The following is a 72089-nucleotide window of genomic DNA, read 5'->3' as shown; positions in this document are numbered from 1 at the left end:
AAAAGTTCAAATACTACCATTGGATCAAAAATGACTTACAAATAAAGAGGAACATTAGAGAAGCTTGTTATACATAATAACAAACCCATTTGACACTTGTAAGAATAAAAATAGCCTACAAATGAAGAAGAACATTAGACATGCTTGTTATACGTAATAAACCTATATAACAAGCCCATTTGAGTGTAATGACAAAAAATGACCGACAAGTGAAGGGGAACATTGGACAAGCTTGTTATACATAATAAATCTATACAACATATCCACATCCTAATAGCTTAAGTTTTTAGAATCAGTAATAATTTAAATCAAGTGACATGGAAGACAAAATAACCATCAATACTTTATTTTTATTCAGTAAACCGGGTAGTGACTTCAGTTTCTTTAAAAAATATGATTCATATATTTCCAAATTATGTGGAAGTTGTGGACCATGGAATGGCAACTACAATATCCGTCGACATATTAAGTACGTATAACTAAACAGCAACTTATTACCTTTTCCTTGCTCCCAACACTCCCATCAACATAACAACCCAATGACTCTGCAAACTGGCCAACAAGTTGGCCAATTGCTCCAGATTCTACTGAAATGAATATAAGCTCTCCTTTCTGAGGAAAGTAAATCTCATGAAAACTAACATATGCAGTCATACCAGGCATACATACACAAGAGTATGAACACAATCAATTTTGAGCATCAAGCAAGGCATATCATTAAGAAATTATTATCAAAATGTGAATCTCAATACTAAAATTATAGCCTGCATAACTGCTAGCGCACTAAGAAAATGTTTAACAAAGAAGAGGAAGCATCAACAGCAGCAAACAAGATTGTATTTATCTCTATTACAAGAGTATGAAAAAAATCAATAAAAATAATTCACTTAACCAAGATTTTGGTAGCTACCACGAGCAGGATATCAAGAAATCAAATTGCAAGGACTCGTTTCATACAGTAGATCATTCAAAAACAATATCTTGGTTTATCAACTCATGTGAAAAGATTGGACATGAAAGAAGCAATTAATGTCATTACTCAACTACAACAAAACGTTCCTATTCACATAAAAAATAATTTGGCATTTCCTACATTAACTACGACTATAGAATTTCCAGTCACAGAAATTCCTTGTCAAACTATACTACTCTTCAATTCTTTGGTCTCGTAGAGGTTAGAGAACTAATAAATTTGAACAGAAACTAGGTAAAATTACTTTTTGAATAATCGATAATACATATTAGATTTGGTCTGATAGCATTGGTTATAATATCTCTTGGACCTCAAATTTATAGAAATGAAATAGATTTCCAATACTTGTAACAGTGTTTAGCACCACGGATGATTAGAAAGAAAAATATTTATTTTAGTGGATAGGATAGGAGGTTATCCAGGAGTCCAATATAATAAGACAGAGGAACATCAGTATGTTGAACTTTTAACAGGGCCTATGTTGCATTGATGATACTATATTCTTCATGCCCTGTTATTCCCCAAACCAAGGTCCCATCCTTGAAGTGTGGATCCCCCGAATCCAAAACTTTAGCCACTCCATAATCGAATATAGGCTGCACCATTTCAAATTGAAGTTAAACATACAAGCCGATCAATATTTTATCAATAGCCATTGTAAGCTTAAGATGGGGAATTTAAGCACGTCAAACTGTTATTATGAGGCGCATTTATTTGTCAAGTTTTTTCAACATCACAGAAAAATCTCAACTTTCACCAACTTTGCTTGCTCCTTTCCACAAAATCTTATATTTGTTATTTTATTTATTTATTTATTTTCATAGTTAACCCATAAATATCCTGAACATTGGTGATTTCATTTTAACATATTAGTTATCTTCCAACAAAAGGAAAAAAAAAAAATTTAGGTAAGTCATCCAAATTGCCTTGACAGAGATGTTGGTATTCTTTGCCTTGATAAAGCGTGTTACCTTGGATGATGAGCGAGGAGGAGGACCCCACAAGTGGAGTTGGACATTAGCACATACTAGAAAGGGGAAACTGAATTCAGGACCAATTAGGATCACTAGCATTAATAATTCACAATTAAAAAAAAATGATTATGAAGGAGAGGAGGAGGGTGGTGGGGGCTATGAATATGAGGGACTCACAAAGCTGGGACCTGAGAAGTTAACTTAAGAAGAATCGTGTGGCTTCCTCATTGCAGTTGATAGCTCACGTGCACAAGAGGTCTCTTATGATAGGACTTTGGATAGGTGTTTTACTAACAATGGATAACTATTGTTCTAGGTAGTGTTTAGCCACAACAGATGTTGACTTTATTGTTTATCTGATAATGCTGCACATACTGGCAGTAAGGCCATGACTTTGTATTTATTCATCCTCTTGTTTCTGGAGGAATATTCAACATAGCTTATTCTATTCATTATTGTGTCAAGTACTTTCATGGTATCAGAGCCCTAACGTACTTAAGTGAGTTTTTTTTCCTCTCGATCCAAATGGCCAATATGTCTTCTACTTCTTCTGCTGTGGTTCCTACTTCGACCCTTCCTTCCTTATCTGAGGTCACATTACCTAACTATAATTTTCCCTTTCAACTAAATCAAAACAACTATATAACATGGAGGTCTCAAATTCTACCTGCGATTATTGGCTGCAATATGGAAGGATTTATTTATGGCATTTTACAGGCACCACCACTTACCTCTGTTGTAAATACAACCAGTAATGGCCAACCTGTGAGTCTGACTGCTCCAAATCCAGCTTTTCATCAATGGAGACGTCTCGATCAGGCACTTGTTGGCTGGATTCTTTCTTCTATCTCACCAGAAATACATACACAAATCATTAAACCTTCAAACCCGGTCACTGCTCATCAACTTTGGAGTGGTCTTGAACAATTATTTGGCAGCCAATCTAAGGCTAAAATAATGTAGCTAAAGATACAGTTTCAAACTACAAAAAAAGACCCCGTGTCCATCAATTCTTATTTCTAAAATATAAAGAATATTGCAGATTCCTTGACTATGGTAGGTCATCCTATTTCTGATGAAGATTTCATCATGCAATTGCTAGCTGGTTTGCTGTTGGAATATGATGTTATTATAGCAAATATAAATGCCAGCCGAACCACTCTGACAATTGAAGAAGTGCAATCTCTTCTCTTGAGTCAAGAGGCACGGATTCAACAAGCCACGCCGCCAGAAAATATCTTTGCAAATATTGCAGCTAAGCAGCCAAAGAGTTTCGATTCTAGCTGAAGTTTCAGTTCTGGCCGAGCAAACAGTCAGTACTGTCCTCCTCTTTCAACCAATCAGCCTATAGGTCATGGATCCTTTCTTTCTGAGGACGTGGTCGTGGACGAGCTCGAGGTGGCTCAACCAACCAGATTTTTTGTCAGATTTGTAGACTTCTTGGTCATAGTGCCGATCGTTGTTGGCATCGGTTTGATGAAAATTATACAAGTTCAACTAGTGGTCATGCCTTTTATGCTTCTTTAGATGGTAATACCACTCCTGAGTGGTTGCTAGACAGTGGTGCTACGAATCATGTTTCCTCTGATCTCTCTAATATTGCTCAACAAAGTGAATATAATGGTAGTAATAAATTAGTTGTTGGGAACGGTCAAGGTTTGCCCATATCTTATATTGGTTGTTTTGTTTTCAATACAAAATCTAGAAAAATGTCACTCAATAATATATTGCATGTACCCAAAATCAAAAAAAAATTTACTAAGCATTTCCAAATTAACAATTGATAACAATGTTATTGTGGAGTTTACTAATCAGTGTGTTTTTGTGAAGGACAAAGATACAAGGAGAATTATTCTCAGCGGAATGCTTAAGGATGGGCTTTACCAAGTGAAACTAAAAAACAATTGTTCCAGGACTTTTCGTTCTCCTTTATCTAGTGATTCTTTATCATGTTTTAATTCGACTTTTTCTTTATATAAACCTTGGCATTATCGTTTAGGCCATCCCAATTCTATTATTTTGAATAAAGTTTCATTTCTTTTTTTGTTCCATCGTCGAGTGAGTTTTTTTGAACCGATTGCCAGTTAGGGAAAAATAAACGTTTATATGTTCCTCCTTCATCCACTGTGAGTAAAGCCTCGTTATATTTAATATTTTTAGATGTGTGGGGTTCGGCTCTGGTTGAGTCTCCTAAAAGGTATAAATATTATTTGTTATTCGAGGATAATTATACCCATTTTTCTTGGATTTATCCCATGAGATTCAAATAAGAAGTTATAACAATTTTTTTGCAATTTAAAAAAATGGTGGAAAATTTAACTAATAAAAAAATTAAAGTTTGTCAATCTGATTGGGGTGGGGAATACCAGCCCTTAACATCAGTTCTCAATAGTTTTAGTATAATTTTTCAACATCCTTGTCCTCACAATCATAATCAAAATTGTAAAGTGGAATGGAAACACCGTCATATTACTGAAATTGCTCTTACTTTGCTTACACAAAGCTCAATGCCTTTTAATCAATGGTGAAATGCTTGCTCTACATCAACCTTTTTAATTAACAGACTTCCCACCAAAGTATTACATTTCATGTTCCCTTTTCAAAAATTATTTTCCAAAAATTTTAATTTTTCTTTTTAAAAAGTTTTCGGATGTGAATGTTTTCCTTATCTTAGACCTTATAGAAATAAAAAACTTTAGTTACCATTCTGAAAGGTGTGTTTTTATTGGGTACAGCTCTTCTCACAAAAAGTACAAATGTTTAAGTCTTGTCACATGCAAAATTTATATATCCTTGAATGTCATTTTCAATGAACTTTGTTTTCCTTTCTCTACTTCAACTGGGCCCCATATACCATAAATATTATTTCTAATTCAAGTGAGTCTTGTTCCATGTTTGTTCCAAATTCTTCTTTAGAGGTTGAGTCAAAAGTGGTCTCACTCTATGTTGGCCCATCCTTTGCATCTTCCTTGAAGACTTCTCTTTCATCCAGGTCACTTCACAACAACCATGAAGACTCCTATACCAATACTTCTTCTCACAGGTCTACCTTCAAGGCCAACACTCTGTCCCATGCAGCAGCACTGGCAACAACTTTTCATGAGTTCTCTTCACAAGCTGCTCCCTTTTTCACGGCTACCAATAGCAGCTACTCACGGGTTCTCTTCACTACTTGTCCCTCCATCCGTTCCAACTGAGGCTCATGTTTCCCTCTCTTCAGCTGTCACTCCTTCACATAAAGCACCCACTCCAGCTGAGACTTCACATCATGTGAACCTGTCTCCTACTGATTCTATCACCAGAGCTTGGCGTGTACTCCATAATTTTACTGATCAGTCCATGCTGAATGCCTCTCCAACCACTCCTGCCCGTGTGTTTTTGCGCTCTACTATGTAGTCTTCTCCTCCTTCGCCTCCATCTCGAGTCTTTCGTCTAAGTCATCCCATGATAACACGTGCTAAGGCTGGTATTCACAAGCCCAAAGTTCTAGCTGTCAGTCTCAAACCGACCTCACCCTCAGTTGAACCTTCTTCTTCTGCTTTTGCACTTCTGTGTCCACAGTGGCACTCGGCAATGAAAGACGAGTTTATTGCATTGAAAAAAAATAATACCTGGTGCCTTGTTTCCTTCGAACCGCATCAACGTTTTGTTGGGAATAAATGGGTGTTCAAGATTAAACGTCACCTTGATGGCTCCATCTTACGTTATAAGGCACGATTGGTTACTAAGGGGTTTCAACAAAAACCCGAGTTGGATTTCAAAGAAACTTTCAGTTCAGTTATCAAATCATCAACTGTGCGTGTGATTTTGTCTATTGCTATCTCTCGGCAGTGGGATGTCCGACAAGTTGATGTGAATAATGCCTTCTTAAATGGTGTTCTCAATGAAGATGTGTTTACGGAACAACCGAAGGGCTTTGTTGATTCTTCTCAACCCGATGCCGTCTGTAAACTCAATAAGTCTTTATATGGACTTCATCATGCTCCTCGTGCATGGTATGATTAGTTAAAAACCACTTTGTCCGATTGGGGGTTCCGTAACTCCAAAATGGACTCCTCTCTTTTTATGCTTCATCGTTCCACTGATATCATTTGGGTGTTGGTGTATGTTGATGACATTTTAGTCACCATTTCAACAAGTCTCTAGTTGATCATTTCATTCGAAAATTGGACACTGCATTTTCATTAAAAGATTTGGGGTCCTTAAGTTACTTTCTTGGCATCAAGTTTCATCGTTCCAAAAATGACATGCACTTGTCTTAGACTGCTTACATTAATGATCTCCTGCAAAAAACAAACATGCTAGAGTGTAAGTCAAGTCCTTCGCTGGCCAGCTCCACTGTTCAGCTTGCTGCTGCTATTGGTAATTTCTTTTCTGATGGACTCTTGTATCGCACCACCATCGAGATGCTTCAGTATCTCACCATTATACGGTCTGAAATTTCGTTTGCTGTGAATAAACTTAGTCAATATATGCATAACCCCTCTGAACTTCACTGGTCTGCTTGCAAGCGAATTCTTCGTTACCTTCAAGGAATAAAGAATTTTGGACTTTTTCTCCATCCCTCTCGTCATCTGCATATCACTGGTTTTACTGATGCCGATTGGGCATCCAATTTAGATGATCGTAAGTCTACGGGTGGCTACTGTATAGTTTTTTAGGGATTTGTTGGTCTCATGTCTTCAAAAAAGCAAAATTTCATTGCTCAGTCTAACACTGAGTCCGAATATCGTGCGCTTGCCCACGGCACCAGCTGAAATTGCATTGTTACAACAGCTTCTCCACGAGCTGTAGGTTCCATCTCTTGCCATTCATGTCCTATGGTGTGACAATATGGGTGCTGGTTTTCTTGCTGCCAATCCAATTTTTCATCAGCGAACTAAGCATGTGGAGATTGATGTCCATTTTATTCGTGATAAGGTGCTCCAACACTCATTGGAGATTCGCTACATCCCTACTGGAGACCAGTTTGCTGACATTTTTACCAAACCTTTGCCTACTGCTCGATTTCAACAGCTTCGGACCAAGCTAAATGTTGCACCCCCCCCCCCCCCCCCCCCCATTTAGCTTGCAAGGTGATGATAGCTCACATGCACAAGAGGTCTCTTATGATAGGACTTTGGATAGGTGTTTTACTAACAATGGATAATTATTATTCTAGGTAGTGTTTAGCCACAACAGATGTCGACTTTATTGTTTATCTAATAAAGCTGCACATACTGGCAGTAAGGCCATGACTTTGTATTTATTCATCCTCTTGTTTTTGGAGGAATATTAACATATCTTATTCCATTCATTATTGTGTCAAGTACTTTCAGTGGTTAATCATGTAAGGATCGCATGACAAGTAGAGGTTCTTCAGAAAACCCCTTTTCCAGTCCCAGAAGAAGGAAGCTCAAATGGGAGAGTGAAAGTGGAAGTGGTGATTAACATGTAGGATTCGTCTGGAAAACCAAAGACATAGTAATTCAGAATCAGCTGCTTGTTGCTCACTTGCTCTGCCGTTGATGATTTTTGCCACAATTCACTTTATTATTCTTCTTTGTATATTTATGGCAGCAGAGAAAACGAGAAGTGTATTGTGCTTATGCAAATGCAAACGCTGAGGGCAAGCTTTTTTGGATAGGAATGGTGGATGGATGTCCTCTTGCCACTCGTCATTCACATTCACAAAATACAATTATCATGTCCATGCATGCGTCATCGTTTTTTCCCCCCCTTAAATATCATCTTTTCTTACTAGTGCTTTGTTTCTGTCTTATATGCTCTCTAGTACCATTTGCGCTCTCTCTCTCTCTCTCTCTCTCTCTCTCTCTCTCTCTCTCATATCTTTCTTTCTTTCTATGAAAAGAAAATAATATTATTGTCTTTTAAAATTTTATAACTATTATAATTTTTTTTTCAAAAAAAAATTAGAGTTTTTATTCTAAGGGCTTTGGTTTATAAATATATTTCAATTTTATTAGGAAATTGAAAAAAAAATATTTACTCTATTTTTGATTTTATAAAAAAGGAAGGAAAAGACACGTTTATTTTATTTTTAAGTTTGTTTTCAACTTTGCAGCACTAGGGTATCAGGTAAGTCTTCCTCCTTTATTTCTTCTTTTTCTTCTAGCCCTAAATGATATTAGAGTTAATATGAAGGGCTTCTGATTTTTAATTGAGGATTTTGTTATTTATTTAAGATTGTTAGGAATCCAGTGTTTTTGGAAATTTTAGAATTCTGTACAAGCTTTGGAGCATAGAAAGGAAGATTCTAAATCTTTGAAGTTGATCAAGGTTGGTTTTTCTAATCTTTTATGTTATATGAAATTATTTGAGATGTTTTGTGGTTATTAAAGTAATGATTAAGGCTAATTTGAAGAATTTTTGTTAAAACCAAATCTGGAATTAATTTATATGGGGATCAGTATAGGATGATTGTTCAAATGTAGTTAAAATGTTTTAAAGTTTCTTTTAGCACTAAACATTTTATGGATGAAGATAGACATGCTTACGAATTAGTAGAAATTTATTTGGGGCGATTTGAACCTGTTTCAATTTATTATGAAATTTTGAATTTATATATTTTGTCTGGTTTTTCTGTGTGATTGCAATATAGTTCACCTATAAGAATGCCAAAACAGATCCAAATGAAATTATTTTAATCTCAAAATATTTATGCATTATCCTCTATATGTATAATATTACTATAAAAAAAATTGGCTTCAAATTGTTTATATTTTGGCCGTAGTGATTTTCTAAGTTACCTATACTTAGCTGTCTGAATTTATTTTCTGGTCTGTTCAGCAAAAAATAAAATTCATTTTAAAATATTTTCGAGTCTTTATTTGACCTAATATTTTTTATACAGCATTCTTACTGCATATAGTGAAACTTTATAAAATTTTACTTTTTTTGAAGTTGTATTTTATTTTTAATGAATTTTTAGTTAGATCGAGCTCCCTAGGAAATACGGATTTTCAGTTTCTATCAATTAGCTACTAAATTTAATTTGACGATGTTTTTGACCTTTATTTGGATTTTAAAATTTTATAGGAGTATATATAAATGTCTAGTTTTAATATGTAAAATTTCAAATGAATATAAAATTTTATGAAAGAGAAACATATTGAATGTTAAATGAAGGTTTCTAAAATCTAATAGTTTCAGTATTTCTTTGTTAATTTTGTTAATTTAATCACAACCTGGAAGAGATTCAGAATTCCTTGAGGCTGTGGAAGATTGTACTGAGAAATCATTCCACACATCACAATGCTTCCGTGATCTCTCATGTTCACCAGCACTCCGTCCAGCAACGCCCCACCCACTTGCTCGACGTAGAAGTCTATCCCTTTTGAAAAACACCTTTTCAAAGCTGCTTCCAAGTCCTTCTCTTCCTTGTAATTGAAAGCCTCGTCGAAACCCAACTTATTCTTTAACAATTCCACCTATTTTATTTATTTATATACCATACGTATCACATAATCACATTCACATACATGCATATATTAAATTAAATTATTTATTTAATTTGGTCATCATTCTTGTATTATGATTATATATATATATATATATATGTAAAACAAACATTAGTATACTTAGTAGTGCGTACTGACCTTTGCTTGACTCCCAGCACTTCCAACAACATAGCAACCCCCCATTTTAGCAAACTGACCAACAAGCTGACCCACTTCCCCATATGCTGCTGAAACGAACACATATTCTCCTTTCTTTGGCCTATTACTTATTTCTTAGAAACCTGCAGTCTTCTATGCCATATTTATATATAAGAAAATTCTATGGTACGGACGGTTCACATGCTGATTGCATCCAAAATTAATATTTTTTGGATGAAAGCGTTGGCTTTGATGTGTACAATATACAGCAAAGCCAACGCTTTCATCCAAAAAACATCGGTTTTAGATGCATCCACATGCAGACCGTCCGCACCGTAGAAACCCTCCCTATATATATATATATATATTAAGGAACCCAACAACTAATTAATTATTAATTGTTAATTGTTCATTTGATCATTAATTTAGAATATGATGCCTACCGAGAAGCCCTGTATAGTAGGAAAGGGGCACATTAGTGTGGTGGATTTTGATGAGGTGTTGGGGGTTGGTGATGAGGCTGTACTCTTGCCATGGGATTAAAACCAAACCAAATCACTTTTCTTGAATTCAGGATGCCCTGACTCCACTACTTTAGCCACACCATACCCCACAATGGGCGGCTGTATTATTAATTATCATCATTATTATATATTAATTGTTTTTGTGATCAATCAGCAGTACATATATTTGGAATTATATGATATTAATTCATAAACCAATTAAAACACACACACACACACACACACACAACTTACAGAGCCAGGGGTAAAGAAAGTATATCCGGTGAGTCCCGGAGTATTCTTCATAATGAAGTGCAAGAAGGGATCGCAGGAGAGGTAGAGGGTCTTGACAACAAGTGTGTTTGAGCCCTCTGCTGGAGCCTCCAATGTTAATGTTGGTGGTTGTCACCAACATGTCCGACTCTCGTATGGAAGAACCAGCAGTTGCATACATCCTCAGTATTACCTGCTTGTTGCTAGTCACTCTCCTGGCCATTACTTTTTAATTCCTATTAGCCTACTCTCTGATCACTATCTATCTATCTCTCTCTCTCTCTCTCTATCAATCAGTATTTACTACTTTAATTTGTTGTTGCTGCCATTAAATTTAAATTATATATATATATATATATATATATATATATATATGTTTTTACAGATGATCATATATTATTCGTGATATTGATATGATTAGTGTTTTGAAATTAAGTTGTCGTAACGCAGTGAATTGGAGGCTAGCTAGCTAATTGGGACGTACGTAATTGCTTACGAAATCAGATTGGTAGATTAGATATACAATTCCAATTCCGATACCAGGACTAGGAAAAAGTACAAATCAAAATTACAGTCGTGCTCTATTTAAATTGATATACAATTAGATTTAGTCAAAGCCCAAGTCTTGCTACGTTGTTGAATTGTATTCCTTAATTGATAACATCCGGCCCAATCCAACAATTCAATGATTTCAACCCATTGCCGCAACTTTGAGTTGGGCCTTGACCTCGACCTCGGCCGCAGCTCAGCAGTGACGACAATCTAGACTCACCAATGACAATTGGCAACCCGTCAAACACTCTTTCTACTACATTATCATCGTTATCTGGAAAACCCTCTCTCCTTTTTGTAATCCAATTCCAATAAGTATTGCACATCTAAATGTAAAATGCAGTACATATTATCATCATTCTCTCCTTTCGGTTCTGAATTGATGGGAAAAATGGTTACATGTTTAAATTGAATTGGAATTATCCTGCGTATACCATTAGATGTACCATCTCATACTTTATAAATATTAATTAATCTTTTTTTTTTTTTTTTCTTTTGGGTTCTAAAATGGTAACTGTGCCCACCTACTTTCGCCTTCCATATATTATGTTTAATTGTGGATTTTATTATACATATATTTTATTTTAGATTTTTGTATCAAAGTTTCATTATCTTAACTAATTCTTCTAGTTTTATTTTAGATCTTCGTATCAAACTTTTTGGATGTGCCAATGCTTGTCAATCAATCATTTATTTATTTTATTAATTTGCTTGAAAATACAAACCCCTCAATGATGAACTTCATCACCTACAAAGAAAAAATAAAAATAAAAAACGCATGATGAAACACTCCTATTAGGTAGCCCCACTAAATTTAAAAGAAACTTTAAAGCATCTCTGGTGCTATGACATTGATAAAAATGGTAAAATTCCTTCTTTTGTTTTCAACAATGGAAAATTTCAAAATTGGCAATTGCAAATTTGAAGCTGCAAGCAAATTTGGTAGTGAATCCCATTATCATAAAAATTGCGGATACCATATCATTTATTGAATTAATTATTATTATTTTTAATTTTAGTTGGTAAAAGTAATTTAAATATTGGCATATTATCATGTAATAAGATTTAAAACAAGATATTAACATTTTTTTAGCATTTATTATTTAAAAGTAAATGCTTAAATTTAAAATTGATATTCAAATTTATCATAAAAGGCTTATGTCGATATCAAATCTTAAAAATAATAATGTTGTTAAGGCCAAAACAATATTTACGATTGTTAATGCCTTTAAAATGGGGTTTTGTTTTTGGAAATATCAAATTTTATAAATAATAATGTTGTTAAGGCCAAAATGATATTTACGATTGTTAATGCCTTTAAAATGGGGTTTTGTTTTTGGAACTGGGCTGTCTTTTGTTTTTCCGTGGCTCATAATCAGTAAAATACAGAGACAAGAAGCTAATTAAATGATTAAATGGGAGAAGAAAATAAATTAAAGAGAGAGAGAGAAAGAGAGAGAGAGAGAGAGAGAGAGAGAGAGAGAGAGAGAGACTGAATTATTACTTATTAAACTTTAAAAAATTATAAAATAGATAGACACAAGACATATTTATTATACAATGAACGAGAGGAAGTGGAGGTGAAAGAATATTCAATCATCATGAGGAGCAACAAGGAGCAGAGTTTTTCCAACATTAAGACCCGTGAAAAGGTCGGCAAGAGCAGCAGGGCCATTGTGAAGGCCTTGAACGATATGTTCCACATAAGCAATCTTGCCCAGTCCGATATAAGGCAGGACGGTGTCCAAGAAGCTTGAATAGAGATGGTAATTCTCCAACACAGTGAATCCCTCCATGCGGATTCGCTTGAGAACCAGCTCCATCAGGTTGCGAACCCCTTCTGATTCATGGAGATCGTACTGCGATATCATTCCGCACACCGCAATGCGGCCATGGTCTCTCATGTTGAGCAGTACTGCGTCCAGCATTTTGCCCCCTACATTCTCAAAGTAGATGTCAATGCCCTTCGGGAAGTACCTTTTCAGAGCTGCGTCCAAGTCCCCCTGTGACTTGTAGTTGAAGGCTTCGTCGAAGCCAAGCTTATTCTTCAATATCTCAACCTTGTCATCACTTCCCGCGCTTCCAACAACATAACAACCCATCAGCTTTGCCAATTGCCCAACCAGCTGACCAACCGCACCGAATGCTGACGATATGAATACTTTTTCTCCTGCCTTGGGCTTACAGATTTCGTACAAACCAACATATGCAGTCAAACCAGGCATACCTATATGTATACATCATACATAAGATATAATTGGTATTTTTGTCTGTAACATTAACTGATTGAAATTGATGTTAAGTGTGTATGGTACGTACCAAGAATTCCTGTATAGTAGGAAAGGGGAACATCTGTGTGGTGAATTTTGAAGAGGCTTTCCGTTCTCTTAATCACACTGTATTCTTCCCAGGTAGTTATGCCCCACACCAAGTCCCCTGCTTTGAACTCTGGGTGCTTTGAATCCACCACTTTTCCCACTCCATATCCAACTATTGGCTGTGCGCATGTAAACATAGAATTAAAACAGAAGAGATTAGATCGTCAACAATGAAGATTACATATTCATATTTAATTACCTTGTATATTTATAATATATACAATATAGAAATTACATACAGCGTTGGGAGCAAAAAACTGAGGGCGACCAGGTTCAGGATTCTTAACCCCTCGCATATATGGATCGCAAGACAGATAGAGGTTCTTGACCAGCACAGCAGCTTCTTCTTCTTCAGCTGGCAGCTTCAGTTTTGTAGTGGCAGTGGTGAGGTACATATCCGACTCCCTGGGATTCCCAGTTATGTAGTCTTTAGCCAAAACCTGCTTGTTCTTCACCATCAACTCTTCACCATTCCCACCAGATGCCATTTCTTTCTGATTTTCTCTCACACTCTCTCACCCAAACAGTAATTAATGAATGAGTGTATATATATATATATATCTATGATGAAGCTAAGCTAAGCTATCAGAAAATCTTTCTTTAGATCTATCTATTTTCGTTTCTGTGTTTGTGTTCTAATTATCAGATAAGCTAAAGAACTAAATATATATACGTTTCAGATTCCTCCTCTTCCTGTAACTATAATGTTTTCGTAATAGACTTGGCCTCTCGGTGCCCATGTGATGTCAGTACCCATGTCACACAAATTAATTACCTATTTAAATTTAAATTATATATATATATATATGTTTTTACAGATGATCATATATTATTCGTGATATTGATATGATTAGTGTTTTGAAATTAAGTTGTCGTAACGCAGTGAATTGGAGGCTAGCTAGCTAATTGGGACGTACGTAATTGCTTACGAAATCAGAAAACTGACGTTCCACGCGCCCGCATGCGCCGACTGAAATTTTTCTGCAACTGTTCACGCGCCCACGCGCCGCACGCGCCGTCTGGAGGTTGAAGACGACCACGTCAGCAGCCACGTCAGCGCATCCCTGCCACATCATCTGCCACGCAAGCCGACACGTCGTCAGCCACGTCATCTGCCACGTGTCGACACGTCAGCACCATATGCCACGTCATCAATATTTTCTGAAATTACGGAACAGCCCCTGAAGTATTGGAAATTACAGATTGACCCCTGTATTTTTTGAAATTTCGGAACAGCCCCTGAAGTATTGGAAATTATAGAAGGACCCCTGTAGTTTTCTGAAAGTACGGTGAAGCCCCTGAACTATTGGAAATTACAGACTGACCCCTATAGTTTCTGTATTTTCAGGTTGACCCAGAAATTTTATGAAATTACATGTTTGCCCCAAAATGTTTGGTAATTATATTTTGACCCCGGAAGAGTCAAGTCCACCATTTTCGGCCGTTCCGGACCCAACAGTTAACTCCGTTTTGCCAAATTCAGCTCCATTTTTGGTCAAGCCATAATGTCAATGGAAGAATCATCTTCGGGAGCTATGGTTAAGCTCACTGCCACAAATTATACACTTTGGAGACCTCGGATGGAAGATCTCCTCAATTGTAAGGATCTGTTTGATCCTATAGAAGCTAAAGGCGAAAACCCCGATCCCAGCAAAGTAGCAGAATGGAAGAAATTAAACAAGAAAACGATCGGTCAGATCAGGCAATGGATCGACCACAGTGTCTTCCATCATGTAGCGAAGGAAACGGATGCATATGCCCTCTGGACAAAATTGGAGGACATGTACCAGACCAAGACTGCTCGGAACAAAGCCCTGTTGCTTAAGCGATTGGTACATCTCACATTACAGAGTGGAACTTCTGTAGCCGAGCATACCAGTGAGTTCCAGAGCTTGGTAAATCAACTATCTGCTGTGGATTACCAACTAGGGGATGAGGATCAGGCCCTCCTACTTCTAAGCTCTCTTCCAGACAGTTGGGAGACATTGGTAGTCTCTCTCAGCAATTCGGCCCCGAATGGCAAACTTACTCTGTCTATGGTTAAGGATGCCCTATTTAATGAAGAGGCCAGGAGAAAGGACATTGGCATGGATCAGTCACATGCCCTCGTCACAGAGAGAGGAAGACAGCAAAGAGGTGGTCGAGATAGGGGGAGAGGCAGGAGCAAGAGCAGAGGCAGATCTACAGACGGCAGAAAATCATCGTATAAGTGCTATCATTGTGGCCTGGAGGGTCACATGAAGAAGAACTGCAGAAAGTTGTTGAGAGAGCAGAGACTCCAAGGTAATCAGCCGAAGAAGGATGGAGAGACACTAGTCACTTGTACAGGAGAAGTGGCGCTCTGCTCCACCGAAGAAGAGACATGCCTTCATATATCAACCCAAGATGTTGAGTGGGTAGTCGATACTGCAGCATCCTACCATGTCACTCCACACAGAGATTTCTTTAAAACGTACAAAGCAGGAGACTTTGGTACGGTAAAGATGGGAAATTCCAGTTTGGCAAAGATTATGGGAACTGGTGATATTCAGATAAAAATGAATGTTGGTTGTACAATCACTTTGAAGGATGTCCGTCATGTTCCAGATCTTCGGCTTAATCTACTTTCGGGAGCAGCCTTAGACAAGCAAGGCTATGACAACTACTTCAGCAAAGGCACATGGAAAATGACGGAAGGTGCCATAGTTGTCGCCCGAGGACATATTTGTGGAACGTTGTACAAGACTCATGTGAAGATATGTGCAGATAGCCTCAATATTGCAGAAGGAGAGGCGTCTCAAAATCTGTGGCACCAGAGACTCGGTCACATGAGTGAAAAAGGATTGTCCACTTTGGCAAGGAAGAAGCTTATCACTGTTTGCAAGGATGCTACGCTAGATCCTTGTAATCACTGCTTGTTTGGTAAGCAACATAGAGTCTCCTTCAGTTCCTCTGCATCGAGAAGATCAGAGTTGCTTAGTCTGGTGCACTCTGATGTTTGTGGTCCCATGGAGGTGGAATCATTAGGTGGCAACAAGTATTACCTGACCTTCATTGATGATGCTTCACGGAAGGTGTGGGTATATTTCTTGAAGACAAAGGACCAGGTATTGGATTACTTCAAACTGTTTCATACCATGGTAGAGCGTGAAACAGGAAAGAAGCTGAAATGTCTCCGCTCAGATAATGGAGGCGAGTATACTTCCAAAGAGTTCGATGCCTACTGCAGAAGACACGGCATTCGACGTGAGAAGACGGTCCCTCGCACCCCACAACATAATGGAATAGCCGAAAGAATGAACCGAACCATTATGGAAAAGGTCAGAAGTATGATCAGTATGGCTAAGCTGCCAAAGCCATTCTGGGGAGAAGCTGTTCATGCCGCCTGTTATTTAATCAACAGATCACCGTCAGTACCGTTGAATTTTGAAATTCCGGAGAAAGTGTGGTCGGGTAAGATTCCCTCCTACTCTCATTTAAGAGTGTTTGGTTGTTTAGCTTATGTACATGTATCCAAGGAGCTCAGACAGAAGCTCGATGCAAGATCTACTCCATGCATCTTTATAGGATATGGAGACGAAGAATTCGGATACAGGTTATGGGACCCGAAAACCAAGAAGGTTATTAGAAGCAGGGATGTAGTATTCCATGAAAACCAGAAAATGGAAGACATTGCAAAGCCCAGAATGTCTCCTAATTGTAGTTCTAGTGCCGAGAATTTTTGTCCTAATCCAGCACCAGCACAAATAGCCACAGAGGATAATGAGGTGCATGAAGATATACCAGAAGCAGACCAGGAGGAAGAAGGGGATAATGAGCAGGGGGAGACTCAATCCTCTCAAGCAGCTGCAGGGCCATCACAACGGTCAGATGATGGTACACCTCCTGAGTATATTCTGCTTACTGAAGAAGGGGAGCCAGAGAGTTTCCAGGAAGCTGTTTCTCATCAAGAGAAGAAAAAGTGGCTGCAAGCAATGCAAGATGAGATGGAATCCTTGCAGAAAAATCGTACTTATGAGTTGGTTGAGCTTCCAACAGGAAAGAAGGCACTAAAGAATAAATGGGTGTTCAAGCTCAAGAAAGATGGCAGCGGAAAGGTGGTGAAACATAAAGCCCGATTGGTAGTCAAAGGATTTCTTCAGAAGAAAGGAATTGACTTTGATGAGATTTTTTCACCAGTGGTAAAAATGACTTCAATTCGAGTCATTTTTGGTTTAGTAGCAAGTCTAAACCTAGAACTTGAACAGATGGATGTGAAGACAGCATTTCTTCACGGTGATTTTACATGAAGAAATCTACATGGAGCAGCCAGAAGGATTTGAGGTTTCAGGGAAAGAAAACCTCGTATGCAAGCTAAAGAAGAGCTTGTATGGCCTCAAGCAAGCACCAAGACAATGGTATAAGAAGTTTGACTCGTTTATGGTGAGTCAAGGCTATAAAAGGACTGCAGCAGACCAGTGTGTTTATATTCAAAAATTTTCAGGTGGAAACTTCATTGCACTTTTGCTATATGTGGACGACATGTTGATCGTTGGACAAGATGCAATGAAGATTAGTAAGCTGAAGAAAGAGTTGTCTAAGTCCTTTGATATGAAAGACTTAGGACCAGCTCAACAAATTTTGGAAATGCAAATAATCCGAGACAGGAAGAATAGAAGGTTATGGCTATCTCAAGAGAAGTATGTTGAACGGGTGATAAAGAGATTCAACATGGATAAAGCCAAACCGGTCAGCATTCCACTTGCAAATCATTTTAAGTTGAGTAAGAGAATGTGCCCCTCATCCAAAGAAGAGATAGAGGAGATGGCTTCAGTACCATATTCTTCAGCGGTAGGAAGTCTGATGTATGCAATGGTGTGTACCAGACCAGACATTGCTCATGCAGTAGGTGTTGTGAGCAGATTTCTTTCAAATCCTGGAAAGAAACACTGGGAAGCAGTCAAATGGATTCTCAGGTATCTTAAAGGTACATCGAAGCTGTGCTTGTGCTACGGGGGAGGTGACCCAATCTTAGAAGGCTATACAGATGCAGATATGGCCGGAGACCCTGATAATAGAAAGTCTACATCAGGTTATCTCTACACTTTTGCAGGGGGAGCTGTGTCATGGCAGTCAAGATTGCAGAAGTGTGTTGCTTTATCCACTACTGAAGCAGAGTACATTGCCGCAGCGGAAGCGGGTAAGGAAATGTTGTGGTTAAAGCGTTTTCTCACAGAATTGGGCATCAAGCAAGAAGACTACAAGATACATTGTGATAACCAAAGTGCCATGGATTTGAGCAAAAACTCAATGTATCATTCCCGTACAAAGCACATTGACATTCGCTATCATTGGATACGCGAAGTAATAGATCAACAGTTGCTGAAACTGATGAAGATCCATATAAAAGAGAATCCAGCAGATATGCTAACAAAAGTTGTTGCTCAAGAGAAGCTGAAGCTATGCAGAGACATAGCTGGAATAGATGGCAGATGACCATCAGTTTTAAATGCGGCTGGAGGGGGAGAATTGTGAAGTCCAGCCGCACCAACCACACCAACCTCACCAACCACAGCCGCACCAACCACAGCCACCATTGTTGACAGCCACCATTGTTGACACCATTGCTGCACCGATCAACAATTGTGGGCTAAGATGTTGAAAATTGTGGCCTTGTAAGCCTATAAATAGGCTCCTTACCGTTGCATGAAAATCAAGCCAAGAGAGCAATCTCAATCATCCCAAGTGAGGAGAATTGAGAGAAAACTCCGAGAGAGAGAGTCTTTAAGTTCCAGAGAGAGCTTGAGAGAAGAGTGAGCAATTCCAGAGAGAATTGGAGAGTGCAAAGAGAGGTTCCACGTGAGAATCCTCCATGAGAGAAGTTTTTATTTTTGTATTCTATTTTTAAGAGATTAATAGAATTCTTTTATTTTTCTTCTCATATTTCTTCTCTAAAGTGGTCAGAGAACCACAACAGGAGTTGTTTTCCAAGATTGCGACCAGAGAAGAGTCCAATAAGGAGTGAAGGTGCAGCATCAAGATGGCCTTGAGCAATGTCTTGCATATAGACAATCTTGCCTTGTCTGATGTAAGGCAGCACATAATCCAAGTAGTCCTCATAGAGATGGATATAATCATTAACGTTAAATCCCTTGAGAGTGATCCTCTTGAGCACCACTTGCATCAAATTTTGGACACCTTCCGACTCTTCCACTCCCACATTGTACTGAGAGATCATTCCACATGCAGCAATGCGACCATGGTCTCTCATGTTCACAAGCACTGCATCAAGTGTTTTCCCTCCCACATTATCAAAGTAAATATCTATGCCTTGTGGGAAGTACCTCTTTAAAGTCGCCTCCAACTCATCTCCCTCTTCTTTGTAATTGAATGCCTCGTCAAATCCCAACTTTTCTTTCAGTAGATCCACCTGTGTATATATATTAAGTTAAATCACATATATATATATATGCATCCATGGTTCCTTTAATCAGTCAGATAGATGGTATTATATAACAATAATAAACAATAATAATAATTACCTTTTCTTTGCTTCCAGCACTTCCAACAACATAACAACCCAACAATTTAGCGAATTGGCCAACAAGCTGACCAACTGCACCAGATGCAGCCGATATGAACACCTTTTCTCCTTTCTTAGGATTACATATTTCGTAGAATCCAACATAAGCAGACAAACCGGCCATACCAAGGATTCCAGCATAGTATGAAAGAGGTACATCAGTATGGCGGATCTTGATGAGGCTTTCAGGCCTGTCGATGAGGCTGTATTCTTCCCATCGTGTGAACCCCCAAACTAAGTCACCCTCTTTCAACTCTGGATGTCCCGACTCCAACACTTTAGACACTCCATACCCACTTAAAGGCTGCATATATAAATATATATATATATATATATATAATAAACATTAACATTTTTCAAACTAACTTAATTATGAGAGCCTAATATATGCCTTGAACTTGTATATAAGAAAATCAAAATAGAAAAGAGATGAGAACATACAGAGGCAGGGGTATAGTTAGGGTACTGTAAGATCAACTGCTTGTTATGCATAAGAAGTCGCTGAACGGGATCGCAGGACAAGTAGAGGTTCTTCACAAGAACGCCAGTGTGACCATGCGGAAGCTTGAGCTTAATGGTAGCTTCAGAGGTCACGTGCATGTCATCTTCCTTAGGAAACCGATCCACCACATGGTTCTTGAGAATCACTTGCTTATTTCTAACCTCCGCCATGCTTTCTTTCTCTTTACTCTCGTCTCTCAAATGATTTACTGTAATTGCAAATACTATAATAATACATAATATATGCTTGAACAGCCTCTCATCTTTATATACTACCATTGCATACATGCACATGCAAATGGTTCCGTAACTGCTGACTTTATTTCTGTGGAAAATAAATGGAGCCTTATATAAGATATAGATTATATGTAACAAGGTCATGTAGAAATACCTAATTGCTTACGTTCTTATATATTAGTCCTCTCCTTATATATGTATGTATATATATATACATATGTCAATCGCCATTTTATACTTTTCAATCTTTACTTTCTACATTTTTTGCCTCTGTTTTTTTTTTTTCACCTCTTTTTATTTGTTTTTATTATTAATTAGCCTAACAGATCCCAGACAAACAAACATAATAATAAGTGAAAACTTCATCACCCGCTTACTTGAAATGAGCTACTTAGTCTCGATTATATATAATTAATCATTAATTGTAGACCAAAAAACACACAATATATATGCATAAAGATGATCAAAGGAAGCATGTATATTATTTATGCCTTTTATTTAAAAGATATTGCATGCTTAATTTATATATAAATGGGCTTAATGGATCAATTATTCAGGAGCAATAGCAACAACTTGCTTTCCAACCAGAGCCGCGGGAGCACTTTCCAGGCCTTTTGCTATGTCTGCCACATACGTTATCTTCCCTTGTCTGATTTGTGGCAGCACCAAGTCTAAGAATTGCGAACAGATGATAATAATCAAAGACAGCAAAGCCTTCTCTCCGGACCCTCTTATGAACACCTTCCGGCTCTTTGAGTTTGTACTGTGACACCATTCCACATTCCGCAATTCGTCCGCGAACTGTCATATTGAGGATCACTGCGTCCAGCATTTTGTCCCCATCGTTCTCAAAGTAAATGTCAATGCCTTGGGGGAGTACCTTTTCAGTGCTTCATCATGCTCTTCCTTATGGTTGACAGCCTCATCAAATCTAAACCTGTTCTATCAGATGCTTAGCAGTTGTGATTCATGCCATGCAGGATTAATTGATGATGACTCACCTACTCTTTACTTCCAACACTCCCAACAACATAGCATCCCGACTATTTTGCAATCGCCCAACAGTCGGTCAAATGCACCTGATGCTGCTGAAATGAAGACATATTTCTCCTTTTTTGGGAGAACAAACTTCGTCATAAGCACTAAGCAGTCATACTGGGCATACCTATATATGGTCATGGGGAAAAATGCTTATTGTATAAGACTTCTGAACAATTATCGGTTAGACACTTATTTCTGATATTCATGATCTGTGATGAGGCCTTTAGAAGACCAGAATTCAGTACAATTAGAGCATCACGGTCCAGCACCGATATAATTTATATAGTAATTAAACCATACATACATACATGTATATATATGTATATAACTTTAATGATGTATTTGAACGACAAGAAAATTGACGTCAAGCCTCAAGGCAGAGGAATTAGATGACCAGCCTAGCTTTGAAACTGTTTTGTTATTGCTTTTTTAAGTCAAATATACAAATATATTTATATGCATGGAAATCTTAAATCTTGATTGAAAACCCAGAGAAGAATGAATTTAATTAGACATTATATATGAATATATGGATATTAAAAATCAAAGGTCCAGCTACCTATTTCATATTTGATGTTCATTATATGATGAGTAGCTAGCAGAAAGTATAGATAGTTAGTTACCTAGAATTCCAGTATAGTAGGAAACGGGTACATCAGTATGGTTGATTTGAAGAGCTGTTGAGGATCAGTGATGAGACTGTACTCTTCCCATCCGGTTGTCCCCCAAATCAAATTACCATCCTTGAACTCCGGATGCCCAGATCTCTAAATTTTAGCCACTCCATACCCACTTAATGGCTCCAACCAACCAACCACCAAAGAAATATATTATTTTAGTTTCAACACATGCAACACTAGTATATTGCAGCATTGACCAACAACACTATGAACAAATTGTAGATCAATCACTAACTGGTAAATTTACTTTCATGCATCTGAATGAATGAATGATTAATTTATGTTCTCTGAGAGGTGGAATATTTAAATTAATGCTTAAAGAGCCAGGTGTGAAGGAGTGGAAGAGGTTATTAGGATCATCGATCCTTCGCATTCGAATGCGAAGGTAAGGGTCGCAAGACAAGTAGAGGTTCTTCACCAAAACTCCATTGGAACCCTGCGGAAGCTTCAACTTTGTGGTAGAAGAGGTTATGAAAAAGTCGGACTCTCTGGGAAGCCGGAGACATAGGCCCTAAAAATAACCTAATTGTAGCTGATCACTTCCTCTCCAGCTTGCGCCATTGGAATTCACTCCACCTCCAATTACTCAGTGTGTGTGATGTGGGCTACTTACCTTTCTTTTGAAGGTAAATATATACAATACTAAAAAGGGAATGTGTTTGAGGTCTCGTATGATGACACGTGTACGTCTATAACTTGCTCCCCTATTTCTTCGTGAGTGTCATCCACTCATGGCTGGACGAAATTTACATTTAAATTTTGATATATATATATATATATATATATATTTTTTTTTTTGGTTAGCTGGTAATTTATAATTTTATAATGACGTAGATTTATATGATTTTGTTTGGAGCACTTTTGTTCTCTAAGATTTATTATTATTTCTTTTCAATAATGATAATAAATTTAATGATTTGAGAAATAAAAATAAAATGCTATTTTTGGGATAAATCAATTCGTTGGAAGTTTTAAGACAATAAATAATTATATAGGGTTAATTGCCTAATGATACCTTCAAGTATAAGTAATATGCGACTTGAGCTTTAAAATTTAAGATTGTGTAAAATAAGTCCTGATGTTTTAAAATAAATAAAAAAATTGATCCAATCTAGTAAATTTTTAACAGCTCTAGCACGTGCTCATTGCGTGATCCATATGGTGCAATTAAGCAGATGAATGACACTAATTACAAATGATGTTAAATAAAAATAATTTAAAATTATTTAAATCAATTTATTTTGATTATAGTTAAATAGAAAAATAAAAAAATTTCATAAAAAAAAAGAGAAGAAAGAAAAATGTTCGATCTAGATGAAAGACCCCAAATCAGCATCTAGGATTTCATTCTCATCCCAAATCAGCAATTCAAAAATTCCAAATCGTAGAGCCATTTGTCCATTGTTGAAGATTTGTGAAAATCTTCAACTATTTGCAACGATTTCATTAATTTAGCAAGGTCTGAGAGACTTTTAAGCTAAGAAAAAGGAACGTTCTCGTAATACCAAAAGTGCAAAGTAGAAAATGTATGTCACATTGCACTTTAAAGATAAGAATTTCAACTTCTAAAGTGTCATTCGTTCTCACATGCTGTGTGGCTTAACTTTTCTGTAAAGCATGTTTTGGGTTGTGGATTCCATATATAAATGTTGACAGTATTGGGTTTTGGTAAATTTTCTTTTGAATAAATTATAGCTTCTATTTGGATTGTGGGTTGTGTAATGCATAAATTAATGCCCATTGCATTGTACGTGGTCCATCCCTTCTTTTTTTTTTTTTTTCTTTTTTCGTTAACAAGCACTCTATATGGTCCCTCAATGTGGTCCCTGATCTTGAGTTTTTGCCATCTACATATTGATCAAATTTGACTATATTATTGAAGTTCCTACAACTAAATAGTCATCATGGTAGTAATAAAATTTATTTTTTAATTTTTATTTTTTTGCATGATTTGTTTACAAAAGATAATGGATAGAACTATCAAGTATACTGTTGCATGATAAAATATATATATATATATAGTGAAATAAGCAGAAAATGAGTAGAATGTAGCTTTAATAGTATAAAATCATGACCATTTTGTCACTTTCAAAATTTTATTGGTACTAAAATGTGTGTATTTATTGTTGTGGCTCATATGTAGCAAGGATGACAAAACTATTTAATATTGTATTTGATCGAATTTTTCATGACTTTAATCGAACAGTTTGGTTGCACATTATAATCAGTATAGTCATTGCAATGATTTGAGGAGCATTTAGTTTTTAATTATTTTAATAAGTAAATATGGGGTAAGATATTAGTCATGTATGTCATGTTTAATACTATGTTAATGGAATACATGGTTTGTTTGATTTTTTGATCAAATTTATATAGGGTTGACAATGTGCAATTATGTAGCATTTTCAAAATTTAGAATGTTTTGGGTTAAATTTTTGCAGGAAAATGATGAAAATCACTATTCAAATGTACCATGGTGGTCGGTTCATTCAGAATCATTATTTAGAATATGTTGAGGGTAAGATTGCATACTTTGATGAGTGTGACACAAACAAATTGAGTATGATAGAATTTAATTCAATAGTAAGGGAAATAAGATACTGCTTGGGACAATCTTGGACTTTGGATTGAGGCGTTTAGTAACAAATTTGGACACGTTAGACGTCGTTGTTGGAAGTGTTGCATGCAAAGTTTTGGACGTGTATGTGGAAAGGGGGGGGGGGGGGGGTGGGGAGGAACTAAACCTGCGTTGACACCTATTAGGATTGATATAGATGTGGATGCTTTAGTTGTGGAAAATGGTGAAGTAGAAAATGTGGTCTGAGGTGAATAGGTTGATATGGAAAAAGTGGAGCAAGTGGTAGATGATGCTATCAGATTGGATGATTGTGGGGTGATGACAATAAATTTGATAATATGGACATTTCTAAAGATGAATCTTATGATACATCAATAAATTCAGGATCTGATGCAGCTAGAGTTGGAAGGAATGTTGATGCAGCTGATGATTATATGGATAGTTTATTTGATGATAAAATTGATGATAATACTTTAAATGAGGTTCTAATTGCTACTGCTTGTCTGTAGATGAGGAGAACAATCGGTTTGAAGAAGATAGACAGTTTGTGTTAGGGAATTCGGATGAGTTGAAAAGCTTGGATAAGTCTAAGAATGAAGGAGAGCATGAGCAAGTAATAGTGTTCCAATTACTGAGGACAATGAGAGCATCAAATATCCTATGTATGTTGGAATGAAATTTCCCAACCAAGTAGCATGCATGGAACATTTAGTTAACTATTCTATAGCTAATAGATATAATTTGAGGTTTGTAAAGAATGCTTCATATGGGATAATAATGGAATGTATTAAAGGATGTGAATGGAGGTTGCATGCTTTGTATATGAACAAAGAAAATACTGTTCAACTGAAGACGATGAAAGCTATTCACACATGCACAGGACACATGAGAACAGGTTGATATGCAAGATGGTTGTCGAAACATTACTTTGATGACTTTCAGATGGAGCTAGAAATGGAACTGCCATTGTTTCAATAGAAAGTGAAAAAGGATTTGGTTTTAGACATCATATGGTATCAAGGACATTAGGTGGATAAAACGAAGGGTAGTAATGTCAATGGGGTGGGACAGGACCCATTTTTTAAATCTCATCCCCATCCCCACAATTTTCCTCCTTTCTTTAGAAGTAGGATGAGGATGGGATTTCCCAATCAGGACAAGGTAACTTATTCCCTACACCGATTAGACCTAGCAAAATCTCATACGATACGATAACATTATACGAACTCACATGATAATTTACGGATTTGGATTGATGATATTGTGTCGGGTCCATATCAATGTCACTTAATAAGACCCAATAAATTAACTGGTTTTAACAGGTGAAACAAGATAAACCAATTAGACCCATTAAATAGGGGTATTTAAGTAATTATATAAGTTTTATAATATTAAAATTATTTAATTTATTGTTAAACATGTATTAATTTGTTCTTTTTTAGTTTAATTTTTAAAAAAATCTAAAAAAATACGAATTTTTGTAATTTAAAAAAATTATTATTTTATTATTTCAAAGTTAAGTGAAATTTAAATTTTCAAATTTGTATTTATCGTTAACGGGTTGGATGATAGGTTACTTAATAATTTATTGAATGGGTTCGGAATTATCTATTTTCACATGAAAGCTTAATGGGTCGTGTTTGGATTAATTTAGTTCCACACGAATACGACACAACACAACACGAATACAATTTAACACGACATGTTGCCAGACCTAACACCACTACCTAGTTTATACTTTTATTCTCTCTACTTTTCTACTTTTGCGTTTTTCTATTGACTTTCATTATCTAAGCTTAACTTTCATGAATATATATAGAGATGGAGTAGAGTAAATCATATATAAATTGTTCTTTTAGTATTGAAAAAATCAAGAAATTAAAGTCCAAAAATTAAATAAATGACCAGGAGGTCACATTTTATAGCACTATTAAAATAAAAAATATATATTTAGGTAAAAGAAACAAAACATGCATTAGTAAAATTAAGTAACTACTCACATTATCAATTTATCAAACTCTCATCAAATCAAAAGAATTAGAAGAAAAATTTCCAAAATCATTTTCCATTTCTAGCATTGGCAACGTTTTACCTTTTAGGCTACGATAGTTGCGTTGAGAGGAGATGAAGTTGCGAGGGGGTGACACCATGCTGCAATGGCTACATTAAGAGAAGATGATGCCATAAAGGCTGCGTTGAAAGAGGGTGACGTTGCAACGTTCGTCCTTCAGTGAAAGATTTTGGTCCGCATGGGCAAAGCTTTGAGAGGTTGAGAGAGTTGAGTTTATTGAGGCCCTGATCGGCGAGGTTGTTTGTGGCTGACAATTGTTTGTGGCTGGCAGCAGTTGTTTGTGAAGGTTATGAAGGCGACGGTTGGTGCCAAGTTTAAGTTAAAGGAGGTGAAACTTGGTGGCAGCTCGATTAGAGTTTATAAGAAGACAAAATACGACATATCAATATTCAATTATTCATTCATTTATATAAATGAAAATATTATAAAAAAAGATAAATAATTATATATACCAAGCCAGGATTGGGTCGGGGTTTCTAATGCTCCATCTCGGCCCAACCCCAATTCAGGCATTAAAATTTTTCCCCGAGAACGCCCTATAATTCTAAGTTTTTAGGGAAAAACTGCCCTATTAGAGGCGGTGCACTACGATTTTCGGGTTGTATGGGGCAAATTTCCATCCGTAGTTAAAGGACATATGGGTGAGTAATATGGGATACTTTGAGATTGCTGTGCAGAGATAATAAAGAGGAATCCCGGAAGCATATGTAGAATGAAAATGGCAGATGACAATGGGAAGTCTATTATTAAAAAAATTTACATTTGTTTAGTTACTTACAAAAAAAGGGTTTTAGTTGGAACCATTCATAGGGTTGGATCGTGCCACCTAAAGGGTGCATGTGGAGGCATGCTACTTTCTGCTGTTGGAACAGATCCCAACACTCAAATGTTCCTCTTTGCAAAAACATACAAGGATTTACACACTTGATTCCTTCAATATCTAATTTGTGATATTGGTAAGATAAGAGATGGCCAAGATATCACTTTTATTAGTGATCCATAAAAAAAATGTGTAAAGTTTAATTTTTTTTATTTAATAATTCTTTGTCATGTGACTATATTATGGCTTTATGGCTTCGTACAATGTACAAGTTGCCTTAATGTGCTACCTTTAGTCTATGACTTCATTTTTTTTTTAACTCATTTTAAAGTAAGTGTTATTTGTTTTACATGGAAAACTGTGTTCTATATTACTTTATGATTTTCTATTTACTTTATAGTTTTCCGTTACTTTATGGTTTTCTATTACTTTTTCATTTAAGGGTAATTTTTATCTGTTTTGCAGGAAAACTACTGTGTTCTCTATTACTTTATGACTTAGTGTTGTGATTTCTATTACTTTATGGTTTTCTTTTTTGGTTGAATCAGTGTTATGAATACTGACTTCAATGTAGGGCTTGGTGCCTGCAATGGAGGAGTTCTTTTCAAATGTTGACTACAGGTTCTATGTGAATCATTTGCACGCTAACTTTTACAAGCTGTACAAGGGGATGCTATTTAAACAGATGATATAGAGCATAGCTAGAGCTACAACAATCCTTGAATATTTGATGAGATTAGAGAACATGAAGAAGGTTGATACAAAGGCAGTGGAATTGTTGGAGAAACTACACCTAGGGAGAGGAGCAAGCACTGCTTTTGGGAATATTTGATGTGTGACATACTAACCAGCAACATTAGTGAGTCTTTAAATGCATATCTTGGGGATGCTAGAAGCAAACCTACCCTTACAATGTTGGAGGAGATTAGGAAAAATTTGATGGTTAGAATGAGAGAAAAGAGTGAGAAAATTAAAAACCACACCACACATATCTATCTAGCAATGTTGGAAAAATTGGAGCAGCTTAAGATTGACAGCAGATGTTGTTTGCCATCTTGGGCTAGAGTAGCCATGTACGAAGTAGAATCATTGCTAGAAAAGCATATTATAGATTGGAAAAGCTGCACGTGTACATGTCGGAAGTGATAGATAAATGAACTACCATATATACATGACATTTCATGCTTTTCTTTAATAAGGAAAAGAGACCCTCGTGAGAGAGAGAATGCATACAGAGTGTCAAAAGTAGAAGGATGCATTCAATGTACTATCTGTCAAGAGTGGGGCCATAATAAGAGAAGCTGTAGGAGGCCACCTGTTAATATGCCACAATGAGCCAAAAAGAGTAATGATTCTACCACACTAGCACCAACTATTGCAACCTCAAGCACACAAGTTGAATCCCAATCAACTAAAGCTCCACATGTGGTATGAATTTCAATTTCATGGTATTTATATTTACTTTGACCTTATTTTTTAGTTAGAAAAAAAACTGCCTCATAAGCATTCCGATTGGAGGAATTTCAACAAATAGTTCTGGCAAAGGCAGGGTAATAGGGATAAAAGGTAAAGGCAGGGGAAAAAGGGTAACATGCAGAGGCAGAGATGGTGGCAATAGCAATGACAGTAGAGGTTCAACAACACCAACAATTACTGATTCACATACCCAAACTCAATCCACTCTACTGCAATAGACTTTAACTCAGTCTAGTCAAGCTAGTGTTGCTAATGTGATAAAAATATATATATAGGCAGTGGAATGATATTAATGTGATTTTTTGTTTAACTCATGTTACAGTTAATAATGTAGCAATTATATACACATGTTGTATGATATTAATATGCGTTGTGTTTAATATATTAAGGTTGCATGTTACAGTTACTAATGTGGTAATTGTATATCAACTCTTTTTTTTTTTTTTTAATTTGGTGGTACTGTTCTGTGGTTTATTATTCATATAAGGAGAATCATGGAGATCAAATAGTAATTCTGGAAGAGAAGGCACAAGTAGAGGAGGATCAAGCACTCGCACCAACCAAAATGACATACGATCAGAAGGAAAACAACCACAAGGAAAGGGGAAGAGTGCTGCTATTTTTGACTTTGATATATGAATGTTGTTGTGATGTGTATTTGGATGTGTATTGACATTGTACCTATTTTGGATGTGTATTTGGTTACGTAAATGGCCAATTTCTTTTGTTGATGTATATGTTAGTTGGGACCAGTTTATGGCTCAAGTTGTAAACGCCTGTGTTATTTTGTCTATTTAGGTTATCAACTTGATGTTATAGCCAAGAATAAGGCTATGGACAAGTTTTTACTTTATCTTTATTTGTAAAGACAATGTTTAGTTTGTTATAAAGGCCTACATGTTTTGTAGTTATGTAAAGATCAAAGGTATGTAGTTTACTTTATTTATAGAATGTACAAGTTGATATGTAGTAGGCCATTATTTTGAGAACAAACTATTAAACAGATTTGATCAATAAATGTTAGTATTTAGTATTCATTTCAATTGAGTCCTTTCATTTAAGTATTAGTTTCCATTGTGTGTTTGATGAATTCATTACACATAAAATACAACTTGTAAACTACTTACAAATGAGTATTAGTTTGGAGTTAATTATGACACATTATATAAACACAACATAACAAATAAAAACTATTATAGATAACTATAGATAACTAATTCCGTAACACAATCATTGTCACTTACAAGCTACACTATCACTAATATGCTACACGCCATTAATTTCAATAACAAAAAGCTACCATTAATTCTAATTTACATGTAGCTTACAAACCAAATCAGTTGGATTTTTAACTATCTAGATACATCAACTTCCCACTTGAGATGGTTTTGTAGCTATTTTTGTGTAACAATATATAAACAAAAAGGAAAATTGTCCAAGACACGAATAATATAGTCCGTAACTTATAAACCATGCTTGCATTTTTCTTACACATATCATCAAGTCTCATGCATTTTTTCTCTAGTTTTCTACTATGCCTCACCCATTTTTGCAAATCTTCCAAATGATTTGCTTCTATTCTCTTTTTGTTCTTCAATCACATTTTCTAAATTCCTAATTTCATCTTCTAGTTTTTTTTAACTTTTCCTCTTAATCTATTTACAACATCTTTATCATAATTATCGGTACTTGTATTTGCCCATTTGAAAAGGCTAAAACCTCTTGAATTCTGCAAAATACATGAAAATAACACATAAATCATAAACCATAAACCATTATGAAGAAAACTAAATTAGTCATATAAAATATTAGTATTTTGCAATTTAGGAACAATGATAAATTTTTTGTTGCCTTAATAAGGTTTTTTATTTATTTATTTTTTTAACTATCTATATTAATTATGTAGGCTAAATTTAACTTTATTAATGATTCTCAACAAAATAATCCACAAAAGGTTTTGAAATAGCGAGAAAATTACAACCAAATTTGATTACCGATGGCCCGTCGATAATTACCAATGGCCTATTGGTAATCAACTTTATTTGAATTTTTCTCACTTTTTCCAAACTTTATGTGGATTCTTTTGTTGAGGATCATTAATAAAGTTAGATTTAGCATGCTCTTAGTGGAAACACACATTATCAAACTTATTTGATTTAATTGTGGTGATTTGCTTTGAAAAAAATGGTCAAATTAAAATTACCAATGAGGTATTGATAATTACCAATGAAACCATTTGTAATTTTTCCAGCAAGCATATGGACTCCTATATCGGATTACAACGGTTTTCATCGATAATTACCGATGCCCCATTGGTAATAAACTTTATTTGAAATTTTCTCACTTTTTAAGATGTTTTTGTGGATTCTTTTGTTGAGAATCATTAATAAAGTTAGATTTAGCATGTTCTTGGTGAAAACACATATTATTGAAGTTTGTCAGATTAAATTGTGGTGATTTGGGTTGAAAAAATGAACAAATTGAAATTACCGATGGGGTATTAGTAATTATCGATGAAACCGTCTGTAATTTTTCTAGCAAGCACATGGACTCCTATATTGGATTACCGACGATTTTTATCGGTAATTACTGATGCCTCATCAATAATCAACTTTATTTGAAATTTTCTCACTTTTTCCAATCTTTTTGTGGGTTCTTTTGTTGAGGATCATTAATAAAGTTAGATTTAGCATGTTCTTCATGCAAACATACATTATCGAAGTTGTCAGATTGAATTGTAGTTATTTGTTTTGAAAAAATTGGACAAATGTAAATTCCTGATGGCCCATCAGTAACTATCGATGAAAACCGTCGGTAATTTTTCCAGCAAGTACATAGCGACCTGTATTGGATTACCAATGGTTTTCATCGGTAATACCAATGGGCGTCGGTAATCAATTTTATTTGTAATTTTCTTAGTTTTTCCAAATCTTTTGTGGAGTCTTTCATTCACCATCATTAATAAAGTTATATTTAGCATGTTCTTGGTGGAAACATATATTATCGATGTTAGCGGATTGAATTGTGTTGCTTTGATTTGAAAAAGTAGGACAAATGAAAATTACAAATGGCCCTTTGGTAATTTTGGTCAGCTGGATTTTTTTTATCATTTGGTAATGTATTATTGCATCTTTTTTTTTTCTTTCTTATGTTTTTTATCATTAAAAAAGGTTGCACTCAAAATTTTCTATGGTGCACTACATAATTAAAAAATAGTTGTAATGAGTTTTGATGATTTGTGAAATAACGATTTAAAATGAAAATTTACATAATTAAAAAATTACCGACGGCATAATTAAAAAATTTTTTAAATTACATAATAAAAAATTACCGAATACCGATGGACCCCATTGGTAAATTTTCATTTAAAATTTTTCTTCCACAATCATCAAAACTCATTACAACTACTTTTTATTTATGTAATGCATCATGAAAAATTTTGAGTGCAACCTTCTTTAGTGATAAAAAACATAAGAAAGAAAACAAAACGCACTAATACCTTACCAAATGGCCAAAAAAATCTGGACGACCAAAATTACTGAAGGACCATCGGTATTACCGATGGATGCCGTCGATAATCCTTCCAAAACTGTGTTTCTTTTTTAAAAGTTAAACTTGTTTTGCAATGAATAAAAGAAAAAGGGCAACATTAGCCAAGTTACTACTTCTCAAAAGATAGCTTGAAGTAGACCATTTATAATTATAATTTAATCTACTGATTCTGGGAATCATCGTATGATCCAAAAATTCCTAGAAGTTGCAAAATAACTTTAAAAATTGCTTCTAAAATCAATAGGGAAAACATGGAGTTAAAGCATTAATAATGATTGCCTAAAATGATGTGCTCCGAGCATAACAATTTCTATATGACCTAGAGCCACATTGATCGAAGTTGTGTTTTCAATACATGTAATAGTACTTAAGTTTTTCTTTTATTATTATTACTATTAGTATTTTAATTGACTAGAAAAGCTAGTGGTGAAGGATATCTTTTTCTTTTTCTTCCACACTGCATCTTTTGATAAACCTGTACTTCATTTGCGCTGATTTGATTTACTTCATTAAGGCAGAACCTGCACTAGTAACTTTTATGCTCTGCACCTGCAAGGCTGTTTCATTTTTCTTTTCTTCTCTGAAAACCTGAAATTTCTTATCCACTTCAAGCACCATCACTTATTTTCTTAGTGAACTCTTTTTTTTTTCCCCTATTTTAATCAAAAGAAGGCAACATGTTGAAGACAATAGGTGTTTGTCATCAAAGTTGTTTGCTTTTTTTATTGCAATTTTGCCTAAGACAAAGCCCTTTTCTAGCATGCTGCTAAAAGCTAACCACATCCTCTACCTTCCAAAATGCAAAGTAAACAACTCTAGGAGGCAGAGCTTTATTATCAATTTCCTACAGATACTAGTGAGGTTAACAAGTTGGCAACATTACCATGTTAAGTGTGAAGGATTGAAAATTATTATTAGAGAATCTTACATGAAGTTATTGTGAGAGACATATAGTTCAAAGTGAAACTTGTCTGCATAAACCAAGTAGTAAAAGCATGCAAATGAATACATTATTAAAGATGCCACTTAATAGGATGGGCCGCTCATTATAATATAAAAAATCGTTGTGTTGCCTACATATACTCCATAAGATGCCATTAGAATTGATAATTTGAGCTTTAGTTTGAACTGGAATAAATATTTCAGACTACACTTTGAACAACACAAACACCAAAACTGACAAGATAGAGAGAAGGAACTGTTGAGGATATCAACAAAGGGTTTGGGATTCTAGAAGGATGCAGGCAATCCTCCAAAACCAGGATAGTATGAAATATCTGCAAAGGAAATCTGGAAGTTTCTCCTTAAAAAAATTCATACACGTACCAAAATAGAAGCAAAAATTAGCTTCATAATATAAGAACTTTAATAAATTTAAAGAAAAGAATTTAGGGCTTACCATCTCAGGGTCCAAGGTATCAATTGCATGAATTCCATATCTGTCTTCAGGTACAAGAACAGTTGTTTTTGGATCTAAAAACTCAATTTTACCTGTTTCACGTATGAAGTATTCAATTGAAAATCATAAATTTCATTAAAAAAATGCTTTAAATTAAAATATAAAAGGCTCAAGTGTTTTGACAATTCAGAGCATTATTAGAAGATCAAAATGATACAATAGAAAAGAGACAATGTTACAAAAAATTACATCAATTTTCATATCCTAGCAAATATTTAAGCAATTTCTTCATGCCATTGAGGTGAGGGTATTCTGCACACATTAATTGAAAATATTTCCCAAGACTAATGTCTTTTGAATTCAACTTTCTGCCACATGCATTATACAACTACATAGATAGCTGTCCAACCATTTGGATTATCCTCATAAGCAAGTGAGTTTCGAAAGGTACATTTGCAGCTTGCCAAGTGCATTGGACTATTAACCATATAGCATGAATCAAGAAGCTATTTGCATGTCATTTAGAATTTAAGTAATAGCATTTATATAATTTCAAAGAAAACAGATACGCTCCATGTAAACAAAAGCTCATATATACGGTGCATATCACAATAAACTTTTTTCCTAAAACTTATCCAACAAATTCAAGTCCAGATATATACTTTCAACCTGCACTCTCACACAAGCACAAAGTAGCGAAAATTTGGAACCTTTAAAAATACTTCAAAATTTATTTCTTTCTCTTCCATTTCTCTAAATAAAAAGTAAAAAAATTAATAATAAATAAATAAATTCACAGATTGAAAGGAGACCAAACACTTAACCAAAATTACCTGTAGTAGGATCAAATCGAGACCAAAGCTTAGTCCAAAACTTGTAATCAGCAGCAAGAAGTCTAACTCAAACCCTCTCCTCCTTACTGTTTTCACCATCAACCTCCTTCAAGATCAAACCAATGATACCAAGCACCAACAATACTGGGTCCAAAATCGGGTCAACGAACGGCTAGGCCTTTTTAATCAACTTCAACCGTTGCTCAATGGATTGCACAATCTCATCCAAAAGCACAGTCATAACACAAAAACACCATAAGGGGGATGTATTCAATTTTAACTTTTAATGACTTTTGTAGATTTTAAAAGTATTGGTGTATTAAATATAGACTTTTAAATACTTTTAAAAGTAAAAGGGTGTTTAATCCTGACTTTTAAAGATTTTGATAAAGTCTATAAAAGTTGTAATGTATTTAATTATGACTTTTTTAAATCTTTAAAATTAAAGATGTATTCAATTTGTACTTGATTTTTATAGATTTAGACTTTTGATTAATTTTCTAAACTTTTTTGTGAGAGATATAAATAGAAGTTCTCCTAATTTTTCCACCAGTTACCCCAAAGAAAATTGCTGACTTTTAAAAAATATAGAAGATACTGAAAAGGCACTGTTGCAAGTTGAAGGGAAGCTTCTCGGTATTCTTCTGTCTCAATCATCTTAAAAAATTTCCAGTATGTTGTATATTTTTTGATATGTGGTTTGGATTTTATGATAGAGAAGAGTGCGGTTACTCTTTTTTTCCATTATTTTATATGACTTTTGACTATTGTACTGAAATTACTTTTTGATGAATAGAAATCCCTCACCAATAAAAAAAAACATATATATATATAAGGTGATTATTTTGTGATGATGATGATTTTTTTTACGGTAGAAACTGTTTTTCTTTTTCTTTTTCTGTTCAGTTTTGTCTTATTAGAAGTAGAATGTAATGATTGTACGAGAGTAGGAGACGTAACAATTAAATCTTGACTTTTTTTTCTTTTCTTTTTTTTTGGTGAATAAACCTTGATTTGTTTTGGGTATATAATTGGTGGCTATGCATCATTTTTTTGTGGCATAATTTTGTTTGCACTTTCTCTCCTTTTTCCTATTTTTTAAAAGGTTGTTGATGATGCATTTTCTTAGAAAGAAGAAAAACAGAGAAATTTGATTTTAATCATTATAGGCATGTTGTTCATGTACACAAATACACATGAACACATAGATATAAGCAACATAGTAGTTTTTATTTTTTATTTTTATTTTTTAATGCTTGATGGGCAATGCAGTAGTTTATGTACCAATACTGTTGGTGGTTAATGAAAAGGAAAAGGACTGATTTTTGTGCCATTTTAATTTCTGTATCCATTTTAATTGGTATATTTGTGCTATGAATTAGACACCTCAATGTTAAGGCTATTAATTCTGGGTTAACTAGTCACATCCAGGCGGGCATGCATCAGTATTTGGTAGATCACTATTCTGCATTCATGTGATCACTAATCGAGTTCTTCAAAATGACACCCCAAGAGCGTTTCGACTGGATTAACTTTGAATTGCAAAATTGAGTGATTTTAAAATGCATTGTTTTAAGGATGTTATTTTTATTTTGAGTATCTAACTTATTATTATTATTATTATTTTTTGTTAGTATAAAATAGTAATAGAATGAGTTTGACTTTTTATATATATATATATATGATTATTATGAATATGCATTTAAATTCTTTTTTAGATCTTTGATCATTAGATGATTATTTTTTTCATTATTTTTTGAGTTATTATTAAGCTTAACACGTGTACTAAAATAATGATCTAATTTTTTAATAATTTTTTATGCCTTTTTTTTTAATAATTTGATCAGGAGGCTTCTTTTACAATGTCTTATTCCAATATAGACAAAGAAGAAATAGAAGAGGAAGAGATGGAAGAAGAAGAGTATGAAGAAAGAATTGCAGGGCAAAGTTAAAAATTCTTTGATAGCTATTAGAGCAATTCTCCAGGTACTACATGAACTCATAGTTAACACGTATAGTAATCATATTCAACGTCCACTATCCAAAAGATCAAAAACGTCAATTGGATACGACTACGTACACAAAATATTGAATGAGGAACTGACAAACTTTCAGCAAGTTTATAGAATGTATCCTGATGTGTTTCTAAAGTTATGTAACATCATCAAAGAAAAAACATTACTATATGATACAAGATTTATTTGTGTTGAAGAGATGCTTGCAACATTTTTACTGACTGTCGGCCGAAATTTTCAAGATTGTTTGATTCGTAAAACAGTTTACAGAAGAACAAGATGATGAAGGTTCATCATCTTCAGCAATACCAGTTAATGAGGAGGATGATTCTGAACCAATTATTGAGACTCAAGAAGAACAAAGAGAGCATGCAAATCAATGGAGAGATGCTATAGCTACTAATATGTGGAATGATGTTGAATATTTTAATGATAATGAACAATAGATTCCTTTTTACACATAACAATGAGATTGTTAGTATTTTAAAAAAATGAATATTAGATATTTAATATTTGTTAGTAGTAATGGATTGTTCGTTTCATTTTTGATAATTTTCTCATTTTCATTTTTAAGTAAATTATACTTTTTAATATATGGTTATATTATAAGTATTTTTAAAATTCGTTAAAAGTATTTAAAAGTCATTAAAATGAAAGTCTATCATACTTTTATAAACTCTGTTTAAATCCATAAAAATCCAACAAATCCATAAAAATCTATTACTTAAAAAAAATTATTAAAAATCATTAAAAGTATAAATTAAATACACCCCTTTAAAAACCAAAAAACAGAACCTGAATCATAGCAAAGGACAGTGAAATTTTTTTTTGATTCGTCGAAGTTTTCGACCAAGTAGATGCTGAAGGTGGCGACTCCGAGGCCAAGACCGGGGAGGGTCGCCATTCTCTCTCACTTTCTCTTCCTCTTCTTCTTCGTCGTCATCCATTTAGGGCTTGATGTTTTCTTTTTTGATATTTGAAAAGGATTATTTAGGAATATTTAAATATGAGAAGATAAAATAAAAAGGATTCAATTATGATGGGTACATTTCATTAACACCCTTCAAATAAATGAGGGTATTGGGCCAAATTCCCTTTTTGTAATCCCATAAGTATTGCACATCCAAATGTAAAATGCAGTACATATCATCATCATTCTCTCCTGTCGGTTCTGAATTGATGGAAAAAAAGGTTACAAGTTTAAATTGAATGGGAATTATCCTGCGCGTACCATTAGATAATATACCATCTTATACTTTATAAACATTAATTAATTAATTTTTTTTTTTTTTGGTTCTATAATGTTAATTGTGCCCACCTAATTTCGCCGTTCATTATGTTTAATTATGGATTTTATTAGACATGTATTTTATTTTAGATTGTATCAAAGTTTCATTATCTTAACTAATTCTTTTAGTTTTATTTTAGATCTTCATATCAAATTTTTGGAATGTGTCAATGTTTGTCGATCAATCATTTATTTATTTTATTAATTTGCTTGAAAATACAAACACCTCAATGATAAACTTCATCACCTAAAAAGAAAAAAAAAATGCATTATGAAACAATCCAATTACGTAGCCCCACTAAATTTAAAATAAACCTTAAAACATCTCTGGTGCAATGACATTGTCAAAAATGGCAAAATTCCTTCTTTTGTCTTCAACAGTGAAAAATTTCATAATTGCCAATTGCAAATTTGGCACTGCAAGCAAATTTGATAATGAATTACGTCATTATATAATTTATGGATACTGTATCATTTATTGAATTAATTGTTATTACTTTTATTTTTAATTGGTAAAAGTAATTCAAATGTGAGCATACTATCATTTAATAAGATTTAAAATTAGATATTATCATTTTTTAGCATTTATTATTTAAACGCAAATGCTTAAATTTCAAAATTGGTATTCAAATTTATCATAAAATGCTTATGTCGATACCAGATTTTATAAATAAGACGACGTTAAGGTCAAAATGATATTTACCGTTGTTACTGCTTTTAAAATGGGGTTTTGTTTTTGAAACTGGGCTGTCTTTTGTCTTTCCGTGGTTCATAATCAGTAAAATACAGAGAGAAGCTAATTAAATGATTAAATGGGAGAAGAAAATAAATTAAAGCGAGAGAGAGAGAGAGAGAGATAGAGATAGAGAGAGACTTAATTATTAATAAGCAAACTTTAAAATATTATAAAATAGATAGATACAAGACATATCTATTATACAATGAACGAGACGAAGTGGAGGTGAATGAATATTCAGTCATCATGAGGAGCAACAACGAGCAGAGTTTTTCCAACATTAAGGCCCGTGAAAAGGTCGACAAGAGCAGCAGGGCCATTGTCAAGGCCTTGAACGATATGTTCCACATAAGCAATCTTGCCCAGTCTGATATAAGGCAGGACGGTGTCCAAGAAGCTTGAATAGAGATGGTAATTCTCCAACACAGTGAATCCCTCCATGCGGATTCGCTTGAGAACCAGCTGCATCAGGTTGCGAACGGCTTCCGATTCATGGAGATCGTACTGCGATATCATTCCGCACACCGCAATGCGGCCATGGTCTCTCATGTTCAGCAGCACTGCGTCCAGCATTTTGCCTCCTACATTCTCAAAGTAGATGTCAATGCCCTGCGGGAAGTACCTTTTCAGAGCTGCATCCAGGTCCCGGTGCGACTTGTAGTTAAAGGCTTCGTCGAAGCCAAGCTTATTCTTCAATATCTCAACCTTGTCATCACTTCCCGCGCTTCCAACAACATAACAACCCATCAGCTTTGCCAATTGCCCAACCAGCTGACCAACCGCACCGAATGCTGATGATATGAATACTTTTTCTCCTGCCTTGGGCTTACAGATTTCGTAGAGACCAACATATGCAGTCAAACCAGGCATACCTATACATATACATCATACATAAGATATAATTGGTATACATGTTCATGAATATATTATTATATGTACATTTATGTCTGTAACATTAATTAATTGAAATTGAAATTGATGTTAAGTGTGTATGGTACGTACCAAGAATTCCTGTATAGTAGGAAAGGGGAACATCTGTGTGGTGAATTTTGAAGAGGCTTTCCGTCCTCTTAATCACGCTGTATTCTTCCCAGGAAGTTATGCCCCACACCAAGTCCCCTGCTTTGAACTCTGGGTGCCTTGAATCCACCACTTTTCCCACTCCATATCCGACTATTGGCTGAGTGCATGTAAACATGGAATAAAAACAGAAGAGATTAGGACATCAACAAAGAAGATTACATATTCATCTTTAATTACCTTGTAGCTTTATAATATATACAATATAGAAATTACATACAGCGTTGGGAGCAAAAAACTGAGGGCGACCAGGTTCAGGATTCTTAACCCCTCGCATATATGGATCGCAGGACAGATAGAGGTTCTTGACCAGCACAGCAGCTTCTTCTTCTTCGGCTGGCAGCTTCAGTTTTGTAGTGGTAGTGGTGAGGTACATATCCGACTCCCTCGGATTCCCAGTTATGTAGTCTTTAGCCAAAACCTGCTTGTTCCTCACCGTCAATTCTTCACCATTCCCACCAGATGCCATTTCTTTCTGATTTTCTCTCAGACTCTCTCACCCACACTGTAATTAATGAATTGAGTATATATATATATATATATGATGAAGCTAAGCTAAGCTATCAGAAAATCTTTCTTTAGATCTATCTATTTTCGTTTCTGTGTTTGTGTTCTAATTATCAGATAACAAAAGAACTATATATATATATATATATATATACGTTTCAGATTCCTCCTCTTCCTGTAACTATATGGTGGTTGTATTAGGTGTCCATGTGATGTCAGTACCCATGTCACACAAATTAATTACCTATTCATTTAAATAAACCTAGACACACAAGGTTTATCAGCCATAATAGCCAAATGGGTTTGCTGGTCTGTCATAGTCAGAGACGGCTGCGGATGCCCACCAAATCCAACGTATCCATATATATTAACAACAAAGAATATTATTACATGATATGAGAGACCTTCCTTCTTGAGCGGAATTCAATTAACAGTGGATAATAATACATTATTGAGGCGGCCGGCCATTTTATATATATAATGCTAGTTATTATAATTAAGATAGATATACATACAGAGTGTATAAGATTTACATCAAATGATGAGATTTATTTAAACATATGCATATATTTTTATTTATGTATTCATATATTGATACAGAGAAAAGCAGAGCAGAGCAGAGCATCAATCAGACAAAGGAAGGAGTTGAGCCCCCATATTCTTCATGATAAGGTTGGGTGGCATATGTCTGGCCAGTACACGTTTGAATAACGGTTTCAATATTCACCATGACAAGGTTAATCTATTCAAGGGATCTTCAAGAGATTCTTCAATACGTCTCATTCTCAATCAATTTATATCTCACTCACTCTGAATCTACCTACACCATCACTAGTTAAATCACCAATCCGACAATTAAGTGTAGCAAAAACTAATACAAATTACTTTTCTAATTTTCTGACTGAATCAATATTTCTAAGTCAAGATGATCTAGACCTTAAAAGGTCAATGAGTCAATGCATACCTTAATCTGGAAGTAAACAAGATTTAAAAAGTAGATTATTTTTTATTTTTTATTTGTTTTACCCGGAATAGAGACCGAGGATGGTTAACACATGTAGGAAGTAGAACAAATTATTTCATTTTTTTTTTCCCCAAATTTCTTCACTTATTTAATTTTAGGATGTGCATACATGTGAATGAGATACATGTCATTCGTCATTTCACTATGGCAAAACAATATGTTAAAAAAAAAAAAAAAAAAAAGGATTATGATGACAGACAAAGTACATTATATCAGCCAAAAGTTCATGTTTCTACTTTGTCTGAACCATTAGATTCAACTACTCATTAAAGGCTAAGAAATGAAACCCGACATTTAATTAATTACCCGAAACGTAAAGGTAATAATATTCATATTTACATGGTACCAAATGATTAAAACTGCTAGTATTTCCAGCTTCATTCAATGTCTACAATTTCACCTTCAGGTTGTCTTGAAATCCTAAAATCATATGCAATCCCATATCTTTCTCCAATAACTCTTAGTTTTTGGTAGAGTTGAAGCATGGTTGGCCTCTCAACTGGAAATGGCTGCACACATAGCAGCAATCCTAAGCATCCTAATGATTTCACCATCTAATCCTTTCCCTATCAAACATTTATCAATGTTGCCTTGATAGATCTCAAGTATATTTGACCACCATAGCATTAATAGGATGGTTCTTGTAGGACACCAAGTTTATTCCCCTTTTTCACTTAATTTAATTTTGGGCATGGTAAAACCTATATCTATACAATTTCATGAAATTTTATGTATATAAAATTTCTTTCATGAGCGATGAAGTGCAAAAGTTTATGTCCGGCGCCAATGTGCATATCCATAAAAACGATACGTATTAAAATTTCTTCATAATTTGCTGCCTAGTAGATACCTTCACCCAGGATAAAATTACTATATATATATATATATATATATATTATATCAAAACATTTGCATATACATAATAACTATTCTTAATTGGCTGCAACTTTCAAGCAATATTCATGCGTACTAGAGTTGGTTACTTTGGATCTCATATATCTTTCACCAAAACGGCTTTATTCTTTTGTATACTTGGAATGGAAACACCTTGATTTGGCCTTTTTTCATGTGCAAACTTGTAGAAGAAGCTGACATCGTTTTCTTCCCTGTACAATACTAATAAGCTCTATTCTAGGGATATAACTACTCACTTGACTTTGAGTTGAGCTTGAGCCCCCCTATTCTTCATGATAAGTTTTGAAAACCCTTTTGAATAACGGTTTCAAGATTCACCATGACAAGGTTAATCTAGTCAAGGGATCTTCAAGAGATTCTTTAATACGTTGCATTCTCAACCAATTTATATCTCATTCACTCTGAATCTACCTACACCATCACTAGTTAAATCACCAATCTGACAATTTAAGTGTAACAAAAACTGATACTAATTACTTTTCTAACTTTCTGACTGAGTCAATACTTCTAAGCCAAGATGATCTATACCTTAAAAGGTCAATGACTCAATGCATACCTTAATCTGCAAGTAAACAAGATTTAAAAAGTAGATTATCTTTTATTTTTATTTTTATTTTTATTTATTTTTATTTTTTTATTTTTTATTTTTTTTTAACACGGAAGAGAGACAGAGGATGGTTAACACATGTAGGAAGTAGAACAGCATGTTTCATTTTTTTCCCCAACTTTTTTCACTTATTTTATTTTAGGATGTGCATACATGTGCATGAGATACATGTGTCATTCATCATTTTCATTGTGGCAAAACTATGAGTTAAAAAAATAATAAAAAAATGATGATGATGACAGACAGAGTACATTATATCAGCCAAAAGTTCATGTTTCTACTTCGTCTGAACCATTAGATTCAACTACTCGTAGAAGGCTAAGAAAGGGAAACTGACATTTAATTAATTACCCGAAAAGTAAAGGTAATAATATTCATATTTGCATGGTACCAAATGATTAAAACTGCCAGTATTTACAGCTTCATCCAATCTCTACAATTTCACCGTCAGGTTGTCTTGAAATCCTAAAATCATGTGTAATCCCATATCTTTCTCCAATAACACTTAGTCTTTGGTAGACTTGAAGCATGGTTGGCCTCTCAACTGGAAATGGCTGCACACAAATAGCAGCAATCCTAAGCATCCCAATGATTTCACCATCTAATCCTTTCCCTATCAAACATTTATCAATGTTGCCTTGATAGATCTCATCTGAAGCACAACTCCTCAATAGTTGACTAACCCATCCTCCCAAACTCTCCTCCTGAGTACTGCTACATGGACTACTCATTTGGCTACGCTTCTTCAATGTTATCAACTCAAGCAGAACAGTCCCAAAGCTATACGCATCCTTCTTTAAAATATCCATCTCCTGAACATCATTATGTACCCGCATACTCCTCTTTGAATTGGTATGGTTTGGATCCATCAACACTTCCCCCCTAAAATCCGATATCTTGGGCTCAAAATTCTCATCTAGTAAGATAGAATTTGAGCTTATGTTGACATGGACCGTTCTGAAATTGCAATCATGGTGGAGCCAAGCCAACCCTCTTGCTAGCCCAACTGCAATCTTAACCCTTAAAGGCCATTCCATAATCATGACCTTATCTTCTACACCATGAAGCCAATCATAGAGATTTCCATTTGACATGTATTTGTACACCAAAATCCTCTCTGGCCCTTTGATGCAGAAACCCAAGAGGGGAACTAAATTAGGATGTCTAATTCTACCTAGAGTCTTTATCTCATTGATGAACTTCATATCCTGTAGTGGAGAATTATTTAGCCTCTTGACAGCTATGGAACAACCATTATCGAGCACTGCCTTGTACATTGTCCCCATCTTCCCCGTTCCGATTTTATTGTCCTTAGAGAAATTGTTAGTTCCCTTGCTAATTTCTCCAAAACTCATTCTAGCAACCCACTTCTGTGACTCTGAAATCTGCCAACCAATCAAATCTCAATAAAAGTGATACAATAGCGATGATAGTAAAATCATGTAGAATAAAGAATTCGAAGACTTCTGTACATATAAGACTATTTGTCCATAACAAGTTGTTGTGTTTCCCCATACAACCACAAACTATAGTATATATGCTAGATCAGATGTAGTCCAATTAAAAAATGTATAAATTCAGATGATATTTTATCACTCAAGCTGTTCTCATCTAAGTATACTATAAACCATGTTATTCAAACATATATTATATAATTGGGAATTAAAGATAGAAGATAAAAACGGAATTAATCGAGTCTGACAGTGAATTTTATTGAAACAAAATGAAGTTCAAGAAGAGAATAAAGATGAGGGATAGAACCTGATCATATAGCAACTTTACAACCTGATAATTAGCTTGGGTAGTTCGGTTATTCTTCTTCCTCAGCGGAGACGACAACTTGGCCCTGTTTTTCCTCTTCATCAAATGGAACCAAAGCAAACAATAATAGCATGTAAACCCAGTTGTAACAAAAACCGCAGAAACCTCATAACCAATGAAAAACCCGTCTTTAAAATCTTGGAACAAGTGATGGTGTTGGGTGCAGGGCGTGATGGAAGGGGCTCCACAAAGTCCTTGATTGTTGGTAACAGTAAATAGGGTTAGACGAGTGAGCAGGCCAAGTTGTGATGGTATTGGACCAGAGAGTTGATTGTCGTTGAGTTTAAGGACTGTGAGGATGAGGCAATTGGCAATATGTGTTGGGATTTGACCCGAAAAACGATTGTGGGAGAGATCAAGGTTGGAGATAGAAGGGAGAGTTGTTGATATGTGAGATGGAATAGAACCTGAGAGGTTGTTGAAGGAAAGGTCTAATGTTTCCAATTCCATATAAGAGCAGCTTTCAAGTCCCAGAGGAAACCGGCCTTTGAGACCCATTTTGGAGAGTCGGATTTCACGGACCCTCAAGTACTTGTCATGATCATCACGGTTCATCCAGCAACTAATACCCATCAAGTTACACATCATAGAAGCGTCTGAAATTTGATCAAAGTTCCATGAGAGTAGATAACCATGTGGGTCCTGTAGTGACATTTTGATGGACTTCAAGCAATGGATATCATCATCATCATATTCATGCGAGGTTTCTCTGCTTCCATTGATATTAGTAGTAACACATGACAAAATGCAAAGCATCACACACCATGCCTCCAGAATACAATGATGTACTCCCATTCTTATATGTATAATTGGAGCACCTTGGCTCCAACAATCAACATATCAAACTCATGTTTCTTGCTTAATTATCAAACTCTTGACAATTTAGACGTTTTACATATCAAAGTCATGTTACTGTCTTTGACGTTCCTATGTACTTATTCATGAAAGCAACCCCTTGAATTTGTCAAAGAATTATATGAATAATTCCGTCAATGGTTTTTCTCGTTACAAGAGAATCAAAATAAACCCTGCAGCTAACCCAATCAAACACTAACTAGGAGGTGGTGGTGTGGTTACTTCCTCGAAAGATATATATATATATATATTTTTTTTTTTTGAGAGATTTAATTTTTAATTTAGCTCAATGTCAACGGTTTTTAAAGGCTCATATTTAGTTCTCCATGGGCAGAGTGAGATCATTCGATTCTAACACGAAATCCATATTATTAACTCCACGTTACACAACCACCACTTGCTATTTTAAACACAAAGTCAGCTCTACAAATTTTGTCGAGTACCTCCTTAATTAATTTTAATACTATCTAGCTGGCTAAAAGAAACTCTTCAATAATGTTTCTTTCTTTATTTAAAAAATTAAATTCAACATTATTTATACAATGACTTTAACTCTTCTAACATATATATATATATATATACAAATTATTTGATATGGTGTTAATGCCACATGAGCTCTCTCTAGCTGATTCCTTTATCTTTCTCTCTCTTTTTCTCTCTATTTTGGCCTAACCCTCACTCTCTTCCTAGTTTATTCCTCTCTCTCTCTCTCTCTCCCTTTCCCTCTCCCCTCTGTCATATTCCTCTCTGTCTCTTTCTCTCTTCTCTATCTCTCTCGTGTATTATATTTCTGTCTTCTCAATCTTTTTCTCTCTCCTCTCTCTCTCTCGTTCTCTCTCCCCTCGTCTATTCCTCTTTGGCTCTCTCTCTCTCTCTCTCTCTCCTTTTTTTGGGTAAATTATTGGGAAAAGGATTTTGATTACTCTTTTTTTTCTTCTTTTTTGGTGAATAAGGACTTTGATTTTCTCAGATGTTAAAATTTGAATAATTTTATAAATTTAAATATAATATCTAACATATTTCATTAATAATGGATAATTACTTTCTTTATAAATGATTCCATGATGCTATTTATGTCTAAAAAAATTTAAAAAATAAGAGTTAATCACTTATATCTAATAGATTTTAAAATCATATTGTATCTCAATAGAGATAATATTAAAAAAAAATAAAAAATAAAAAAAAACCCACCTCCTAAAAATCAGTCAGTGGTAATAGGATCAAAGATTGCCCCATAAAGGATCCAAATCTGGGATTGATAAAATAATAATGGGACTCAAACGTTACCGAAATCCAAAATCATTTGAACGAAACTGGATTTGAACTAGCTTTTTGATAATCTGGGATCCTAATCCAACTCAATAGATCTTAAATCCTAGTTCAAGGTGATACAAATCCCATGAAATTCTCTTATAATTATATGCAGTATTAATTTGTTAATAATGTAATATAAACATTTACTATTTTTTATTTTAAATTTAAATATTAGATATAATCATTATTTAAAATATCCGAAATTTTTTCAAAATTTTTATTTTTTTTAAAGGATCAAAATAAAATTTAGGTTTTAAATGGAAACGGATAGAATTTTCATAATATCCATAAACATTTCTATCAAAATATCTATATTAAATCTTTAATAATTTTGTTAAAAAAACTATAATATCCATCAAAATTTTGAAAATTTCCATGGAAATTTTATAAAATCTATGAAATTTTTTAAATTTTTTACAAAAATTCAAAAATATTGTTGGTGTTTAATAAATTATTTTACTAAATTAATTTTAGTGATAATTTTTTTCAACATTTTAATTCTTTTTTAAATATTTAATGATATTAATAAAAGAAATAAGTTGAATTCAATAACCTTAATAAGTTCTATTCATTAATTAAATATATATATATATATATATACTTGCTATACATTTTTTATAAGATGAATTCATTAAAATTCCATAATTTCAAATTAATAATTGATTATATAAAAATGAAAAATAATAACATAAAATAATAACATGAAAATATAATATTATGTAAAATTGATATTGATAACATTTAAATTAATAGTATTAAACAAATAAAAATTAAAAAAAATAATAGAATATATTATACTAAATATAAAGACAGTATTTAGTACAAAATTCTTATAATTGACATATTAATAATTACATAAAAAATTATTAAGGAGATAGATATTTTAATAATTGCTTTTCATATTTCACATTTTAAGATAAAAACAAGAAAGATAATAATAATTTTCAATTATCTATAAGTTCTATGAGTATTAAAATAATATTTATGAATTATAATGTAATTGTAATGACTGTTTTATCTTAATTAATAATCAATTTATCAAATATCTACTTTTTTTTTTGCATATTTTTATCAATAATAGTTTATTTATGAGCATTACCGTTTACTATAATTAAATTGATTAAGAGAAATATAATATCTATTCAATATTTTTACAATTTTTATAAATAATTTGATAATTGATTGTTTAAATAAGCTAATATTAAAATTTTAACGCAAATTTTTATTTTTTAAAATATATTTCCATCATTTTTTGTAAATTTTTATCGATATTCGATATTTTTCGAAATTTCTATGGAAATTTTTATATTTTGAAATTTTGATATTTCCATCGATACCAAAATTTTGAACTTTAGATATAATATAATGCAATTATTTCATAATGATTTCATTTACAACCCCAATATATAAACATAGACTTGGAGCAAAGAAATTATGCAAGTCCTTTGCATGATTAATGGACCTACATAATTAACTTTGATATAATTAACTTTTGTTTCAACTTTGCATAATTAACTTGTAATTAACTTTGCATATGATTTTGCAAGTTTGTTTTAAACGAAAGCTTCCACATAGGAGAAGCTGATATTGCCAGTACCATTGGCTCTTTCCAAAAGAATCATAATACATATTATAATATTAAAGAGACAATATATTAAAATTCGACGGCTAGACGGATCTAAATAGACTATGAAGGATATAGCTAACTGAGGATTATATTGAAAATGATTGGATGGGAATGAAATGTTTTACTCCAAGCTAATTAATAATTTCATCCACAACCACAATATATAAATATTACCCCATAAAGGATCCAAATCTAGGATTGATCAAATAATTTTAGGACCCAAATGTTACCGAAATCCAAAATCATTTGCACGACGTGTAGATCTCAAATCGTTTGAATTAGATTTGAACCAATTTTTTGATGATCTGGGATCCCAATCCAACTCGATAGATCTTGGATCCTATTTCCATTAAAGTGATACAAATCCTATAATATTTAAATGATCTCTTATAATTTATATATTATTAATTTGTTAAAAATGTAATATAAACATTTAACATTTTAAATTTTTTAATTTAAAGATTAGATATAATATAATGCAATTATTTCATATTAATTTCATCTACAACCACAATATACAAACATAGACTTGGAGTAAAACATTTCACTCCAATCCTATCCTTTTCAATCTAGTTCTCACCTGGTTATCCTTTCATAGTCTATTTAGATCCGTCTAGTTCTCCAATTTTAATTTATTCTCTTTAATATTATAATATGTATTATGGTTCTTTTGGAAAGAGCCAGTGGTACTGGCAAAATTAGCTTCTCCTATGTGGAAGTTTTTGTTTAGAACGGACTTCCAAAACCATATTGAAAGTTAATTACGCAAAGTTAAAGCAAAAGTTAATTATGCAGGTCCGTTTATTTTGCAAAGGACTTGCATAACTTTGCATAGCTTCTTAAAATAAAAGTTAATTATCATTCCTCTCTCTTTGTCTAAATTCCTCTCTCTTGCCTATTCCTCTCTCTCTCTCTCTCTCTCTCTCTCTCTCTCTCTCTCTCTCTCTAATTTATTGTCTCTTTAATATAATAATATGTATTATGGTTCTTTTGGAAAGAGCTAGTGGCACTGGCAACATCAGCCACTTCTATGTGGAAGGTTTTGTTTAATGAATGTCCCCAATAAAAAAAGAGATTCATCATGACATCTAAATTTTCATTCCTATTTGATGCCATTTGTTAGCATGTTTGACTTTTATTTTTATTTTTTAACTAAGTTGTTTGTAATTAACTATTCGTTAGTGGTAGTTAAACATTTGAAATTAACTGAAAACATAAGGGAGAAAAAAAAAATGAAACACATTTTAAATTATGTTTGTTTTTAATTATTGATTTTTTTTTTTCCATTCATTCACATTAACATTTTCAAACATAACTAATATTACTAGACAATTGAAATAAGCAAATTGAATACAATTTAGTAGAAAAAACAAAAACCAAACATGTCAACAACTATTACCAATTTTAAGTTTCAATTTTTAAAGAGTTTATTTTAAATTATATAATTTCCTCAATTGTAAATTGGGGTTATTTAAAAGGTCACCAGTTATTCAAAAGGAACTTTTCTTTTTAGGGCCCTATTAGAGTGCCAGCACTGGTACAGCTCCGTTGTTTTTTGAAAATCTACAACCGGTAATAACAGGTTGTTTATTAGCCTTTTGCTAAAAAATTTATTTCTTTCTTTCTATTTTTTTATTTATTTTGGTTTTTGTAAATGACCCTTTAAAATAATCTCAAATTTATTTATTGAATAATTCTTATTGATATAAAATGAATAAATAGTTAATTTTAAAATAAGTCAATGGGCTGCGTTAGTTCCCCCCCCCCCCCCCCCCCCCGGTGTTACATAAAAATTTAATGAAACTTAATAACTAATATTATTAATTATATATTTTTTATTAAATACCATGCATTATATTAATTAATATAAACAAGTACGTTAATTTTAAATTAAACCGTTAATCATCTTTATCACCAAAAAAAAAAAAGTTAGTGTGACAGATTAATATTGTGAATTTTTAATCAAACTTTATTTAAAAACAATTACAGTAAAAAATAAATAAATAAATAAATTATTTATTTATTTTTTACTTTCATATGATAAAGATCACAAATAAATTTAATTAGATGTTCTTAAACTATTAAATAGTTGCAAATATGAATTGTAATACTATCTAAATTATTTAAATTTATAAAAAATATTGAAAATAAAATTAGTTAATATTAATTTATGGCAATATATTTATTTTGTGGTCATGTTATAAAAATTATGGTCATGTTATTTATTATGTGGTGTGTTACCTAATTTGTGGTCATGTTGATCATGTTATTAATTTGTGATTTGTTACCCATTTTGCGATAATGTTACCAAAATTATGATGTTGTTAAGATTTTGTAGTCATGTTACTTTAGTTGGTGGTATGTTTCCTATTTTATGGTCATGTTACTAAAATTATAGTTTTATTTTGAAATTTGCGGTCATGTTACTTAGTTTATGGTATGTACCCATTTTATAGTTGTATTATGAAAATTATCATCCTGTTATGGAAATTATGTTCATGTACTTAGTTTTTGCTGTGTTAATTATTTTGTATTCATGAACTAAAATTATGATATTGTTACAAAAATTATGGTGTCATGTTATATAGTTTGTGATATTTTATCCATTTTGTGATCACGTTATTTAGTTTGTAATATTTTACCCATTTTGTGGTCATGTTACGGAAGTTATAGTATTGTTACAAAAATTATGGTCATGTTAATTAGTTTGTGTTATGTTACCTATTTTGTTATTACATTATGAAAATCATGATATTGTTTTGAAAACTGTGATCACGTTAATATGGTTATGGTATGTTACTTATTTTCTAATTACATTACTACAATTATGGTTCTGTAATAAAAATTATGGTTATGCTACTAAGTTTGTGGTATGTTACATATCTTGTAATCATGTTACTAAGTTTATAGTATATTACTTATTTTATGGTTATGTTACTGAAACCAAACCTTTTTGATACAAAATTTATGGTCAGTTCCTTAGTTTATGGTATGTTACCCATTTTATGATGATGTTATAAAAATTATGGTCCTGATATGAATATTATAGTCATTTTATTTAGTTTGTGGTATGTTACTCATTTTATGATCATGTTACAAAATTTATGTTCTATTATGAAAATTGTAGTCATGTTACTTAGATTGTGGTATGTTGACAAATTTTTGATTATGTTACAAAATTTATGGTCATATTACGAAAATTGTAATCAAGCTATTTAGTTTATAGCATGTTACCAATTTTGTAATTATGTATGAAAAATATAGTTCTATTATGAAAATCATGGTAATGGTATTTAGTTTGTGGCATGTTACCCATTTTATGATCATGTTACAAAAATTGTGAACATGTTATTTAGTCTTTGGCATGTTACTAATTTTATGATCATATTACGAAAATTATTATCCTGCTACAAAAATTGTAGTTATATCACTTAGTTTGTGGAATGTTACTAATTTTATGATCATGTTACAAAAATTATGGTCTATGTTACTAATTTTGTGATCATATGTTACGAAAACTATGGTCCTATTATAAATATTGTGATCATGTTACTAGTTTGTGGCATGTTACCAATTTTTTAATTATGTTATGAAAATTATGATATTGTTACAAAAATTATGATCATATTAGTTTATTTGATAGAGATTTTACCAAATATAGCTACTCTAGTTTACTCCAAATTTCAGAGGTGGTTCTAGAATCATTTACCTTCCTCAATATATTGGCAGATAGATGTAAAATAATTGTGCTGTATGCAATTTCGTCCATATCGTTCCTCTGCTCTTCAGTGAGATTTTCCGGGAAAGATCCATGAATGGCTTTGACAACTTTCTATTGCATCAGGATTGCTTTCATCTTTTGCCTCCATAAAAGAAAATCTCCTTTTCCATTGAAGATTTCTAACTCTACCTTTGGCCCCGTTTAATCTTTTGGTTCTTCACTCAGGAATTTCTTCAAACAAATGGTAGGCACAAACTTCGTTCTTGTGAATTGAGTATATAGGAATGCTCTGATACCACTATTGAAACTTAGTTATACACTAATCTGACTCACAACAGATATGAAGAAAGAAAAAACACAAAGTTTTTACAAGATTCGGTCTAAAAATGACCTACATCCTCAGTGAACTCCATCCAAGAAGTTCTTGCACTATGAACAAAGATCCAATACACCATTGTAGCAATTTCTCTTAGTTTATACAGATTCCCTACACCCAGAAACCCCTTTACAACCTCTCTCTTTCTCACAAATCACTCACCCAGAATGATCCTAAACAATACCAAGAGAAAGAGAAAAACAATGAGCAAGAGGTTTCAAGAAGAAAGAGAAGAACAAGACGAACAATGGCCTTTGATCGAAAGCTGATAGCTTATTTTTCAGCACCATAGTTTCTGCAGTCATGTAAATAAGCTTCCAAAAACAAGGCTAATTCTTGCTAAGTCATCTATCCAACCCTTTTAAGTATAACGACATCGTTTAATGGCTAAAGCTTATATATAACAGCTGTTGACTTTGACCTTAGCCTCTCAATTGAATAACAACTGTAGCAATAACAATGGAGGAAAATTAATAGTAGCTTTATGGGAATGAGGATCTGCTTTTATATAAGCCAAATGAACCACAAGGAACCGTTTTCGATAATAACGGCCTCTAAAACAGAACAAGCTAAACAACAATCTTAAAACATTAGTGTTAATTGAACTGCGTCGTCATAACCTCTGTTCTACACCACATGGGCTGAGTTGTAACTGAATACAAACATTTTTAACTCCCTTAAAATTGGGCCCACTTGCTCCTAAGCCCAATTGACTATTCATCTATTTAATTTTCTTAGTAACTTGATTAATTGCACGCTAGAGGAGAGAGAGAGAAAAAGAGAGGCTTCTCATGGAGGAGTGTTTTGGAATTAAAAGTTTGGGAAGTATAATTTTTTGGTAAAAAAGCAAAAAGGCCATAATTTTTTATCTTAAATTTTAGTTAAGATAACAGTGAAAAATTACAGCTTTTTGAAATAAGATAAAAAAAAATTTATATTAAGTGTTAAGATGAAAAACAAACAAAAACAAAATATATTATCATTTAAAATAATTTAAATTAAGATAAAAGTAAAAATAAAAAATAAACAGACTCACTACATATAATTAATTGTATCCCATCTCAACCCGGTCAAATGTGCATAGCATAGAACTATTTAGTCTAAGCTTTATTAATATAAATTTATAGGCCGGATTATTATACATATTTTATTACCAAATATTATTAGACAAATTTAATCCAATACAATGGACCCATAAAGTAGTTTGAGAAGGAGCTTAATTTTCTGCATCATGAAGGTTTGGTTATTGCTTGTAACATACGTTTCTTTAACTTCGAAATTTAAGCATTGGTGGTACAAGTTAGACCCAGCCAAAGCTGTTGAATGCATAGAAATGTCGTGCTCTTAATTTATACTCATAGATTGTTATAAATTAAAGACAAATAACATTAAGATTTTGCTTTTTTGGGCAAGAAAATAACATTAAGTCTTGAAACTAAACCATAGAATTGTATGCCATAAGTTACAATTAAGAACTTTACACTCGGTCAAAGGGAAAAACTATAATGTCAAAAGGAAATGGATAGTAGTACTAATTGCCTCCGCACGAGTGAATCTACACATGAGTGCAGAGGCATTTTCACTTATTTTCAGATAGCAAACTATTACTGATTGTTTCAAATTTGCAACCGGTTAAAATTATTTTGTACGGTCCACATATTAAATAACCATATTTAATTATTAACTTTTATATTTTTATGTAATTCATTATATAATATACAAACAAATACAATTTTAACCTTTATTAGAGTTAGAGAGAGTGTCTTCATATTGGTGCGTGGAGGAAGTTTTTTTTCAAAATGGATATTACTGTTTAAAATTAAAACTCTCTCTCACTCTCTCTCTCTCTCTCTCTTGATATTTGTTAAATTATTATTGATGATAATTAGACATTAGTTTGGACCAACGGGCATTACCTTTAACATGATAATTTTTTTTTTTTGGTTTCAATTTCTTTTGAATTTTTAAAATTAAAAACCTATATGGATAAACAAACTTATGATATATAACATTATCACAACTTTTATCAAAAGAAAAAATCATTACGATAATTAACTTATTATGTCAATTGTGACCTAGTATGATGATCATGATCAGTGTTATTCTTAGATTAAATGAATAATAGAATTCTACCAATAAATAATTTTCAAATCAGATATGTGTTTATTAATTTGAAAGATGTATGGTTCTCTAAAATAAAATATTCCTTTTCATTGTAAGATTTTCAATTTGTGGAATAACTATAGTAAGATTTTCAATTTGTTGCTCAACTTTTCTAATAATAGTTAGAATAGCTTTTGTACCCTAATCTTCACTATAGATTCGACTGCTCCCCTCATCAGAATTGGGCATTACAGATTTTCCAATAATCTCCAAGCTCTGATATCAATTTGACATAAAACTATGAATAAACAACAATACTTTTTCAACAATTAAACTGTTCAATCCAGAAGTTATCAAAACTTGAAACTTGATGCTCAAGTTTATAACATTTTGCCAAAAAATAAAAAATAAATAAAAAAAAAGAAATAAAAAAAAAAAAGAAAGAAAAGGTGGTCTATTTACAATAACGACAAGTTGACAAATACGTCATTATCTAACAAAATGCTGTGTTTGAATGCTTATTATGAAAGAACAAAACGGTGTGGTTTAAACTGCTTAAAAGCTGGTACGTGTGGCTCTTTGGTACGTGCTTCTCCAACGATCATAACAATTTGAATTGGATCCTAAGACTCAATCCATATAATTAGCTGTATCCCATCTCAACCCAATCATATATGGGTAGAACTAATTAATCTAAACTTTATTAATATAAATTTATAGGCTGGATTATTATACCCCTTTTATTATCAAATATTATTAAACAAATTTAATCCAGTACAATGGACCCATAAAGTAGTTTGAGAAGGAGCTTAATTTTCTGCATCATGAAGGTTTGGTTATTGCTTGTCACATATGTTTCTTTAATTTTGAAATTTAAGCATATTGGCAGTACAAGTTAGACCCAGCCAAAGCTGTTGAATGCATAGAAATGTTGTGCTTTAATTTATACTTGTAGATTGTAATAAATTAAAGACAAATAACATTAAGATTTTGTTTTTTTGGGCAAGAAAATAACATTAAGTCTCGAAGCTAAACCATAGAATTGCCTACCATAAGTTACAATTAAGAACTCTACACTCTTTGCCAATGAGAAAAACCATAATGCCAAAAAGAAAAGGACAGTACTAATTGCCTCCACACACGAGTGGAGAGGCATTTTTCCTTATTTTCAGATGGCAAACGATAGCTGATTATTTCAAATTTTACAACCGGTTAAAATTATTTTGTACGGTCCACATATTAAATAACCATATTTAATTATTAACTTCTATATTCTTTATGTAATTCATTATATAATATATAAACAAATACAATTTTAACCTTTATTAGAGTAAGAGAGAGTGTCTTCATATTGGTGTGTGGAGGAAGTTTCTTTTTTTTTTAAAAGGGAAATTACTTTTTTAAAATTAAAATTCTCTCTCTCCCTCTCTCTCTCTCTCTATATATATATATATATGTATATATTTGTAATATTGATATTTGTTAAATTGTTATTGATGATAATTAAGCATTAGTTTGGACCAACGGGAATTACCTTTAACATGACAATTTTATTTTTTATTTCGATTTCTTTTGAATTTTTAAAATTAAAAACCTATATGGATAAATAGACTTATAATATATAACATTATTACAATAACATTATTACAACTTTTATCAAAAGAAAAAAATATTATGACAATTAACTTGTTATGTCAGCTATAACCTAGTATGATGATCACGATCATGATCGGTATTAATTTTAAATTAAGTTAATAATAGAATTTTACTAATAAATAATTTTCAAATCGGATATGTATTTATTATTTTGAAAGATGTATGGTTTTTTTAAATAAAATATTCCTTTTCATCACAAAAAAAGAAAAAAATTACAATGCAAAAAAGAAAAAAAAATTATATTCTTTTTATTTTATTTTTGGGGTCTAACTAAGAGCTGTTTTCTTCTTCTTCTTCTTTTTTTTGTTTTTGTCTTTTAAATTATAAATAATATTAAAAAGAATGAAACCAACGACAGGAGTAAATAAATAAATAAAAGCAAAGATAGTTATTGATGCAGGTCAATTGAATGGGGCGTTTGTAAGTCCAAGTCCAATGCTCTGACACAACGGTCCAACTTATAAAGCGTATATTTAAAATTCGCATGGATTCACTTCATTCATTGTCGTCGATTTCGTTAATTCTGTTTATTAATTAACGGACACCCACTCATATCATGACCCAAAAAAAAAAACAAAAAAAAAGGAGACCCATGCGCTTGCGTGTGTGTGTGTGTGCGTTTTTTTTTTTTTAATCAAAGAGACCCACTAGCTGGTTACACGTGCCTATTTTTCACCACCTTCTCTTTTTTTAATCACAAATACATGTTTCTTAATTGTTGCAAAATACTGTTGGTCTGTCGTCCAACTTGGTCTTCTTAGTTGGCTACCTCGTTCACAACAACTTCACTTTCACTTTCGGAGTCTATAACGTTTTACTTTATTCAAACAATTATTTCGCAATTTAATTTAGAGTAAAAGTTAAACAAAACCTTTCTCAGCCATTTCATACTTACAAATAGCCTGCATGATATTGTAACAGAACCTTCTCAAACTATTACAACTTTACAAGTAAAAGAAGTGTATATATATATATATATATATCAAGACATAATTATTCTCTAAAAATATAAAATGTAAAATTACTGAAATGCTCATAATAAATAAATTTGTATAATAATATTATTTTTAATATTTGTTTTGCAGGAAATATTATTTTTAATATTTTTGATGAAAATTTTATTTTTAATTTTTTTGAAATAATATTATTTTGTAATACTTAGATTATAAAAAAAAAATTCAGATTAAATTATTTCGAAAATAGTATAACGAGTCTGCCAAAAAGGTATTTTTGTCAAATTAAAATACCTTTTTTTTTAGCCTTTTTATTGGTTTAACGAGCACAATACACTATACATAATCATATTTGAAGGGCTTATTCGTTATTCTAATAATTTAAAATAGTTATTCTTAAAAAGTTTACAACTCTCTTCTATTTTCAAGGGAATTTTGAAAAGGAATTCTTCCTTTATAAATATTGGAAGTGAAGGGAACCTAAAAGAATAGCATGGCGCCGAATCTGCTGATCTTGTAAATCGTAAATGGTAAGTAACCATGTGATAAATGTATTGACCAAAAAAACCATGTGATAAATGTGAGGCCAATTTCTTTTTTGTTTTTTTTGGGGGGTAAATGGTGAGGTTAAAATACTTAAATGACACTGCACCTAGTCTTTTCATTTTTTTGAGAATAATTAGACTCCATCATATCCCTATCGCAATTACAGCTACGTAGCACCTAAAAATGGGAAACAAGAAAGAAAATGGATCAGTTGACCAAATAAAAAGTAAAGAAAAGAAATGGAGCAATTTTCTAAAGAGAGCCTATTAAAGTTTATACTAAAAATTAAATAGTAAATTCAAGGAAATTAGCCATAATATCAATAAGCTAAAATGGGTTGGTACATCCACTTTGTTTATTTTTTTTTTCTTTTTTTTTTTTTTCTCTCTCTCTTTCTCTTTTTCTTTTTGGTTGTTTTCTTGTGGGACTGGGAACATGTACGGGTCAACAACTACTCGATTTGGTCACTAATCACGTTTAATTTAATTTTCTTTTTACAACACAAAAAAAGGACTAGATGTTTTTGGTCCTCTATAAGGATACGTTTGTCAACGCGTGTCAGCGACATGCCCTAGTGTTCGTATTGTTGTGTTTCACCTACCCAATATTCTCTCTCCAATTTGACAATTCTTTTCGTACAAATCTACAAGCCTAACAAATCCACAGCCAAAAGGGTCAAAACCAAGGCATTTCGTGATGCATTCCTTTTTGGTCTAACTTCTCAGCCTAGCCTAAAATGGGCCGCCTTTGAATTCCTTCCCTCTCTATCTCACCAAATATTGACTCCTTCTTCTTCTTCTTCTTCTTCTTCTGGATTTACTTTATGCAGCTGAATGCTTTGCTCTGCTGCAGCTATGGCAGATTGTCAAATCGGAACCATCCCATTTTCTGTTTTTCGTTTCGTCTTCTTCATTCTTGTTTCCAGCTCTCTTACTCTGTTCTGCTCTGCAGCTGATACAATTACTCGAAACCAAACTATAAGAGACGGCGAGACCTTGGTCTCCAAAGGGCAGAACTATGAACTGGGTTTCTTCGGCCATGAAAATTCCACGTCTCGGTTTGTCGGAATATGGTTCCGAAACATTACAGTGAAAACATTCATATGGGTTGCAAACAGAGAAAACCCAGTTTCTGATAAAGCCGGAGTTCTAACAATTGGAAGCGATGGTAATCTGGTTGTTCTGGACGGGAATGGCAGACCACTCTGGTCGAGCAACGTTAGTCTATCGTCGGAAAACTCCACGGCAAAACTCGATGATGATGGAAGTCTTATTCTCACAAGCAGCGACGGTAAGAGCCATTGGCAGAGTTTCGATTATCCAACGGATACGTTTTTGCCGGGCATGAAAGTTGTAGTAAATCGTTTAAAAGGAGAGAATCGTGCTTTTACTTCATGGAAAGCCGAAACCGATCCTTCACCGGGAAACTATTCGATGGGTGTTGATCCACGTGGGTCACCTCAGATAGTGATTTGGGAGGGATCAAGAAGGAGGTGGAGGAGCGGACCATGGAACTCACTGACTTTCAATGGCATTCCCAATATGTCTTCTGCTAATTTGTTGTATGGGTTTAGGCTTTCCAACGAGGAGGAGGATGAAAGCAGGTATTTCACTTATACCCCTTTGAATGTTTCGGATAAAATGATGTTTCGGATTCGGTGGGATGGGTTTGAAGAGCAGCTACGGTGGGAAGAAGAAAATAAGAAATGGAGTGTAATGCAGTCGCAGCCGGATAAGAACAACGATTGTGAGCTTTACAATAAATGTGGGAATTTCGCTATCTGTAGCTCTTGGGAATCGCCTATTTGCAGTTGTATGCAAGGTTTTGTGCCGAAAAATTGGGAAGAATGGAGGAGGGGAAAATGGGAAGAAGGATGTTCTAGGAGGACACCATTGCTGTGTCAAAGAAATAGCACTGGAACGCAGGAAGGCGGTGATGAAGATGGATTTGCAAGTGTAAAATGTGCCAAATTGCCAGATTTTGGAGATCTGGTAAGGGTAGATAACACGGATAATTGTAAGGGAAAGTGCTCGAGTGATTGCAATTGTACGGCCTACTCATATGTTAATGGGATCGGATGCTTAATATGGAGTGGTGAGTTGTTGGACGTTCAGCATTTTACAAAAGGTGGAAATACTCTCTACATTCGACTTGCGCATTCTGATTTAGGTAAGCTACTTTCCCTTTCGATTTCTCAGAAATTTTTGGTTGACCTGTGGATGCGATGGTGAGGATTAATTAGCTGGTTTCCTTTTTATTATTAAATACGAAATCTAAACTCAACATGAACTAAGACAAACAATTGGGTTTGGCTAGGATAAATCAGTCTTTAGATGCTATTAGGATTCTCAATATTGAGTTCTGTTTCCCTTTTATCATATCTGAAAAGATAACTGTATCTTTTTGCTGAAATACTTAGCAGCAGCATCAGTTGGATTCCTTGAAAACTTTCACGCAGAGCAACATTTTTGATGTTGAAATCTGTTTTTTGGTGAGTCACTGAAATGGAAGTAGTTTCACATGTAATACATGCAATGCCCACAATCAGAATATAGCTACATTATGAATAACCAAGATCTTCCAAGATAGTCTTTACTTCAAATCCATCGTCGCTCTGTTTGGTCACACAACATGCTGTGTATCATATAACCTTTTGTCCAGATCCTTGAATTCGTAGTCACACCTGTTATTTTAGGCACGTTCTGGTGCTTCACATGTGTAGTTCTGTTTTATTTGCATGTGTTCATTAATTAACATGGATCATACGAGGGCCTTTTTTTTTTTTTTTTTTTTTTTTTTTTTTTTTTTGTTGGGTGCTAGTTGTATTCTAAAATTTAATTCATCATGGTAGGATTACCCAACCAAATTCAACTGAACTACCATCCCCTCTACATGATTTGGTCTAAATATTTGCAGGATGGGACACCATTCTATAAATATTATGGATTATCTTGGCGGTATTTTGATTCCTTTTCTTTTTCTCTTCTTATAGGTGGGAAGAAGTCATTGTCCACCGTTTTGATTGTTACAATAACTATAGTTGGAGCAGTGTTCCTTGGACTTTTCATCTGTTTAGCATGGAGGTTCAAATCAAAACTGAAAGGTGAGTTTCATCTTCCCAAAGGGACAATTTATGAAGGTGAATTAAGAAAAATGCATCAATTCCTTGATATATATCTCAAGTTCATATTTCATTTTGATATGTAGTTTTGCCCTCCACTGCCACCTCCACGACTACCACTTCACTAGGCTGGAGGAGAAGCAATGAAATACCACCTTATGATGCAAGCAAGAGTGCAGAAATTTCGACAGAGCTCTCAGGACCAGTTGACCTTGGTATAGAAGGCAATCAAGTAAATGGACCAGACTTGCCAATGTTCAATTTTAATTGTATAGCAGCTACTACAAACAACTTTTCTGAAGAAAATAAACTTGGACAAGGAGGATTTGGTCTTGTGTACAAGGTATTTTATATGTTAAGCATGTTTAAAAAAACATTTAAGCATTATAAGTTGAAATGTTCTAGAAAAAAGAATTTTACATCTTTCCATTATTACCAGGGAACACTTCCAGGGGGACAAGAAATTGCTGTCAAGAGGCTTTCAAGAAAGTCAGGCCAAGGCCTGGAGGAGTTTAAGAATGAGATTATTCTGATTGCTAAATTACAACACAGAAATCTTGTCAGACTTTTGGGCTGCTGCATTCAAGGAGAGGAAAAGATGCTGCTCTATGAATATATGCCAAACAAAAGCTTGGATTCTTTTATTTTTGGTATGCTTGTTTTCATTAAGTGTGGTATTCTTATGCATAATATACCCTATTTAAAGCTTCGATTTTTTTTATTTTTGGTACGTTTCTTTTCATCAAGTGTGGTATTCTTATGTATAACATACCCTATTTAAAAGGCATATGATAGCAAAAGCTTTTACTTAGTTGTTTGTTTTAATAACAGTGTTAATTGTTTATTGTGCCAACTTGATATGCACACACTTGAATCAAATATCTTAACTGTTTAAGCATTGGATATTAGTACTTGACGAACAGGTGATATTTTCCTTGTTTTGGTAAAATGGCAGATTTGGATAAGCAAGCATTACTAGACTGGAAAAAACGCTATACCATTATTGAAGGCATTGCACGAGGGCTCCTTTATTTGCATCGAGATTCAAGGCTTAGAATAATTCATCGAGACTTAAAGGCTAGCAACATTTTGTTAGATGAAGACTTGAATCCAAAGATTTCCGACTTTGGCATGGCAAGAATATTTGGGGGGAACCAAAATGAAGCGAACACAAACCGAGTAGTTGGCACATAGTAAGTGTGACTCCTTGATGAATTGATATATGAACTTAAGAAAAATAATAATAATCTGCACAACCCATATGGAGAATTGTGTTAATCTAATATTCCACAATCTGCAAAAATACAGTGGCTATATGGCACCTGAATATGCAATGGAAGGTCTCTTTTCAGTGAAGTCGGATGTATATAGCTTTGGGGTATTGCTATTAGAGATTGTGAGTGGCAGGAGGAACATTAGCTACCGTTCGACTGAATATGCAAGTCTTCTTGCATATGTAAGTGTCCCTATTAACTCTATCTTCTACTTAAAGTTGTTAGTTGACGAACTAGAAGCAACTATCCTTTTTTAATAATAAGGATCAGACAATTGAATTACTGAATGAAATTTTTGGAACGGTTTCAGGCATGGCAACTTTGGAGTGAAGGAAGAGCAGCTGAACTCATAGATGCTTCAATTGCAGAAACATGTTCCAGAAATGAAGTGTTGAGATGCATACATGTAGGGATGCTATGCGTGCAAGATTCTCCAGGTTATAGACCAACCATGTCATCTGTGGTGTTGATGCTGGAGAGTGAAACTGCAAATCTTCCATTGCCAAGACAACCCACATTTACTTCAATGAGGGGCCATATTGATTCAGATTTATTTTCCGAAGGCTATGAAAACGCATCCTTAAATGATATGACAGTAACAATGGTGGTTGATGGGAGATAGCCCAAGGTTGATACTTCTTAAAAAAAAAAAAAAAAAATGTTTGAATATACATGTTTATATGCTTTACGGTTTTGGTTATATATATCTATTGATGAGTGATTTTTGAATTTCACTGCTTTTTTTTTTATTATTATTTTTTTATTTGGGTTACTAGTCAAGTTGGCAGGAATATAGAAAACATAGAGGTTAGGTTCGAATTATTTGTGGAATCTGTAAGTGTCATATTTATAAATATAATTGTATATGGAAATCTTTTACTCGATCAATGTAGGGACCGATATTCTCGTTTTTGGTAATTACAGACCGTTGTATGAATGCATTAAAATTTACATGTAAATATACGAACAGATAATGGAAGATTGAGAACCAGAGTATTGATTATATATTGGGGATTTCTCCCCACTTCTCTAAATATGGATGTGGATGGTATTTTTTTTTTTTTCTTTTTTTCTCGCTTGAAGGGATCGTTATATTAACAAAAAAAGGCAAGATACAGCAGTACAACCAAATCAAGCAGAGGCAGCCGAGCTTCTTTCCTTATTTACAGCCTCGTCAAAAAGATAAAAAAAAGACAAAGGTGGAAAGACGCCTAAGCGATGGTTCAAAAGATTCCACCTTGAAACTAAATGAGCTAACCTATTAGCTTTCCTTGGTATCCAAGTAAATGAGATAACATGAAAAGCAGAACATAAATCTAAAATTTTCTTGATATAACCAGCAGTAGACCAATGGCAAGAGGTGTTGGAAGGATTGTTGAGACTTTGGATGAGGGTTTTAGCATCGCTTTCACAGCAGATGCTGCGATGACCGCCTTCAATAGCCAACTGCACCACTTTTAGAAGACCAGCTGCTTCTGCTGCTTCTGGGAAGCCAATTTTGAGTTGAACGACTTGAGCACTATGACTTCCCCTTCATGATTACGCATTACCACTCCAATGCCTGCAGAATTATCCTTACAGATGCATCGCAGTTAACCTTGACGTTTCCATGCAGAGGTCGGCTCCATGAATTCATCACCATCTCTCTAGAAGAGGGATTGAACCAGTGATCACTATTACTCGATAAAAGCTTGTGTTCTTCATATCTACTGAATAGTAACTTGACTTCCTCTTCTAAAGCTGGTCTTCTGTCTTAAAAAAGAATGCGATTCCGCATCTTCCATAGTGAATCAAAAGTAAGGATAGAAAACAAGAAAAACGAGCTGCTATCTTCAGTATGAACTGGAAGGACATCAAAAGGTTTGGTCAAGAGAATGAGATGGTCATCTAGACCGCCGACCTAGTAACTTTCCCATCTTATGCTCCAAGGGGACGCCAATCAAAAGGCCTTGGTAGCTTTGCAGTGGAAAAATAAATGCATTTCATCTTCTTGACACTCACACCCATGGGGACACCCAACATCATTGATCCCTCAGTTATGGCTCTGCAAGGTTGCACGTAATGGAAGTCCCTTTGAAGCCAACTTCTACATGAAAAACTTTAGTCGGTCATGGATTTTACTCTTCCACAAGAATTGCCACCAATTTGAGTTAGCCCCAGAAATAGGATTAATAAACTTATAAGTTGATTTAACGTGAAACTTTCCGGAATGGGATCCCATCCACACAACTGTATCTTCTTGATTGTTATATGCCTAAAAGATCTACAGGATTTTCTCTGACGAATCTTTATAAAAAAGGCTTTCAATCACCGGTTTATTTTAGTGCCAAATCAGATAAAATAAGCCAATCGACATGCCGGATTGCAAGCTTGATAAATTTGGATTAAGAGAAGGCTTGAAATTTGGACAATTGGGGATCCAAGGATCTTCCTAGAAATTTATATTGTTCCCTTTTCCCACCTTCAACCAAATTCCTTTAGTTAGCACTGATCGTATACTCAGAAAGCCTTTCCAATACCAAGAATCTGATTGTTTTCCTACAGCTTTCATGAGGGTGGTAGAGGGGAAGTGTTTGACTTTTACTGCGCGTACCCAAGGCAAATTTATGTGAGTCTCAAGATACCAACCAATTTTACAAAGCAAGGCCACGTTGACTTCCTTTAGCTTTCTAACACCTAGCCCGCCAAGCTTTTTAGGCCTACAAACCTTAGACTAAGACACTAGACTATAACTAGGCCGTGAAGTGGAATTGCCCTTCCAAAGAAAACTATTGGCCAATTGATCTAGATCTTTACACCATTTCTTGGGAAGCTTGCAGGAGGACATGGTGTAAATGGGAATGCTTGTAATTACAGACTTTACTAGGACCAACCTCCTTGATTGGGAAAGGAGATTGGCTCGCCAACTTTGAAGTCTAGCCTCCACCTTTTGTCACAGCTCTTCAAAGTCCTTGGTCTTGTTTTGGCTCACAAAAAGAGGATTTCCCAAGTATTTTGCTTCCTTAGGTAGTTCTTTAATGTTAAGGATCCCTTTGATTTTAGCCCTTAGGTGCCCGGGCACATTCCTAGAGAAAAAGCAGCCGGACTTGATGTTGTTTACCTGGTAGCTTGTCCAATGGTAGAACTGTTTCATGCAGTTGGCAACCTCCAACATTTCGCTGCATTTTGCTCTACAGAAAATCAACAAGTCGTCTGCATATAGAGGATGCGATATGGGGATGCCCGACGTTCCCAAATTAACGCCATGCAGTTTACCCTCTCTTTTTAGCTTGTGCAACATTCTCGATAAAAGTTCTTCAAACAATATGAAAAGATAAGGTGAAATGGGATCACCTTGCCGGAGTCCTCTTTCCCATTTTACGGTTCCACAGATGCTGTCGTTGAGAAGAATAGAGATAGTATTAATCGAGAAACACTGGTTTATCAGAGTAACCACCCTAGCCGAAAAACCAAAGTGGATAAGAATCTCATGAAGGACCCCCCAGTTGACCCGGTCATAGGCTTTGTGGAGATCAAACTTAATGCCAATGTATCCTGTGGTTCCCTTCTTAGATTTTGAAGAGTGCACTATTTTATTGACGAGAAGGGAGTTCTCTTCAATCCATCTTCTTGGAATGAACACTGATTGGTTGGGGGAGATGAGATTTTGTAAAAGTGGTCTAATACGAGAGGCCATAGTTTAGTAAAGATTTTATAAACGGTGTTGTAAAGGTTAATAGGGCGAAGTTGGTTGAATACGGCCGCAGATTTAGTCTTGGGAATAAGGACGATGGTGGTTCTGTTCATGCTGTCGGAACACGACTTGAGATAAAAATGTCTCGAATGGTTTTTACAACATCTCTCCTGACTATATTCCAATAAAATTGAAAGAAGGGCTGGCATCTCATCTGGGCCCCACTCTTTGTAGGGATTTAAACTTTTTAAAATCTCCGGTATTTCGACCTTAGACGGTACAGCTATAATGGTTTGATTCTCGGCACTTGAAACGGCTGGTTGAATGTACTCACTTAAGTAAGGGCAATGTTCCACCCCCTTATCTTTAAAAAGATTAGTGAATTTGCCTACTAAATAGGATCCAATAGCTTTCCTAGTTAGCATCCACTCCCTTGAGTCATCCTTCAAAGCCATTATGTGAAGTTTTCTACGGTTGGCCAAGGTGGTCACGTGAAAGAATTTAGGGTTTCGGTCTCCTGCATGCAACTAGATTTCTCTAGATTTCTGTCTCTAAATAAGTTCTAACCTATAGAACCATTCATCTAGCTCATGTCGAAGAGAATTTTCACGTTCGAGATTGGAAATCGTGGGCTCAAGACCCTAAATCACAGATAACCGGTCCTCGATAGCCTGTATTCTAGCTTGACAGTATCCAAAACTCTCTCTATTCCACCTCTTCAAAGCTTTTACTGTAGCTTGTCGTTTTGCAGTTAAAGATATCCGTTGTATGCTTCTACCCTCTTCCGTCCAAGCATTACTTATTACACCTTCGCACCTTGGATCCCTTGTCCATGCTTTAAGGAACCTAAATGATCTTGGGGTGCGTCGATGGTCCAAACAAGAGAGCAACAAAATTGGGGCATGGTTGAACATGGAGGCATTAAGGTGAAGAACGCCTGCTTGCTCAAACAGTGCACGCCACTCAGAACTTGTTACCACCCTATCCCGCCTTTTTCGTATGTTAGTGAGACCTCTATGTCTATTGCACCACGTAAAAGGGTAGCCAGAAAACCAAAATCCAAAGCACCTACCTCCTGCATGAATCTTCTCAAGAAGAAGTGGGACTTCTCAGTGACTCATCGCCCCCCCCCCCCCCCCCCACCTTTTTTTGGTCCTGGGTTAGAACATCGTTAAAATCACTTATGCAGGCCCATGCTTCATTGCTGGATAATACACATTCTGTTAGAACCTTCCAAAACTCACCTTTTAGCGATCGGTCTGCTGGACAGTGACAACAGCAAAGGTTCCACTTTTTCCCCTGGATGGTTTCCATAAGGAACAGACCCAAGGGGGAAGACTTCCTTAGTAAGCCACGAAGGCTGCGAATTGCAGAGGGTCTTCCTAAGCCTTTACAATTCCAAGCTAGAAGCTTCATTGACTGGGGGAGAAGAAGGGGGACATGATAAGGCCTGCCTCCTCAGCGTTCATCAATTTGTCAAAAGTTCTAGAAGAAATTTCTTTTCTCTTCAAACTTGCACCAGTCTTGCTTTGTCCCTTCCGCTTAAGTCATTTTCTTGAAGAAGCATCCCAGATGCTTGACTTCACCAGCGCCAGGCTCTCCAAAATAGTAACTTCCACAAGCCCATTGTCCATCCTGTTGTCTTCCCCGTGGGGCTCTTGGGCTGTTAAATGAGCCCTGTCTTCTTCCTCAATCGGTGTAAGAGTTTTGGGCTTATGTAAGTGTCTGTCCCCTTGGGCTTTTCCGTTGGGCCTAGATTTCAGCCCAGTTAGTACAGCATTCATGTTAAAATCCAGTTAGTATAGATTTGGTTAAGCTCTCTCCTTTCTTGTGTGGCATGTCTTCTTCTGATGCACTTACCTCCCCTACAGTGATCCCAATAGTCATGTACTCAGTAATCGAATCTAGATTTTCAGCTACTAAGTTGTTTCTTCCTGCTCATAATGGTTTGAATTTGAAATTTGTCTACTCTCTGAATCCGACATCTCTGGCATAGCCTCCATAAGAGCCCTAACTCTAGGGTTGTGGTCAGATTCATCCCTCGCTGTAGTCCTTCCGTACATAGGTCCACATGACTCCCCATGGGACTCCCTCGCCCTTAGTGCCAGAGGCTCCTTGAGTTTGTTGGCCGTCGGTCATCACCGATCGTCTCATGCTTGGCTAGTGTTCTGTCCCTTCTCTTTCAATTCTAGATCTTCTCTTGAAAATGAGTCAAAGAAATCTTTCCGAGGGATTTCGAGTCTTCGTAGGAAACTCCTTTTGCTGATGACGGTGAAGGAACCTTCTTCAGCCCCTAACCAAACGCCGTAAGTATCTCCTTCTTCTCTAGATGAGTCGGTTGTTTGGAGCGTACAAGAATTTTGTAAATATCCAAGGATCCCGCAAATATGGATGTGGAACGTATTGACCATTTCAAATCTACATAATGGTTAAAATGACTATTTTAAAAACATTATAATTTAAAAGGTAGAGTAATATTAACCCTTTTTTTTTTTGTATCTTTTTATCTTTTTTTTTTTCCAATATTAGCCTCAAAAAATTATTATTTCTCATTGGAGTCAATATATAATTTTTTTGCTTTGTTTATCCTCACAAGCTGAAAGAGTTGCCTTTTTTTTTTTTTATTATATAAGTGGGTTTTATGGTCTAATGCTTTGATTCTCGGAAATTTCTTGTCTCTTGTTCACGATTCTTTTAACTTGTGAACAACAAAGAATTATTAGCTAGTACTTGATTTACACTCATGGTTTGTATTTTTGTCCCTGAATTTGTTTTATTTTGTATTTGGTCTTTGAATTTTATTTTTTAATGTATTTTGATTTTTAATTATTTTCTTCTTTAATTTTTTTTAGCAATTTTAAAACAATATAGTATATTTAATATGATATGTAAAAATGTTGCGGGATTGTTAGATTTTATAATTTTATTGTTTATTTGTTACAATAAATATACTGCATAAAAAATGAGTTATAAGATAATTTAAAAATCAAAGTGCACAAAAATAAAATGTAATTTAGAAATTAAAATGGCACAAAAAATGTTGAAGAGCTAAAATATAATTATGACCATAAGATAGAAACTAACAAATCCAATAAACCAAGATAAAAATAAATAAATAAATAAAATAAAAGAAATGAAGCGGTGTGTGATATATAATTTATTTGCAGTAGCCGATGCGTCGAATATAAAATAGACAATTGATTTATATACTTTTTATCAAATTGTTGTTTTCTTCTGGCTTTTTATTGTCCATTGTCCTCAGTTAAATCTAATTCATATGTTGAGGATGTAATTTTGAAAGTTAAGAGCTCGGTCATAAATTTGAAACTTGAGAGGGATATTGTTTTTTATTTTTTATTTTTTATTTTTATGTGTATGTGGACTTATTTCATATTGAGGCAACGGGGATTTCTTTTAGCTTTGGGATATTGTTTTTTATTTTTATTTTTATGTGTGTCTGGACTTATTTCATATTGGGGGAACGGGTATTTCTTTTGGCTTCAGAGCTGATTGAATCCTCAAAGGCATTACTTGTTGTAATTACCATTTTGAATTGTACGTTATTGGACCTTGTATTGAAACTCTTTGCCAATCATAGTAAAATTTCTATAAATTACGCATCTGTTTGCTTCCGAAACTCGTGTATTCAATATAGTGATACGAAAAAAAATATATATATATGAAGAAGAATAATCTCAAGTGTTGTTTAGTTACACATTCTAATTGAAATTGAAATTATATTTAATTTGGTGTTTATATTTTTTCTAAATTAATTGAGATGCCTAATAAATTCTAACTATCCTTAACAAGCATTTAAGATAATCAAGTTAAACACAATTTGATAGGAAATTCAAAAAAAGAAAAAAAAGAAAAAACACTTTATAATCGGGACAGTCTTCATTAACTGATTAAATTTACTAAATTGACATAAAGGTTGACCTCACAGAATAACTATTTTGTTTTATAATTACAGAATGACACTTCTTTTAAGTAAGCAGATCGAGACTTGAGTGGTTAAAAAAATATATGGAGAAGGATTCTCTAGTAATAGGTAATATTATTGTCATCATTAGCAGCTTGAAACAGTTGACTTTTTTGTTAGTCGAAATATATATGGAATAACAAACACTGATCATCAAGAGATTAGTGCACTAGCGAGAATGTAACTTAATAAAAATATAATGATAGCATCAATGAAAATGATAGAATAGCAAATCTTGATAGAAGTCAAGGGAGCAAAACAAATTTTTTTTTTTTAATAGTAAAACTTAATTGAAACAACCCAATCTTCAATGACATGACAGGATAGCAAAGCTAATTATTTTTTCATCCGTGTTTAGCTTCTATAATTCTACTACTAGGCTGTAATTTATGACAACTATACAATATGGAAATAATTAACAAATTCTATTTGTCTGCAAAATTTTCATAATCATGTGATAGAACCAAAGGGGGGCTTGTAGGCTTACAGCTTGAAAAAAAGGCCTACAGCTTGAAGGTACTATCATAAAACACATGCCTACTACTTTTGGAAAATGCATGCCAAACATAGATATTAGAGGGGCATTGGGTTTCTTTTCTATATTTGTTTTTTTATACTCTTTTACACCACCTTATCGCTTTGCAATATATAACATAACTTCATTTCCAAGCATTATCTCAGGGACATTCATTTCCAAGCATTATCTCAGGGACAACTCTTTGTCTCCCCAAGTCAAATTTTCGAGGTGGGATTCTTCACTCCTAATAATTCTGGCAATCAATATGTGGGCATTCGGTGCAATAAGCAAACTTGTCCAAGTAGTATTGATTGCCAACGGAGAGAATCCTCTAGCAGTCATAGACTCTGCTGCAACTCTAACAGTTGGCAGCAATGGAAATATAAATCTTTTGGATGGGAAGGAAAACTCTGTTTGGTCAATTGATGTTCCTGTCAATTCAAATACATCATTTGCAAAGCTTTTTGACATGGAAGCTTGGTTCTCAAAGACAGCATGTGAGGACAGGTTTTATGGCAGAACTTTGAACATCATGGTGATTTATTATTAACCAAAGCAAAAAAGGGTTTTAATGTTAGAACCGGTGAGAAATTTGTGTGACTTCCTGGAAAAACGAAACTGATCCACCATTGGGAAACTTCATTGTTGGACTTTCATAGAAGAGACATCCACAGGCTTTCGTTTGGATTATTGGATCGACTTCTCATTGGAAAAGTGGATCATGGATAAGACCATGTAGGTGCTAATGCAAAATAAATTAAATAAACATGATCAATAAATGACATAGTACTATGCTTCCGGAATCTATGCACAATTATATATTGTATTTCAATTAGAGATATATCAAATTTACAAACCTCTTAAGAGCAGTCATTGAATCATCGAATCTTTTGAATCATTTGACTTGCAAAACAGAAATAAAAAAAAAAAACACAAGAGCAATACCTAATGACCATATTCCTCTTTAACATTTCTCTTTTAGGTTTTCACCAAACAGATACTGTAGATAGCTCAAGCCTAGCCCTATATCAATAATGTATATATTGTACGAATTTTATATGTACTAAATAATAATATATATAGAACATATATATACATATATATAAATCAATAATAATAATAATATTTGAGAATAAGCTAAATGGGCTTTTAGAGAAAATAGATCCTTCAATCAAACGGTTTAATTAAAGTATTACAGAGAAGGTATGTCCAAAAGGCTTATAGTAAAAGTTAAAAAATAAGCAAGTCTCATTGTTAGCATAAATAAGCTTTACAAGTAAGTCATATGATTATGGCTAATCCAAAAAAAAGAAAAAATCTAACATCATATGCTTATGGCTAGTCCACATGAAATATTTAATATTCTTCCACTTAAACTACATAATTATCACATATCGC

The 72089-nt window shown here is 33.9% G+C and overlaps 6 protein-coding genes across 7 annotated transcripts; 1 reads left to right on the top strand and 5 right to left on the bottom strand.

Annotated features, from left to right (window-relative positions):
• Positions 1–8928: 8928 nt before the first annotated feature.
• On the bottom strand, positions 8929–10544 carry LOC107409479 (NADP-dependent alkenal double bond reductase P2). Its single transcript, XM_060811897.1, is given in 5 exon segments — positions 8929–9377; positions 9546–9655; positions 9989–10090; positions 10093–10168; positions 10293–10544. Coding segments are annotated over 5 exon segments (822 nt in total). The 3' UTR covers positions 8929–9095.
• A 1817-nt stretch (positions 10545–12361) lies between these two features.
• On the bottom strand, positions 12362–13906 carry LOC125421152 (2-alkenal reductase (NADP(+)-dependent)-like). The gene is made up of 3 exons (XM_048470632.2): positions 13491–13906; positions 13193–13370; positions 12362–13100 (listed from the first exon to the last, which is right to left on the bottom strand). The coding sequence occupies exons 1-3, from the start codon at positions 13737–13739 to the stop codon at positions 12466–12468; spliced, it is 1062 nt and encodes a 353-aa protein (XP_048326589.2). The 5' UTR covers positions 13740–13906; the 3' UTR covers positions 12362–12465.
• A 5226-nt stretch (positions 13907–19132) lies between these two features.
• On the bottom strand, positions 19133–20743 carry LOC107407169 (2-alkenal reductase (NADP(+)-dependent)). The gene is made up of 3 exons (XM_060815205.1): positions 20234–20743; positions 19752–20096; positions 19133–19639 (listed from the first exon to the last, which is right to left on the bottom strand). Exons 1-3 carry the CDS (start codon positions 20672–20674, stop codon positions 19148–19150), a joined length of 1278 nt encoding a protein of 425 aa, XP_060671188.1. The 5' UTR covers positions 20675–20743; the 3' UTR covers positions 19133–19147.
• An 18412-nt stretch (positions 20744–39155) lies between these two features.
• Positions 39156–40595, bottom strand: LOC125421153 (2-alkenal reductase (NADP(+)-dependent)-like). Its single transcript, XM_060815361.1, has 3 exons — positions 40320–40595; positions 40022–40199; positions 39156–39891 (listed from the first exon to the last, which is right to left on the bottom strand). Exons 1-3 carry the CDS (start codon positions 40566–40568, stop codon positions 39257–39259), a joined length of 1062 nt encoding a protein of 353 aa, XP_060671344.1. The 5' UTR covers positions 40569–40595; the 3' UTR covers positions 39156–39256.
• A 2617-nt stretch (positions 40596–43212) lies between these two features.
• On the bottom strand, positions 43213–47285 carry LOC107408838 (probably inactive leucine-rich repeat receptor-like protein kinase At5g48380). Of its 2 annotated transcripts, none has more exons than XM_060815358.1 (2): positions 44938–47285; positions 43213–44537 (listed from the first exon to the last, which is right to left on the bottom strand). In XM_060815358.1, the coding sequence occupies exons 1-2, from the start codon at positions 45766–45768 to the stop codon at positions 43575–43577; spliced, it is 1794 nt and encodes a 597-aa protein (XP_060671341.1). In that variant the 5' UTR covers positions 45769–47285; the 3' UTR covers positions 43213–43574. The 2 variants fall into 2 exon arrangements, with proteins under 2 accessions (XP_060671341.1, XP_060671339.1); XM_060815356.1 differs by having other exon boundaries at positions 43216–44537; positions 44914–46873.
• An 11510-nt stretch (positions 47286–58795) lies between these two features.
• On the top strand, positions 58796–63524 carry LOC107422271 (G-type lectin S-receptor-like serine/threonine-protein kinase B120). Its single transcript, XM_016031703.4, has 7 exons — positions 58796–60293; positions 61117–61227; positions 61332–61588; positions 61685–61895; positions 62201–62438; positions 62554–62701; positions 62830–63524. Exons 1-7 carry the CDS (start codon positions 58958–58960, stop codon positions 63139–63141), a joined length of 2613 nt encoding a protein of 870 aa, XP_015887189.3. The 5' UTR covers positions 58796–58957; the 3' UTR covers positions 63142–63524.
• Positions 63525–72089: the final 8565 nt, after the last annotated feature.

This window comes from Ziziphus jujuba, chromosome 1 (assembly GCF_031755915.1).
Source record: "Ziziphus jujuba cultivar Dongzao chromosome 1, ASM3175591v1".
NCBI classification, from domain to species: Eukaryota; Viridiplantae; Streptophyta; class Magnoliopsida; order Rosales; family Rhamnaceae; genus Ziziphus; species Ziziphus jujuba.
The sequence above is the reverse complement of the archived record's forward strand: the minus strand, read 5'-3'. Positions and strand labels throughout refer to the sequence as shown.

What these genes read in the sequence shown, in the direction of transcription:
- LOC125421153 (XM_060815361.1), bottom strand. Translation starts at nt 40,568, where the DNA reads ATGGCATCTGGTGGGAATGGTGAAGAATTGACGGTGAGGAACAAGCAG. An exon ending in AGTTTTTTGCTCCCAACGCT is followed by an intron (nt 40,200 to 40,319) that starts GTATGTAATTTC and finishes ACATGCACTCAG; the next exon opens with CCAATAGTCGGATATGGAGT. An exon ending in CTACTATACAGGAATTCTTG is followed by an intron (nt 39,892 to 40,021) that starts GTACGTACCATA and finishes GTATATGTATAG; the next exon opens with GTATGCCTGGTTTGACTGCA.
- LOC125421152 (XM_048470632.2), bottom strand. Translation starts at nt 13,739, where the DNA reads ATGGCATCTGGTGGGAATGGTGAAGAGTTGATGGTGAAGAACAAGCAG. An exon ending in AGTTTTTTGCTCCCAACGCT is followed by an intron (nt 13,371 to 13,490) that starts GTATGTAATTTC and finishes ACATGCGCACAG; the next exon opens with CCAATAGTTGGATATGGAGT. An exon ending in CTACTATACAGGAATTCTTG is followed by an intron (nt 13,101 to 13,192) that starts GTACGTACCATA and finishes GTATACATATAG; the next exon opens with GTATGCCTGGTTTGACTGCA.
- LOC107407169 (XM_060815205.1), bottom strand. Translation starts at nt 20,674, where the DNA reads ATGACCTTGTTACATATAATCTATATCTTATATAAGGCTCCATTTATT. An exon ending in CTAACTATACCCCTGCCTCT is followed by an intron (nt 20,097 to 20,233) that starts GTATGTTCTCAT and finishes TTATATATGCAG; the next exon opens with CCTTTAAGTGGGTATGGAGT. An exon ending in GTGCTGGAAGCAAAGAAAAG is followed by an intron (nt 19,640 to 19,751) that starts GTAATTATTATT and finishes ATATATACACAG; the next exon opens with GTGGATCTACTGAAAGAAAA.
- LOC107408838 (XM_060815356.1), bottom strand. Translation starts at nt 45,768, where the DNA reads ATGGGAGTACATCATTGTATTCTGGAGGCATGGTGTGTGATGCTTTGC. An exon ending in TAAAGTTGCTATATGATCAG is followed by an intron (nt 44,538 to 44,913) that starts GTTCTATCCCTC and finishes ATTGGTTGGCAG; the next exon opens with ATTTCAGAGTCACAGAAGTG.
- LOC107422271 (XM_016031703.4), top strand. Translation starts at nt 58,958, where the DNA reads ATGCTTTGCTCTGCTGCAGCTATGGCAGATTGTCAAATCGGAACCATC. An exon ending in GATTTGGTCTTGTGTACAAG is followed by an intron (nt 61,589 to 61,684) that starts GTATTTTATATG and finishes CATTATTACCAG; the next exon opens with GGAACACTTCCAGGGGGACA. An exon ending in AACCGAGTAGTTGGCACATA is followed by an intron (nt 62,439 to 62,553) that starts GTAAGTGTGACT and finishes GCAAAAATACAG; the next exon opens with TGGCTATATGGCACCTGAAT.